This window comes from Aegilops tauschii, chromosome 6 (assembly GCF_002575655.3).
Source record: "Aegilops tauschii subsp. strangulata cultivar AL8/78 chromosome 6, Aet v6.0, whole genome shotgun sequence".
In the NCBI taxonomy this organism is placed as follows: Eukaryota; Viridiplantae; Streptophyta; class Magnoliopsida; order Poales; family Poaceae; genus Aegilops; species Aegilops tauschii.
In genome coordinates this window covers 44370990-44443078 of record NC_053040.3, presented here as the reverse complement: position 1 = coordinate 44443078, position 72089 = coordinate 44370990, and the positions used below count along the sequence as shown (strand labels likewise).

Here is a 72089-nt window from a genome sequence, read left to right as displayed (position 1 = left end):
CGCCCTTGTTCTTTGTCTACCGATGATTAGATCACAAGATGGAGCAAGCCCCCCTCTGCGCCTTTTTCTTCTTCTTCGCCTTTGGTGGCGCAAGTACCACCTTTATTGCCGCATCAAATACACCCTTGACATTCTGCAAATCGACAAGGACCAGAAAAAAAAAACTCTGTCAGCATCTCACATTGCATTATGCAATAAGCAAACATGTAAGAAGATAGCTATACTAGTTGGGTCTTCGAGCTGCATTCGATGTAGTAGGGTGCGCCTATTAACTTTTTTAGTTCCTCCCCCTACAGAATTTGGCATCTAAAGTCAGTAACACAACATCGCCTCCTTCAAGGGAAAGAGCAAGAAAGACAAAAAGTCAAGGAAAAAAAGATCAAGTCGTGATGTAATGCATCCATACCTGAGCAGTAGTGATAGGAACAGCACCAGGATGGTCCACAAAGAACTGCTTGTCATCTCGAAGATCTGCCAGGGCAATGTACAAAGTGAAAATGAAATACAACTGACAGTCTAAACCATCAAAGGTTCAAGGGTAAAGAACACAAGCACGAAGAACTAAATAGCCAACAATTCATCTAGGTATACACCAATATTCTCAAGCACAGAAAGCAGTGGTGAAATACTACGAGGTTCACAGAAGCTTAGATTCAAGGGTTTTTTTCTCATTTATTTTCATCTGGATAGCATCCCCTGCTTTCACTTGTAGGTGTGTGACTGCCATTGCACGTTACTGTGAATAACTTTACAAAGACCTATGTGCCTAGAAACCCAACGTCACTTCCGTCGTAAACACAACAGGATGTCAGATTTCTGAAGAACAATGTGGCCATGTGACGTTCTTACCAAGCTTTGTTCCCACAAGGATAATAGGCACACCTGGTGCATAATGCTTCAGCTCAGGTATCCACTGAAACAAAAACGGAATTCAGGTTCAGGAAATGCATAGGTTGAGCATATATGTATAACCATAAAAATAATGAAAACAAATTAACATAAGTCAAGATAATGACCAAGGAACAGAAATTAGGGGAAACTACATCATCTCTGATGAATAGGAGACTACTGGAAAAACCATTCAAGAGTGCATTAAAGCCTATTTCTAGAATGGAATAATTTCTCACTGAAGAAAAAAAAAACACTCATCAAACATGACATACATGCCAGAAACACAAAAATCTTATCAGATAACTCATGAAGGTGACCATAGAAATGATGGTGAAATGAACTTCTGCAGAGAACTTCTGGAACCAGGAACGCATAGAGCAAATTTATTTGAATATAAAGAGATAATAAGAATCAGACTGTTACCTTCTTTGAAACATTCTCATAGCTGGCCTTGCTGATAAGCGAGAAGGCCAGAAGGAAGACATCAGCTCCACGATAACTCAGCGGTCTCAGTCTGTTGTAGTCCTCCTGACCTGTTGCAGACCCAAAGAACAAACTTTTACAACTTCGAACCAACAACAGACCAGGCAAACAGAACAAACATGTAGCCATCAGCAAACCAAGACAGAAAGAAGAGCCAGTTACCTGCAGTATCCCATAGCCCGAGGTTGACAGTGTTGCCATCAACCACAACATTAGCACTGAAGTTGTCAAACACCGTTGGCACATAGTCCTGCCAAGAACAACAGTTGTGGTAAGATAAACAGCAAGTGCAGCCAAATTCTTTCTTCCAAGTTCAAGAAACAGCCACATGGCCGTCGTAGTGAATTGACAACAAGTGCAGCCAAATTCTTTCTTCCAAGTTCTAGATGCAGCCACATGGCCGCCGGACGGATGACAGCGAGGTGAATTAAATTCTTCCACTCATGTAGCCATGCCTGAAGATAAGCATACCAAGATGGCACAAACACCAGACCCCATGTAGGTGGGTGGTCCAACTGGATATTCTACTGCTGCTGCTGCTACCACTACGTGGTCACCATGACTCAGGGCTCCAAGCTAATCTACCCTCCCAAAGCAGAGTAACCCCATCATGGGTGGTGGTATTATCTTGTCTTGTCTCGAAGGTTTCTTTCTTTCTCTCCTCTCCTCGAGAGAGAGTAAAAAGAAATCTTTCGTTTGAAAACGAAGCATGCGTGAAAAGGTAGGTGCTGCAATTGGTGTGTGGATTTGCGTGAAAGAAACAAAGAATGGCACCCACCAACCATACGGATGGTGTGAGTGGTCGAGGTCGGGTACTACTCCGCTACTCGGCTAAAAGGAAAGGCTGGAAAGCGATCTCCGGCTGTTTGAAACGGATCCGCAGCCCCCACATTGCCGGCTGGGGAGTGGAGCCAATTTGGTACGAAATCACGAGCCGACGAAATCTCCCTATACTATCTTTTTTTCCCTGCAATGTTGCCGTTCCTACTACTGAATGGTAACGAAATCGACAGCGAAAATTTCCCGTACAGAATAAATCCTAATTTGGGGCTGATTTGGGAGTATCAGCAGAAAAGATCCCCATTTCGCTGAGGAGGACCGGCAACCCTAGACGAGAAAAGATCGAAATTGGCGACCGCATTGTGCCCAAATTAGGAGCCGCCGGGGGGCGAATCGAGCGTAGAAACGCCACCCAAATCTAGATCAAGAACCAGCCTCTGCCTCCCCCACCCCCTAATTAGGAACACACACACACACACACACACACACACAAAAGAATCAATCAACCAATCCGCTCAAAAGGCGCAAGCAGCAACATTTGTCGGCCTCTACAAACACAAGAACAAGAAGCAACCTGGCATTACCCAATAACACAAGAAGTACGAAAAGAAAGAGAGAGGAAAAGGGACGTACGGTGGGGAAGGTGTTGGAGGTGTAGGAGATGAGCATGCAAGTCTTGCCGACGGCGCCGTCCCCCACGGTGACGCACTTTATGAACCTGGACGCGCTCATCCTCCCTCTTTCCCTCGCTGCCGGTGAAGCTGCGGGCGAGACAGGGGAGGGGAGGAGGGGAAGAAGAAGAAGGGGGCGGAGGGGGGGAGCTGGTTAAGATTTGGGGCCAGAGGAGCGAGGCCCAGGGGCGGGTGTGGAGGTTAAGATTGGGGGGGCGCGGGGGCGGGGACAAATGGAGGGGAGCGCGGGGGAGGGGGAGGAGAGGGATGCGGGGGTGCGGCCGAGGAAGCGGTCTCCGCGCCGAATCGCTGGGGTGCCTCCGCTTAGCCTGGTCTCCCACCCTCTGCTCGCCGAGGGAGAAGAAGAGGGAGAGGGAGAGAGAGAACGGTGGGTGGGGTGGGGGGTGGGGTGGGGTGGGTGGAGGTGGACACGGTGTGCGCGCGCATCATTTCCTTCTTTATTACCGCCCGCTCCTGCCCGGCCCCGGCAGCCATCATCACGCCCGCCCCATAATTAATTTCCTGGCTAATCCCGCGTGCAAGCTTATTCATTCATGAGAGTTTTGGACAAATGTTTCTGAGGACAAAATAGAAAACTTCTTCACATGCTAGACAGTGCAAACAGTTGATTGTGTGTAGATTTGTAGTACGATTCTCGAGGCGGACAGTAAGAGTTCACCGTGTATCCTTGACAGCAGGGCTAGCTGTACCGTCATAAATGTAGGGGTTCTGATACGCTGGCCGCTAGTAAGGCTAGCTTGATTGGACAAAGATCCCACGTGTGGTTGAAAAGGTTGTAACGCTTATTATGAGGCGGATAGTAAGAATCCATCGCATCGTGTAACTCACAGGACTAGCTGTATCGTCATAAATGTAGGGGTTGTGATATACTGGCCGCCAGTAAGGCCAGTTTAATTGGACAGAGATATCATGCATGGTCGAAAAGGTTGTAATGCTTCTTAGTGCGAGGCGGACAGGAAGAATCCACGGTATTCTTGGTTGTATTGTCATAAATGCATGGGTTGTACTATGCTGGCCGTAAGTAAGGCTCGCTTTATTCAATAAAGATTTCACTTTTTTGTTGAAAAGGTATAATGTGTGTTTGTTTATCTTTTTCTTTCGATTATGTTAGCTTGATGATATAGTTCTTCAGTAAGGTGCATCAAGGAGGGGGGCGTTGATGACACCATCATAAATATAGGAGTTATGCTACGTTGGCCGCAAGTAAGACCAACTTGATTTGATGAAGAACTCGTTTTTCATCGAAATGATGCAACGGTTATTTTGAGCCATACAATAAGGATCCATCATTTCCTTTTCTAGGCAGGGCTACTTGTGTCGTTATAAATGTAGGAGAAGTGCTATGTTGGCTGCAAGTAAGGTTAGCTTGATTAGATGAAGAACTTGCTTTTCATCGAAAAGATGCAACGGTTGTTTCGAGCCAGAGAATAAGGATCCATCGTTTCATTCGCAGGGCTAGTCATGTCGTTATAATTGTAAGAGATGTGCTATGTTGACCGGAAGTAAGAGCTTGATTCGATTAAGATCTCACTTTTCATCGAATACCAAGATGAAGTAGCCCCTCTTAACAGTAAGACTTCTTACAGGCTAGGAACAAATAGTTGACTGTGTCTAATTTTCAAGACGGGCAATAAGAATCCACCGTGTCTCCTTGCTAGGGTTAGTTGTATCATCGTAAACGTAGGGGTTGTGCTAGGCTGGCTGCAAGTAAGGCCGACTTGATTGGACAGAGATCTCATATATTGTCGAAAAGGTTGCAACTCTTACTACGAGGCGGACAGTAAGAATCCACAGTATTCTCGGTTGTATCATAATAAATGTATGGGTTGTGATATGCTGGTGAAAGTAAGGCTCGCTTGATTTGATAAAGATTTCTCTTTTTCGAAAAGATACGGCGTGTGCTTGTCTACCTTCTTCTTTCGATTATGTTAGCTTGATGATATGGTTCTTCGGTAAGGTGCATCAAGGAGGGGAGTATTGATAGCACAGTCATAAATGTCGGGGTTATGCTACGCTCCCCACAAGTAAGACCAACTTGATTCGATGAAGAGCTCACTTTTCATCGAAATGATGCAACAATTGTTTTGAGCCTGACAATAAGGATCCATCGTTTCCTAGGCAGGGCTACTTGTGCCGTTATAAATGTAGGGGATGTGATATGTTGGCCGCAAGTAAGGTCAGCTTGATTCGATGAAGAACTTGCTTTTCATCGAAAATATGCAACAGTTGTTTCGAGCCAGACAATAAGGATCCATCGTTTTATTCGCAGGGCTAGTTATGTCGTTATAATTGTAGGAGATGTGCTACATTGAGTGCAAGTAAGACTAACTTGATTCGATTAAGATCTCACTTTTCATCGAATACCAAGATGAAGTACCCCCTCTTAATAGTAAGACTTCTTACAGGCTAGGAACAAATAATTGACTGTCTGTAGATTTCTAGTCTGATTTTCACGGCGGACTGTAAGAATCCACCGTGTATCCTTGGTAGGTTTAGTCCTGTCGTCATAAATGTAGGGGTTGTGCTAGGCTGGCTGCAAGTAAGGCCAGCTTGATTGGACAGAGATCTCATGTATTGTCGAAAAGGTTGTAGCGCTTACTACGAGGTAGACAGTAAGAATCCACCATGCTCTTGGTTGTTAAATGTATGGGTTGTGCTATGCTGGTGAAAGTAAGGCTCGCTTGATTCAATAAAGATTTCTCTTTTTTGAAAAGATACAACGTGTGTTTGTCTACCTTTTTGTTTGATTATGTTAGCTTAATGATATGACTCTTCGGTAAGGTGCATTAAGGAGGGGGCATTAATGACAGCGTCATAAATGTAGGGGTTATGCTACGCTCGCCACAAGTAAGACCAACTTGATTGGATGAAGAGAACACTTTTCATCGAAATGTTGTAACTGTTGTTTTGAGCCACACAATAAGGATCCATCATTTCCTTGACAGGGCTAGTTGTGTCGTTTTAAATGTAGGAGATGTGTTATGATGACCGCAAGTAAGTCAGCTTGATTTGATGAAGAACTCGCTGATACGTCCATTTTGCATCATGTTTTCCTACTGTTATTTATGATGTTTTTATGTATAATAATGCTTTTTGGAGTAATTCTAATGCTTTTTCTCTCATAATATGCAAGGTACACACAAAGAGGGAGAATTCCGTCAACTGGAAATCTGGACCTGGAAAAGCTACGTCGGGCTACCTATTCTGCACAACTCCAAATAAGCTGAAACTTCACGAAGAATTTTTATGGAATATATGAAGAATATTGGAGCAAATAAGTACCAGAGGGGCCCAGGCGCGCCCTGGTGTCTTGTGCTCACCCAGGCCCACCTCTGGTGCCCAACTTCTGGTATATAAGTCATTTTGACCTAGAAAAAATAAGGAGAAGACTTTCGGGACGGAGCGCCGCCGTCTCGAGGTGGAACTTGGGCAGGCGCACTTTTGCCCTCCGGCGGAGCGATTCCGCCAGGGGAACTTCCCTCCCGGAGGGGGAAATCATCATCATCATCATCACCAACAACTCTCCCATCTTGGGGAGGGCAATCTCCATGAACATCTTCAACATCACCATCTTCTCAAACCCTAGTTACACTCTTGTGTTCAATCTTGTTACCGGAACTATAGATTGGTGCTAGTGGGTGACTAGTAGTGTTGATTACATCTTGTAGTTGATTACTATATGGTTTATTTGGTGGAAGATTATATGTTCAGATCCAATATGCTATTTAATACCCCTCTGGTCTTGAGCATGATTATCATTTGTGATTAGTTACTTTTGTTCTTGAGGTCACGGGAGAAATCATGTTGCAAGTAATCATATGAACTTGATATGTGTTCGATATTTTGATAGTATGTATGTTGTGATTTTCTTAGTGGTGTCATCTGAACGTCGACTACATGACACTTCCCATATTTGGGCCTAAGGGAATGCATCGTGGAGTAGTTATTAGATGAAGGGTTGCGAGAGTGACAGAAGCTTAAACCCTAGTTTATGCGTTATTCCGTAAGGGACCGATTGGATCCAAAAGTTTAATGCTATGGTTAGAATTTATTCTTAATACTTTCTCGTAGTTACGGATGCTTGCAAGGGGGTTAATCATAAGTAGGAGGTTTGTTCAAGTAAGAACAGCACCTAAGCACCGGTCCACCCACATACCAAGTTATCAAAGTAGCGAACACAAATCGAATCAACATGATGAAAGTGACTAGATGAAATTCCCCTGTACCCTCAAGTACGCTTTGCCTATTATAAGAAACTGTTTTGGCATGTCCTTTACGTCAAAAGGATTGGGCTACCTTGCTGCACTTTTGCTACTACTATCGTTACTTGCTCGTTACAAATTATCTTGCTATCAAACTACTCTGTTACTTACAATTTTAGCACTTGCAGACATTACCTTGCTGAAAACCACTTGTCATTTACTTCTGCTCCTCGTTGGGTTCGACACTCTTACTTATTGGAAAGAGCTACAATTGATCCCCTATACTTGTGGGTCATCAAGGCTATTTTCTGGCACCGTTGCCGGGGGGTGAAGCGCCTTTGGTAAGTGGAATTTGGTAAGGAAACATTTATATAGTGTGCTGAAATTTACTGTCACTTGTTACTATGGAAAACAATCCTTTGAGGGGTTTGTTCGGGTATCTTCACCTCAACCGGAACCACAATTAGCTACCCCTCAACCTACTGCACCTACTGCATTGAATATGAAATTACTTCGGGTATGGTAGAACAACTGCTAGCTAATCCTTACGCAGGAGATGGAACCGAACATCCTGATATGCACTTGATATATGTGGAACAAATTTGTGGATTGTTTAAGCTTGCAGGTCTACCCGGAGATGAAGTTATGAAGAAGGTTTTTCCTTTATCTTTGAAGGGAAAAGCATTGGTACGGTGTAGGCTATATGATGATATCTGGTCTTGGAATTGGAATCGATTGAAATTGGTGTTCCACGAAAAAAATTATCCCATGCATCTAGTTCATCGTGATCGGAATTACATATATAATTTTTGGCCTCGTGGAAGGAGAACGTATCACTCTAGCTTGTGGGAGGCTTAAGTCAATGTTATATTCATGCCCCAATCATGAGCTCTCAAGAGAAATTATTATCCAGAATTTTTATGCTCGGTTTTCTCATAATGATCGATCCATGCTTGATACTTCTTGTGCTGGTTCTTTTATTAAGAAGACTATTGAATTCCGGTGGGATCTTTTGGAAATAATTAAACGCAACTCTGAAGATTGGGAACTCGACGAAGGTAAAGAGTCAGGTATTAAGCTTAAGTATGATTGTGTTAAATCTTTTATGAATACCGATGCTTTTCAAAAGTTTAGCACTAAATTTGGACTTGACTCTGAGATAGTAGCCTCCTTTTGTGAATCATTTGCTACTCATGTTGATCTCCCTAAGGAGAAGTGGTTTAAATATCACCCACCTATTAAAGAAGAAATTAAGGAACCGGTACTAGCTAAAGAAGAAACTATACTTTACAATGTTGATCTAGTTGTTCCTGCTGCTTATATTGAGAAACCACCTTTCCCTGTTAGGATAAAGGAACATGCTAAAGTTTCAAATGTGGTCAACAAAAGTTATATTAGAACACCTAAACCTGATGAACAAATTAAAGTAGAACCTAGTGTTGCTATGGTTAAGGATCTCTAAGAAGAAAATGTAGATGAGCATGTTATTTACTTCTGTGAAGAAGCTGCTAGAATTACCAAACCTGATAAAAAGGATAAACATAGACCTGTTGTTGGCATACCCGCTGTCTCAGTTAAAATAGGAGATCATTGTTATCATGGTTTATGTGAAATAGGTGCTAGCGTGAGTGCTATTCCTTATTCCTTAAATCAAGAAATTATGAATGACATAGCACCCACAGAGATAGAAGACATAGATGTTACTATTAAACTTTCTAATAGAGATAGTATATCACCATTTGGGATTGTTAGAGATGTTGAAGTCTTGTGTGGGAAAATAAAATACCCTACAGATTTTCTTGTTCTTGGTTCCCCACAAGATGACTTTTGTCCCATTATCTTTGGTAGACCTTTCTTGAACACCATTAATGCTAAGATAGATTGTGAGAAACAAATTGTCGGTGTTAGTTTTGGTGACGAGTCTCATGAGTTTAATTTTTCCAAGTTTAGTAGAAAAGCTTCATGAAAAATAATTTCCTAGTAAGGATGAAATAATTGGTCTTGCTTCTATTGCTGTTCCTCCTAATGATCCACTCGAGCAATATTTGCTAGTCCATGAAAATGATCTACATATGCATGAAAGAAATGAAATAGATACAATTTTCTTTGAACAACGTCCTCTTCTTAAACACAATTTGCCTTTTGAAACTCTAGGAGGTTCTCCTCCACCTAAGGGCTTGTTCGGTTAATCCTCTCCCCAAGAGGATTGGAGGGGATTGGCAAGGATTGGTTCGTATTTTGACTTATAAGAGGTTTAAATCCACCTCAAACCCCTTCAATCCACTTGGATTCGCATGCAACCGAACAAGGCCTAAAGGTGATCCTGTGTTTGAATTAAAACAATTTCCAGACACTTTGAAATATGCTTATCTTGATGAAAAGAAGATATATCCTATTATTATTAGTGCTAGCCTTTCAGAACATGAAGAAGAAAGATTATTGAAAGTTCTAAGGAAGCACAGAGCTGCTATCGGATATACTCTTGATGATTTAAAGGGCATTAGTCCCACTCTATGTCAGCAAAAGATTAATATGGAACCTGATGCTAAACACGTTGTTGATCACCAACATCGGTTAAATCCAAAGATGAAATAAGTGGTAAGAACGGAAATATTAAAACTTTTGGAAGCGGGTATAATCTATCCTATAGTTGATACTAGATGGGTAAGTCTTGTTCATTGTGTCCCTAAGAAAGGAGGTATTACTGTTGTTCCTAATGATAAGAATGAACTTATTCCACAAAGAATTGTTACATGCTATAGAATAGTAATTGATTTTAGAAAATTAAACAAAGCAACTAGAAAAGATCATTACCCTCTGCCTTTTATTGATCAGATGTTAGAAAGATTATCTAAGCACACACATTTTTGCTTCCTTGATGGATATTCTGGTTTTTCACAAATACATGTTTCTCAACCTGATCAAGAAAAGACCACTTTTACTTGTCCTTTTGGAACCTATGCTTATAGACGTATGCCTTTTGGTTTATGTAATGCACCTGCTACCTTTCAAAGATGTATGATGGCTATATTCTCTGACTTTTGTGAAAAGATTGTTGAGGTATTCATGGATGACTTTTCTGTTTATGGGAAGTCTTTTGATGATTGTTTAAGCAATCTTGATCGAGTTTTGCAGAGATGTGAACAAACAAATCTTGTCTTGAATTGGGAGAAGTGCCACTTTTTGGTTAATGAAGGCATTTTCTTGGGTCATAAAATTTCTGAAAGAGGTATCGCAATGGACCAAGCTAAGGTTGATGCAATTGAGAAAATGCTATGTCCTAAGGGCATAAAAGGTACTCGTAGTTTCCTAGGTCATGCTGGTTTCTATAGGAGGATTATCAAGGACTTTTCTAAAATTTCTAGGCCTCTTACTAATCTTTTGCAAAAGGATATTCCTTTTGTTTTTTATGATGATTGTCTTGAAGCCTTTGAAACACTCAAGAAAGCTTTAATCTCTGCACCTATTGTTCAACCACCTGATTGGAACTTGCCTTTTGAATTATGTGTGATGCTAGTGATTATGTTGTTGGTGTTGTTCTAGGACAAAGAGTTGATAAGAAATTGAATGTTATTCATTATGCTAGTAAAACTCTAGACAGTGCTCAAAGAAATTATGCTACAACTGAAAAAGAATTCTTAGCAGTGGTTTTTGCTTGTGATAAGTTTAGACCTTATATTGTTGATTCTAGAGTAACTGTTCACACAGACCATGCTGCTATTCGATATCTTATGGAGAAGAAAGATGCTAAACCTAGACTTATTCGTTGGGTTCTCTTGTTAGAAGACTTTGATTTACATATCATTGGTAGAAAAGGAGCTGAGAACCCCGTACCTGATAACTTGTCTAGGCTTGAAAATGTTCTTGATGACCCACTACCTATTGATGATAGTTTTCCTGATGAGCAGTTAGCAGCAATAAATGTTGCTAATAGTAATCCTTGGTATGCTGACTATGCTAATTACATTGTTGCTAAATATTTACCACCTAGCTTTACTTACCAACAAAAGAAAAAATTCTTCTATGATTTAAGACATTACTTTTGGGATGACCCACATCTTTATAAAGGAGTAGATGGTATTATTAGTCGTTGTGTACCTGAGCATGAACAGGGACAAATCCTACGGAAATGTCACTCCGAACCTTATGGAGGGCATCATGCTGGAGACAGAACTGCTCACAAGGTATTGCAATCTGGATTTTATTGGCCTACTCTCTTTAAGGATGCTCGTAAGTATGTCTCATCTTGTGATGAATCTCAAAGAATAGGTAATATCGGTAAGCGTCAAGAAATGCCTATGAATTATTCACTTGCGGTTGAACCATTTGATGTTTGGGGATTTGATTACATGGGACCTTTTCCTTCTTCTAATGGGTATACACACATTTTGGTTGTTGTTGATTATGTTACTAAATGGGTAGAAGCTATTCCAACTAGTAGTGCTGATCACAACACCTCTATTAAAATGCTCAAGGAAGTTATTTTCCCAAGGTTTGGAGTCCCTAGATATTTAATGACTGATGGTGGTTCACACTTTATTCATGGTGCTTTTCGTAAGATGCTTGCTAAGTATGATGTTAACCATAGAATTGCATCACCTTATCATCCTTGGTCTAGTGGTCAAGTTGAGCTTAGCAATAGAGAAATAAATTAATTTTGCAAAAGACTGTTAATAGGTCCAGGAAGAATTGGTCTAAGAAATTAGATGATGCACTTTGGGCTCATAGAACAGCTTATAAAAATCCTATGGGTATGTCTCCTTATAAAATGGTTTATGGAAAAGCTTGTCATTTACCTCTTGAGTTAGAACATAAAGCATATTGGGCAGTTAAAAACTTAACTATGACTTCAAACTTGCTGGTGAAAAGAGGCTATTTGATATAAGATCATTAGATGAATGGAGAACCCAAGCTTATGAAAATGCAAAGTTATTCAAAGAAAAAGTTAAAAGGTGGCATGACAAAAGAATTCAAAAACGTGGGTTTAAAGTCAGAGAGTATGTTCTTTTGTACAACTCTCGTTTCAGATTCTTTGCAGGCAAACTCCTTCAAAATGGTAAGGCCCCTATGTCGTCGAGGAGGTTTACCGGTCTGGAGCCATCAAAATAAATAATTTCAAAGGCACTAACCCGAAGGTTGTCAACGGGCAACGAATAAAACATTATATCTCAGGTACGCCTATTAATGTTGAAAGCAATATTGTCCAAACTTTGATACCGGAAGAACACATAAAAGAGTCCTTCCGGAACACTCCAGAATCGTCAAAATAAGGAGGTACGTAGTGCGGTAAGTAAACAGACTCCGAAAAATCTGCAAAAATATTTTTTGTCAGTTTTGGAATAATTTAGAATTTTGGGAATAAATAAACTCCCAGGAAGCGTCCCCTGGTGGGGCACCTTCCGGACTCTGTTTTTCTTCCGTTACTTGTCCTCCAAGATAGAAAAATCTATATATACTTCCCGAACCTGTTAACCACCGTATCGCGGAGAAAATCCTCTGTTCTCTTTTCTTGATGTTTTCTGTCAGATCCCATCTACAATGGCCTCTACAGGTTCCTCCAAGGACAAGATTTCTTCTTCATCACCACCATCACCTTCTTCACCACCAAAGGAGAATTGAGTATCAGGTATGGGCACTCCCCTTGGCTTCCGCCAAGCTTGGGGGAGGTGCCCCGGTATTGTATCATCCCACTATCTTTTTGCTTTTACTTATCTTAGTTCAATCTTTTGCTTAGATGAATAAAGTTTAGTTCGATCTTTTCTTCTTTGAGAGTTTGCTTAGTGATCTATCATTCTTATCATGTGCAAGTTATATAATAAAGTTAGTTTGAGCTTTTACTTTCTTTACTTTCATGTTGCAAATAAAGAAAATAAAAAGAGAAAGAAAGGAAACAAAAGAAAGGAAATAAATCAATAAGATCATATACTAATCCTATGGTAAGGTGCTAGCACCACATAAGGAAAAGTATAAGTAAGAAATTTTATTAGAGATTGACAAACATAACATTGGTCAGTGATGCAACTCATGAAAGAATTAATAAGGCAAGGGAAGATTCACATATAAATACACTATCCTAGAAATCTTCTGTGATTGTGAGCCCTCATCAAAATATGATATGCAAAAATTATTGACGTTGGACAAGGAAGACAACGTAATGGTTTATGTTTGTTTATATTCACATAGAAGTCATATTGTCATAGATCCTTTAACATGTGGTGCTTGCCCCTATCTTTGCTAGCCAAAAATTCCGCACTAAGTAGAGATACTACTTGTGCATCCAAAAACCCTTAAACCCAAATCTTTTTCGAGTGTCCACCATACCTACCTAGGGATTGAACAAGATCCCTCAAGTAAGTTGTCATCGGTGCAAAAAGGCAATAAAAATTGCTTCTAAATATGTGAGATCATTTAGTGTAAGAGAAAATTGAGCGTTGTACGAACTTGGATGACAAAGAATAAAAGCGACAGACTGCATAATAAAGGTTGTCATCTTAAGGGGCAATACAACGTGACGTTCTCTTGCACTAAGGGATTGAGCATGCAAACAAATAAGCGCATGGCAACCTCTGCTTCCCTCTGCGAAGGGACTATCCTTTACTTTTATGCAAAGAGTCAAAGTTTTCCTTCTATTCCTTTTTATTTTCTCTTTTGGCAAGCATCATGTGGTAAGGAAAGATCTAGGCACATATGTCCAGTTGAATATAGATAGCATGACTTATTATCGTTGACATCACCCTTGAGGTGAGTATGTTGGGAGGCAAAACTATAAGCCCCTATCTTTCTATGTGTCCGGTTGAAACGTTTTGCTCATGGGTATGAGGTGAGTGTTAGCAATCATAGAAGACTATATGATGGTTGAGTATGTGGACTTGCTTAAAAGGCTCCGACACGTGACCCTTCCTGAAAAGATGATGAATTGTAGTTGCAAAGTTGAATGAGAACATAGTTTGTTGGTTTCTAATAGAGTTTTTGCTTTATACTTCGATTGTGTGATGAACTATTACTTATTCATGAGAAGTGTATGATAAAAGTTCTATGATAAAAGTCCTATGTTTAATTTTGTTGTTGTTGTAATAATCAACATGATGCTTCTATCTCCGTATTTTGTTTTTATCGACACCTCTCTCTCAAAGCATGTGGACATGTTTTTCGATTTCGGTTTTCGCTTGAGGACAAGCGAGGTCTAAGCTTGGGGGAGTTGGTACGTCCATTTTGCATCATGTTTTCTTACTGTTATTTATAATGTTTTTATCCATAATCATGCTTTTTGGAGTAATTCTAATGCCTTTTCTCTCATATTTTGCAAGGTACACAGCAAGAGGGAGAATTTCGGCAGCTGGAAATCTGGACCTGAAAAAGCTACGTCAGGCCACCTATTCTGCACAACTCCAAATGAGCTGAAACCCCACGAGGATTTTTTGTGGAATATTTAAGAATTATTGGAGCCAATAAACACCAGAGGAAGGCCACCAGGTGGACACAACCCACCTGGGCGGGCCTCCTCGGCCCACCTCGGGTGCCCATCTTCTGGTATATAAGTCATTTTGACCTAGAAAAAATAAAGAGAAGACTTTCTGGACAAAGCGCCGCCGTCTCGAGGTGGAACTTGGGCATGCGCACTTTTGCCCTCCGGCGGAGCGATTCTGCCGGGGGAACTTCCCTCCCAGAGGGGGAAATCATCGTCATCATCATCACCAACAACTCTCCCATCTTGGGGAGGGCAATCTTCATCAACATCTTCACCAGCACCATCTCATCTCAAACCCTAGTTCATCTCTTGTATTCAATCTTGTTACCGGGACTATAGATTGTTGCTAGGGGGTGACTAGTAGTGTTGATTACATCTTGTAGTTGATTACTATATGGTTTATTTGGTGGGAGATTATATGTTCAGATCCATTATGCATTTTAATACCCCTCTGATCATGAGCATGTTTATTTTTTGTGAGTAGTTACTTTCGTTCTTGAGGTCACGAGATAAATCATGTTGCAAGTAATCATGTGAATTTGATATGTGTTCGATATTTTGATGGTATGTATGTGTGATTCCCTTAGTGGTGTCATGTGAACGTCGACTACATGACACTTCACCATATTTGGGCCTAAGGGAATGCATTGTGGAGTAGTTAATAGATGGTGGGTTGCCAGAGTGACAGAAACTTAAACCCCAGTTTATGCACTATTCCGTAAGGCACCGATTGGATCATAGAGTTTAATGCTATGGTTAGAATTTATTCTTAATACTTTTCTCGTAGTTGCGGATGCTTGCGCGAGGGTTAATCATAAGTAGGAGGTTTGTTCAAGTAAGAACAACACCTAAGCACCGGTCCACCCACATATCAAATTATCAAAGTAGTGAACACAAATCAAACCAACATGATGAAAGTGACTAGATGAAATTCCCGTGTACCCTCAAGAACACTTTGATTATTATAAGAGACCGTTTTGGCCTGTCCTTTGCCTCAAAAGGATTGGGCTACCTTGTTGCAGACTTGTTACAATTATCGTTACTTGCTCGTTACAAATTACTTTACTGAAAACTACTTGTCATTTCCTTCTGCTCCTCGTTGGGTTCGACACTCTTACTTATCGAAAAGAGCTACAATTAATCCCCTATACTTGTGGGTCATTAGTGTTGATCACAACATCTCTATTAAAATGCTTAAGGAAGTTATTTTCCCAAGGATTGGAGTCCCTAGATATTTAATGACTGATGGTGGTTCACACTTTATTCATGGTGCTTTCTGTAAAATGCTTGCCAAGTATGATGTTAACCATAGAATTGCATCACCCTATCATCCTCAGTCTAGTGGTCAAGTTGAATTTAGCAATAGAGAAATAAAATTAATTTTCCAAAAGACTGTCAATAGGTTCCGGAAGAATTGGTCTAAGAAATTAGATGATGCACTTTGGGCTTATAGAACAACATATAAAAATACTATGGGTATGTCTCCTTATAAAATGGTTTATGGAAAAGCTTATCATTTTCCTCTTGAGTTAGAAAATAAAGCATATTGGGCAATCAAAGAACTCAACTATGATTTCAAATTTGCCGGTGAAAAGAGGTTATTTGATATTAGCTCTTTAGTTGAATGGAGAACCCGAGCTTATGAAAATGCCAAGCTATTTAAAGAAAAATTTAAAATGTGGCATGATAAAAGAATTCAAAAACGTGAGTTTAAAGTTGGAGAATATGTTCTTTTGTACAACTCTCATTTTAGATTCTTTGCAGGAAAACTCCTCTCCAAATGGGAAGGACCCTATGTTATCGAGGAGGTTTATCGGTCTGGAGCTATCAAAATAAATAATGCCGAAGGTACTAACCCGAAGGTTGTTAATGGGCAACGAATAAAACATTATATCTTAGGTATGCCCATAAATGTTGAAAGTAATATTATCCAAACTATGACACCGGAAGAACACATAAAAGAGTCCTTCCGGAACACTCCAGAATCATGAAAATAAGGAGGTACGTGGTACGGTAAGTAAAATGATACGTCTCCGTCGTATCTACTTTTCCAAACAGTTTTGCCCTTGTTTTGGACTCTAACTTGCATGATTTGAATGGAACTAACCCGGACTAACGCTTTTTTCAGCAGAATTGCCATGGTGTTATTTTTGTGCAGAAATAAAATTTCTCGGAATGACCTGAAACTTCACGGAGAATATTTTTGGAAATAATAAAAAATACTGGAGAAAGAATCAAGACCAGGGGGCCCACACCCTGTCCACGAGGGTGGGAGGCGCGCCCCCTGCCTCGTGGGCCCCCTGGAGCTCCACCGACCTCAACTCCAACTCCATATATTCACGTTCGGGGAGAAAAAAATCAAAGAGAAGGATTCATTGCGTTTTACGATACGGAGCCGCCGCCAAGCCCTAAACTCTCTCGGGACGGCTGATCTGGAGTCCGTTCGGGGCTCCGGAGAGGGGAATCCGTCGCCGTCGTCATCATCAACCATCCTCCATCACCAATTTCATGATGCTCACCGCCGTGCATGAGTAATTCCATCGTAGGCTTGCTGAACGGTGATGGGTTGGATGAGATTTATCATGTAATCGAGTTAGTTTTGTTAGGGTTTGATCCCTAGTATCCACTATGTTTTGAGATTGATGTTGCTATGACTTTGCTATGCTTAATGCTTGTCACTAGGGCCCGAGTGCCATGATTTTAGATCTGAACCTATTATGTTTTCATGAATATATATGAGTTTTTGATCCTATCTTGCAAGTCAATAGTCACCTACTATGTGTTATGATCCAGCAACCCCGAAGTGACAATAATCGGGACCACTCCCGGTGATGACCGTAGTCTGAGGAGTTCATGTATTCACTATGTGTTAATGCTTTGGTTCGGTACTCTATTAAAAGGAGGCCTTAATATCCCTTAGTTTCCAACAGGACCCCGCTGCCACGGGAGGGTAGGACAAAAGATGTCATGCAAGTTCTTTTCCATAAGCACGTATAACTATATTCGGAATACATGCCTACATTACATTGATGAATTGGAGCTAGTTCTGTGTCACCCTATGTTATAACTGTTACATGATGAACCGCATCCGACATAATTATCCATCACCGATCCAATGCCTACGAGCTTTTCCCATATTGCTCTTTGCTTAGTTATTTATCCGTTGCCACTGTTACACTTACTACAAAACTGCTACTGTTACTTTTGCCACGGTTACTGTTACTTCCATACTACTTTGCTACTAAATACTTTGCTGCAGAAACTAAGTTATCCACGTGTGGTTGAATTGACAACTCAACTGCTAATACTTGAGAATATTCTTTGGCTCCCCTTGTGTCGAATCAATAAATTTGGGTTGAATACTCTACCCTCGAAAATTGTTGCGATCCCCTATACTAGTGGGTTATCAAGACTATTTTCTGGCGCCGTTGCCGGGGAGCATAGCTCTATTCTTTGAGTCACATGGGATTTATATCTGCTGATCACTATGAGGAACTTGAAAGACGATAAAACCAAGATTTATCCCTCAACTACGAGGGGAGGTAAGGAACTGCCATCTAGCTCTGCACTTGATTCTCCTTCTGTTTTGAGTAAACTTGCGACACCTAAACCTGCTTCTGCTTTTAATTCTGATATGTCGCATGTTATTGATGATGCCACTTCTGCTATGCATGATGCTTATGATGAAACTACTTCTATGTTTGATAATACTGTGCCACTAGGTGAATTTCTTGATGAACAACTTGCTAGGGCTAGAGAGAATGAAATTATTGAAACTGATAATATTGATGAAAGTGATGATGAAGATTCTCCCCCTAGATATGAATTGCCTGTTGTGCCTGAGGGTTATGTTATGGATGAAGAAACTGCTAGAGATTTTCTTGCTTGCAATGATAGATCTGATCTTAAGAAATTATTAGCTAAGCTGAAAGAAAAGTCTTTGAATGCTAGAATAAAATATGACCCTGCTTTTGCTACTTCACCTATCTGTGTTACTGATAAGGATTATGATTTCTCTGTCGACCCTGAGATAATTACTTTGGTTGAATCCGATCCTTTTTATGGCTATGAATCTGAAACTGTTGTGGCGCATCTTACTAAATTAAATGATATAGCCACACTATTCACTAATGATGAGAAAACTCGTTACTACTATATCCTTAAATTATTCCCATTCTCATTAAAGGGTGATGCTAAGACATGGTTTAATTCTCTTGATCCTGGTTGTGTGCGTAGTCCCCAGGATATGATTTATTACTTCTCTGCTAAATATTTCCCCGCTCATAAGAAACAAGCTGCTTTAAGGGAAATATATAATTTTGTGCAAATTGAAGAAGAGAGTCTCCCACAAGCTTGGGGGAGGCTTCTCCAATTACTTAATGCTTTGCCTGATCATCCTCTCAAGAAAAATGAAATACTTGATATCTTTTATAATGGACTAACCGATGCTTCCAGAGACCATATGGATAGTTGTGCTGGCTGTGTTTTCAGGGAAAGAACAGTTGATCAAGCTGATTTGCTATTGAATAATATGTTGACTAATGAAAATAATTGGACACTTCCTGAACCAACTCCTAAGCCAACTCCGAAGAAAAGGGGTATTCTTTTTCTCAGTCCTGAAGATATGCAAGAGGCAAAGAAATCTATGAAAGAAAAAGGTATTAAAGCTGAAAATGTTAAGAATTTACCTCCTATTGAAGAAATACATGGTCTTAATTTGCCGCATGTTGAAGAAATACATGGTCTTGATAACCCGACACAGGTAGTAAAGGTAAATTCTCTATAGATTTGATGAAGGTGATATTCCTCGTTATAAGTCTGCTAGCCAATGCTTAGATGAGTTTGATAATTTTATTGTCAAACAAGAAAACTTCAATGCTTATGTTGGTAGACAATTGCACACAATGCTTATATGATTGAACACTTGAGTGATTATATTTCTAGAGTTAAAGGTGAACTTAAACTCATTAGTAAACATGCTTCTATGGTTACCACTCAAGTAGAACAAGTACTTAAAGCTCAGAATGATTTGCTCAATGAATTAAATAATAAGAAGAATGATAATGATGTTAGAGTTATGACTAGAGGGGGTCAAAATGACTCAGGAACCTTTGTATCCTGAGGGCCACCCTAAGAGAATTGAGCAAGATTCTTAGAGAACTAATGTTAATGCACCTAGTCCTTCTAAGAGGAAGAAAAAGAAAAATGATAGCACTTTGCATGCTTCTAGTGAACCTGTTGTTGACACACCTGAGAATCCCAATGATATTTCTATTTCTGATGCTGAAACACAATCTGGTAATGAACATGAACCTAGTGACAATGTTAATGATGATGTTCATGATGATTCTCAACCTAGTAATAACGCTGATGTAGAGATTGAACCTGCTGTTGATCTTGATAACCCACAATCGAAGAATCAACGTTATGATAAGAGAGACTTTGTTGCTAGGAAGCACGATAAAGAAAGAGAACCATGGGTTCAGAAACCCATGCCTTTTCCTCCAAAACCATCCAAGAAAAAGGATGATGAGGATTTTGAGCGCTTTGCTGAGATGATTAGACCTATCTTTTTGCGTATGTGTTTGACTGATATTCTTAAAATGAATCCTTATGCTAAGTATATGAAAGATATTGTTACAAATAAGAGAAAGATACCTGATGCTAAAATTTCCACCATGCTTGCTAATTATACTTTTAAAGGTGGAATACCAAAGAAACTAGGAGATCCAGGAGTACCAACTATACCATGCTCCATTAAAAGAAACTATGTTAAAACTGCTTTATGTGATCTTGGAGCCGGTGTTAGTGTTATGCCTCTCTCTTTATATCGTAGACTTGATTTGAATAAGTTGACACCTACTGAAATATCTTTGCAAATGGCTGATAAATCAACTGCTATACCTGTCGGTATTTGTGAGGATGTGCCTGTTGTGGTTGCAAACGTTACTATCTTAACGGACTTTGTTATTCTTGATATTCCCGAGGACGATAGTATGTCCATTATTCTTGGGTGACCCTTTTTGAATACTGCAGGGGCTGTTATTAATTGCAACAAAGGCAATGTCACTTTTCATGTTAATGGTAATGAGCATACGGTACACTTTCCGAGGAAACAACCTCAAGTCCACAGTATCAATTCTATTGGAAAAATTCCAACTATTACTATTGGAGGTTTTGCATTTCCTCTTCCTACTGTCAAGAAGAAATATGATATTCTTATTGTTGGGGACGTACATATCCCCGTTGAGGTAACCTAGTGCTATTCGAAAATTCTCCGGTTTCATGCGATTCAGAATGAGTTTGTTAACAAGACTTGATCAACCTTGTTAGTGGATTCCTTTTGATGAGCATGAGATGGATGAAGTTAGAAAGCACAACTTTCCGTACCCTCCTTTTACTTTCTGTTATTTAGAATAAATAAAGCAAAATTAGTATTTTCTGTCTGTTTTCTGAATTATCCGTGCAATAAAAAAATACCCCAAAAATAAAAGTTCTCCAAATGCCCCAAAAATGAAATATTATTTTTTTCTAGAATATTTGAGAAGATCTGGCACCGAGAACACATCAGGGGGAGCAAGCACCTAGCCATGAGGGTCCAGGGCATGCCTGCCCCCCTGGGCGCGCCCCCTGCCTCGTGGGCCCCTGGTGGCTCCCCTCCACTTATTCCAGCACCCACATACTCCTTCTTCCTCCCAAAAAAAATCACCAACCAGCTCAAGCACGAGTTACTAGCTCATCTTGCTGCCATTTTCGATCTCCTTCCTCAAAGCTCCACTCACAAAACTGCTTTGGGGGATTGTTCTTCGGTATGTGACTCCTCCAATGGTCCAATTAGTTTTTGTTCTAGTGCTTTATTCATTGCAAATTTTTGCTTCCTAGGTGACCCTGTTCTTGAGCTTGCATGTCAAATTTATATGGTCCCAAGTAGTTCTAATGCATGATATAGTCTCTAGGCACTTGTGGGAGTAGTTGCTATCAATTTTGTTGAGTTTGGTTCACTTTTATTTTGAGTTACTAAAAATTTCAGAATTTTTCAGAGAATGATGAAGAGGTTTTTGCGAGGCTCCTCGATTCGAAGCTCGAAGGATAAGCAAAGTGAAGAGGATAAGAGGCCTAAGTATAATCTCCCTCGTACTGCGGAGGTTCAGCCGTGTGAATGGCCTTGTGATGAGTTCTTGAAGGCCGCGGGAATTTATGAAGATTTTTACCACTTGGCTGAGAATGCAGGCCTCACCGACTTCATCGGCGACCAGCGTGAACAGTATCTCCTACTCACTAATATTTTTGTGCAAAATTTTCATTTTCATGCTAAGAAATCACCACCAATGGTGGAGTTTCATTTATATGATGAGGTTAAGGAGATGCCACTTAGAGAATTTTGTCGGGTTTGCAAAATTACCTTTGAGGGCAGCATAGAGGAACCACATCGTAAGGATGTTGAAGGATTTATTGACATGATTGCTGTAGGGGAAACGAGGAAAGTTTCCGATGCACGAATCACTAGCATACACTTCCCTTTGCGATATTTGCTAGTAGATGCTTAACTGGTCGCGGAAACTGTGGAAACCTTAGTGCCCCTGATATTGTTATTTTGTGCCATGCTTTGTTTCGTGATAACACTTTTAGTCTAGGCACTATTGTTGCTAAACGGTTAAATCTTAACCGTACGAAGGGCCCCGTCTTGGGAGGTATCTTCGCCTCGCGCCTAGCTGCACACTTTAACATACCTATTAGGCATTATGAGAAAGAAGAAAAGTTGTTGCCTCCTGTTTTTCTAGACTATAAGAGTATGGTAGCACATGATTTTGTTGTTAAGAATAAGAAAAGGATGCTTAACTACAGACTGTTGTTCGATAAAAATCACCCTGAGACTATTACTTTGCCTGCTCCTTCTTTGTTTAACTTATCTTCAGGCAAGTATCTTTTTCTGTCGGAGGCATTTCATGCCTACCAGAACCCCACATCAGCTCCAGAGCCGGATCCGGAACCACAACTTGATCCTCCACGTCAGTCTGTTTACCAGTGGGATCCAGAGGAGATTGCCAATCAATGGCACCCCGAGGATCCTTCTGAGTATGACCCCAACTACAACTTTGGATATCCGCCAGGCCAGCCGTGGCCATAAACCAACTTAGGCCAAAAGCCTAAGCTTGGGGGAGTATGTATTTCTCACCAACATTACATTCATGCTCACACACTCATTCTAGTTGTCGGTGCTCATACTTTTTCATTGTACTATCCATGCTAGTTTATTTTTCCTCTTTCTAGCTTTCTTCTTGTGTGTTTGAAAAACCTTAAGAAAAACCAAAAAAATTAGTTGTAGCTTTTAGTTAGTTTACTTTCCATGCCTGTAGTAGTAGTAATTAATAGAAAACCCAAAAAGATTTCTCGTTCTTCTTTTGCTTGTTGGGAGCTTTCCCGTGTAAATAGTTTTATTTCTTTTCTTTGGGGGTCAAGAGGAGAAGACCATGATGAAAATGTTGAAGTGGCTCTTATATGCATTATTGTTGATTTAACCAAGAGCCCATATTACCTTGTCTTCTCCCTTGAATTAAATGCTCGCAGATTCCAGCTTAGTCCAATGCACGTGCACTATTATTATTATCCACACCGTTCGGTCTTGCGAGTGAAAGGCAATAATGACGATATATGATGGACTGATTGAGATGAGAGAAGCTGGTATGAACTCGACCTCTCTTATTTTTGTAAATATGATTAGTTCATCGTTCTTGATTCAGTCTATTATGAATGAACATGTTTGCAATGACAATTAGAGATTATAGTTGCTTATGCCATGCATAATTAGCTAGGAGTTTATAATGGTTTACCTTGCGTGCCAACATGCTATTAAAATGGTTGTGATGTGGTATGATAGGGTGGTATCCTCCTTTGAACAATTCGAGTGACTTGACTTGGCACATGTTCACACATGCAGTTGAAACAAACTCAACATAGCCTCCACGATATTTATGTTCATGGTGGATTATATCCTACTCATGCTTGCACTCAATGTTTATTAATTTAATGCATGTTCATGACTATTGTCGCTTCCCAGTCTTTTTCTAGCCTTCACTTGTACTAAGCGGGAATACTGCTTGTGCATCCACTTCCATAAACCCCAAAGTTATTCCATATGAGTCCACCATACCTTCCTATACGCGGTATCTACCTGCCGTTCCAAGTAAATTTGTATGTGCCAAACTCTAAACCTTCAAATGAAATTATGTTTTGTATGCTCGAATAGCTCATGTGTCAACTAGGGTTGTATGTATCTTCCATGCTAGGCGGGTTATTCTCAAGAGGAGTGGACTCCGCTCCTCACTCACGAGAATATGGCTGGTAACCGGGATGCCCAGTCCCATGCTCTAAGAAAATCAAATCAAATTCATTGCAAACAAAACTCCCCCAGGGTTGTTGCTAGTTGGAGGCACTCGTTGTTTCGAGCAAGCCATGGATTGATGCTTGTTGGTGGTGGGGGAGTATAAGCTTTACCATTCTGTTTGGGAACCGCCTATAATGTGTGTAGCATGGAAGATATTGAGATCTCTCGGTTGTTATGTTGACAATGAAAGTATGCCGCTCAAAATATTATTTATCTCTATTTCAAAAATCGAGCTCTGGCACCTCTACAAATCCCTGCTTCCCTCTGTGAAGGGCCTATCTATTTACTTTTATGTTGAGTCATCATCCTCTTATTAAAAAGCACTAGTTAGAGAGCACCGCTGTCATTTGCATCCATTACTATTAATTTATATTGAGTATGACTAAGAATGGATCTCTTTTACCATGAATTACAATGTTTAGTCAGTCCTTGATCTTCAGAGGTGCTCTACATTTATGTTTTGCGGTCTCAGAAAGGGCTAGCGAGGTACCATCTTGTTATATCATATTATTATTATTTTGAGAAAGTGTTGTCATCCGAGATTTATTATTATTGCTCGCTAGTTGATTATGCCATTGATATGAGTAAACATGAGACCTAAATGTTATTGTGAATATGGTTAGTTCATAATCTTTACATATTTGCTGAAAACTTGAATGTTGGCTTTACATATTTACATATTTCTAACTTGCATGATTTGAATGGAACTAACCCGGACTAACGCTTTTTTCAGCAGAATTGCCATGGTGTTATTTTTGTGCAGAAATAAAAGTTCTCGGAATGACCTGAAACTTCACGGAGAATATTTTTGGAAATAATAAAAAATATTGGCGAAAGAATCAAGACCAGGGAGCCCACACCCTGTCCACGAGGGTGGGAGGCGCGCCTGCCCCCCTGGGTGCGCCCCCGTGCCTCGTGGGGCCCCTGGAGCTCCATCGACCTCAACTCCAACTCCATATATTCACGTTCGGGGAGAAAAAAAATCAAAGAGAAGGATTCATCATGTTTTACGATACGGAGCCGCCGCCAAGCCCTAAACTCTCTCGGGAGGGCTGATCTGGAGTCCGTTCGGGGCTCCGGAGAGGGGAATCCGTCGCCGTCGTCATCATCAACCATCCTCCATCACCAATTTCATGATGCTCACCGCCGTGCATGAGTAATTCCATCGTAGGCTTGCTGGACGGTGATGGGTTGGATGAGATTTATCATGTAATCGAGTTAGTTTTGTTAGGGTTTGATCCCTAGTATCCACTATGTTCTGAGATTGATGTTGCTATGACTTTGCTATGCTTAATGCTTGTCACTAGGGCCCGAGTGCCATGATTTCAGATATGAACCTATTATGTTTTCATGAATATATATGAGTTTTTGATCCTATCTTGCAAGTCAATAGTCACCTACTGTGTGTTATGATCCGGCAACCCCGAAGTGACAATAATCGGGACTACTCCCGGTGATGACCGTAGTTTGAGGAATTCATGTATTCACTATGTGTTAATGCTTTGGTCCGGTGCTCTATTAAAAGGAGGCCTTAATATCCCTTAGTTTCCAATAGGACCCCACTGCCACGGGAGGGTAGGACAAAAGATGCCATGCAAGTTCTTTTCCATAAGCACGCATGACTATATTCGGAATACATGCCTACATTACATTGATGAATTGGAGCTAGTTCTGTGTCACCCTATGTTATAACTGTTACATGATGAACCGCGTCCGACATAATTATCCATCATCGATCCAATGCCTATGAGCTTTTCCCATATTGCTCTTTGCTTAGTTATTTATCCGTTGCCACTGTTACACTTACTACAAAACTGCTACTGTTACTTTTGCCACGGTTACCGTTACTTCCATAATACTTTGCTAGTAAATACTTTGCTGCAGAAACCAAGTTATCCAGGTGTGGTTGAATTGACAACTCAACTGCTAATACTTGAGAATATTCTTTGGCTCCCCTTGTGTCGAATCAATAAATTTGGGTTGAATACTCTACCCTCGAAAACTGTTACGATCCCCTATACTTGTGGGTTATCATAAACGGACTCTGAAAAATCCGCAAAAATATTTTTTGTCAGTTTTGGAATATTTAGAAAATTAGGAAAATATGAAACTTCCAAGAAGCGTAGCCTGGTGGGCACAAGACACCAGGGTGCGCCAGGCGCGCCCAGGTGGGTTGTGCCCACCTCGGGTACCTTCCGGACTCCGTTTTACTACAGTTTCCTTGTTTCCCAAGATAAAAAATCTTTATATTCCCCCGAACCTATTGACCACCATATCACGAAGAAATCTTCTGTTTTCTTTTCTTGTTGTTTTCGGTCAGATCTGTTGAGCCAGGCATCATGTCTTCTTCTTCCACCAATGTTGTGGAAGAGGATGCTTGGTTGATGAAGATCGAGCTGAAGAGAGAAGAGGCTGTAGAGGTCATCAAGGGAGACACGAGCAAGGAGGTTACCATAGACCAAGCCCCGGTAGTCGACCAAGCACTGCCGGCCGAAGAGGAAGAAGAAGACATCCTTAAACCTTACTATGCTCATCTTACCCTTACTGAGATTGCAGCCTTTCAGATCATCAAAATGGTTCGTGTGCAAAACAAATATCTCACTCGTGAAAATATTCTGCATCAAGAACACATGATCTTCCTCCGGAGTGTCATCCATAGATTGGAGAATCTCTTGATCCTGAAGGACAGAGTCTCCTCTACTTCATCATCACCACCTTCTTCATCACTGAGAGAAAATTGAGTATCGGGTATGGGCACTCCCCTTGGCTTCCGCCAAGCTTGGGGGAGGTGCCCCGGTATCGTATCATCTCTACTATCTGTTGCATTTACTTATTTTTGTTCGATCTTTTGCTTTAGTTGAATAAAAGTTTAGTTCGTTCCTTTCCTTTCGAAAGTTGGCTTGGTGATATATCCTTGTAATCGTGTGCGAGATATATAATAAAGTTTAGTTTAAGTTTTTGCTTACTTTACTTTCTTGTTGCAATAAGAGGAAAGGAAATAAACCAAGAAGATCATATGCTAATCTTATGGTAGGTGATGACACCACATAAGGAAGAGTATAAGTAGAAACTTTTATTAGAGATTGACAAACATAGCATTAGTCAATGATGCAACTCATGAAAGAATTAATAAGGGAAGAGAAGATTCACATATAAATACACTATCATAGAAATCTTTTGTGATTGTGAGCCCCCATCAAAATATTGTATGCCAAAATTGTTGACGTTGGACAAGGAAGACAACCTAATGATTTATGTTTGTTCATATTCACATAGAAGCCATATTGTCATAGATCCTTTAACATGTGGTGTTTGCCCCCTATCTTTGCTAGCCAAAAATTCGCACCAAGTAGAGATACTACTTGTGCATCCAAAAACCCTTATACCCAAATCTTATTTTCAAGAGTCCACCATACCTACCTAGGGATTGAGCAAGATCCCTCAAGTAAGTTGTCATCGGTGCAATAAGGCGATAAAAATTGCTTCTAAAAGTGTGAGATCATTTAGTGTAAGAGAAAATTGAGCATTGTACGAACTTGTGGTGGTGAAGAATAAAAGCGACAGACTGCATAATAAAGGTTGCCATCACAAGGGGCAATACAACGTGACATTCTTTTGCACTAAGGGGTTGAGCATACAAACAAATAAGCGCATGGCAACCTCTGCTTCCCTCTGCGAAGGGCCTATCTTTTACCTTTATGTATTTACTTTTATCCAAAGAGTCAAAGTTTTCTCTCTATTCCTTTTTATTTTTCTCCTTTGGCAAGCATCATGTGGTGAGGAAAGATCTAGGCACATATGTCCAGTTGAATATGGGTAGCATGAGTTATTATTGTTGACATCACCCTTGAGGTGAATACATGATACGTCTCCAACGTATCTATAATTTTTTATTGTTCCATGTTGTTTTATTATCAATCTTGGATGTTTTATAATCATTTATAGTAATTTTATATCATTTTTTGGTACTAACCTATTGACATAGTGCCAAGTGCCAGTTGCTGTTTTTTCCATGTTTTTTACATCGCAGAAAATCAATATCAGACGGAGTCCAAATGCCACGAAACTCCACGATGATTTTTTATGGGCCAGAAGGAACACATTGGGCCCTGGTTGCACCTGAGGGGAGTCCCGGAGAGGGGACAACCCACCAGGGCGCGCCAGGATGCCCAGGCGCGCCCTGGTGGGTTGTGCCCACCTCGGGTGCCCCCCGGACCGCCTCTTTGCTCTATAAATACCCTAGAACCCTAGGGGAGTCGACGAAATATTCATCCAGCCGCCACGAAGTCCAGAACCACCAGATCCAATCTAGACATCATCTCGGATGGGGTTCACCATCTCCATTGGTGCCTCTCCGATGATGCGTGAGTAGTTCTTTGTAGACCTTCGGGTCCGTAGTTAGTAGCTAGATGGCTTTCTCTCTCTCGCTGAATTCTCAATACAATGGTCTCTTGGAGATCCATATTATGTAACTCTTTTGCGGCGTGTTTGTTGGGATCTGATGAACTTTGAGTTTATGACCAGTTATATCTTTTTATATCCATGAAAGTTATTTGAGTTTCTTTGATCTCTTATATGCATGATCTCTTATAGCCCCGTATTTCTTCTCCGGTATTTGGGTTTTGTTTGGCCAACTTGATCTATTTATCTTGCAATGGGAAGAGCTGCTCGGTAGTGGGTTCGATCTTACGGTGCTTGATCCCAGTGACAGAAAGGGAAACAACACGTATGTACCGTTGCTACTAAGGATAAAAAGATGGGATCTATATCTACGCAATAGAGAAACGGATCTTGTCTACATCATGTCATCGTTCTTATTGCATTACTCCGTTTTTCCATGAACTTAATACACTAGATGCATGCTGGATAGCGGTCGATGTGTGGAGTAATAGTAGTAGATGCAGGCAAGAGTCGGTCTACTAATCTTGGACGTGATGCCTATGTAATGATCATTGCTTGGATATCGTCATAACTATTTAAAGTTCTATCAATTGCCCAACAGTAATTTGTTTACCCACCGTTTGCTATCTTTCTCGAGAGAAGCCACTAGTGAAACCTACGGCCACGGGGTCTTCTTCCTCATATATTTGCTTGCGATCTACTTTTCCTTTGCATTTTTATTCAGATCTATTAAACCAAAAATACAAAAATACTTTGCTGCACTTTATTTGCAATCTATTATTCCAATCTATTACCAATTTCTGGCATCGTTACCCGAAAGGGATTGACAACCCCTTTAACACGTTGGGTTGCGATGTGTTGTTATTTGTGTGTGAAGGAAATATGCCCTAGAGGCAATAATAAAGTTGTTATTTATATTTCCTTATATCATGATAAATGTTTATTATTCATGCTAGAATTGTATTAACCGGAAACTTAGTACATGTGTGAATACATAGACAAACAGAGTGTCACTAGTATGCCTCTACTTGACTAGCTCGTTGAATCAAAGATGGTTAAGTTTCCTAGCCATAGACATGAGTTGTCATTTGATTAACGGGATCACATCATTAGAGAATGATGTGATTGACTTGACCCATTCCGTTAGCTTAGCACTTGATCGTTTAGTATGTTGCTATTGCTTTCTTCATGACTTATACATGTTCCTATGACTATGAGATTATGCAACTCCCGAATACCGGAGGAACACTTTGTGTGCTACCAAACATCACAACGTAACTAGGTGATTATAAAGGTGCTCTACAGGTGTCTCCAATGGTGTTTGTTGAGTTGGCATAGATCGAGATTAGGATTTGTCACTCCGATTGTCAGAGAGGTATCTCTGGGCCCTCTCGGTAATGCACATCACTATAAGCCTTGCAAGCAATGTGAGTAATGAGTTAGTTGCGGGATGATGCATTACGGAACAAGTAAAGAGACTTGCCGGTAACGAGATTGAACTAGGTATGATGATACCGACGATCGAATCTCGGGCAAGTAATATACCGATGACAAAGGGAACAACGTATGTTGTTATGCGGTTTGACCGATAAAGATCTTCGTAGAATATGTAGGAACCAATATGAGCATCCAGGTTCCGCTATTGTTTATTGACCGGAAGTGAGTCTCGGTCATGTCTACATAGTTCTCGAACCCTTAGGGTCTGCACGCTTAACGTTCGATGATGATTGGTATTATGAGTTTATGTGATTTGATGTACCAAAGGTTTTTCGGAGTCCCGGATGTGATCACGGACATGATGTGGAGTCTCGAAATGGTCGAGACATAAAGATTGATATATTGGACGGCTATATTCGGACACCGGAAGTGTTTCGGGTGGTTTCGGAGAAAACCGGAGTGCCGGAGGGTTACCGGACCCCCCCCCCCGGGGAAACTTGGGCCTACATGGGCCATAGGGAAGAGGGGAGGCAGCCCACAAGGGGCAGCCGCGCCACCTCCCTATAGGGAGTCTGAATTGGACTAGGGAGGGGGGCGCGCCCCCCCTTTCCTTCTCCTCTTCCTCTTCCTTCCTTTCCCCTTCCTCCTCCTAGTTGGACTAGGAAAAGGGGAGTCCTACTCCTACTAGGAGGAGCACTCCTCCCCTCCTTGGCGCGCCCCAAGGGCCGGCCGGCCTTCCCCTTGCTCCTTTATATACGGGGGCAGGGGGCACCCTAGAACACACAAGTTGATCATTGATCTCTTAGCCGTGTGCGGTGCCCCCTCCACCATAATCCACCCCAGTCATATCGTCGTACTGCTTAGGCGAAGCCCTGGACGGTAGCTTCATCATCACCGTCATCATGCCGTCGTGCTGACTAAGCTCTCCCTCGACACTCTGCTGGATCCTGAGTTCGTGGGACGTCACCGAGCCGAACGTGTGCAGATCGCGGAGGTGCCGTACTTTCGGTACTAGGATCGGTCGATCATGAAGACATACGACTATATCAACCGTGTTGTCATAACTCTTCCGTGCTCGGTCTACGAGGGTACATGGACAACACTCTCCCCTCTCGTTGCTATGCATCACCATGATCTTGCGTGTGCGTAGGATTTTTTTTAAATTACTACGTTCCCCAACAGTGTGCAGGTGTTGTTTACATTGTGTTGCTTGGCTCTCCTACTGGTTCGATAACCTTGGTTTCTTCACTGAGGGAAATACCTACCGTCGCTGTGCTGCATCATCCCTTCCTCTTTGGGGAAATATCGATGTAGTCCTAGCAGACAGGAGCTTTTCTGGCGCTATATTCAGAGAGCGATCAATACGTTGGGAGGCAAAACTATAAGCCCCTATCTTTCTATGTGTCCGGTTGAAACGTTTTGTTCATGTGTATGTGGTGAGTGTTAGCAATCATAGAAGACTATATGATGGTTGAGTATGTGGACTTGCCTAAAGGCTCCGATACGTGACCCTTCCTGAAAAGATGGTGAATTGTAGTTGAAAAGTTGACTGAGAACATAGTTTGTTGGTTTCTAATAGAGTTTTTGCTTTATACTTTGATAGTGTGATGAATTGTCACTTATGCAAGAGAGGTCTATGATAAAAGTTCTATGATAAGAGTCTTATGTTTAATTTGTTGTTGTTATAATAATCAACATGATGCTTCTATGTCAGTATTTTGTTTTTATCGACACCTCTCTCTCTAAGCATGTGGACATGTTTTTCGATTTCGGTTTTTGTTTGAGGACAAGCGAGGTCTAATTAAGCTTGGGGGAGTTGATACGTCCATTTTGCATCATGTTTTCCTATTGTTATTTATGATGTTTTTATGTATAATAATGCTTTTTGGAGTAATTCTAATGCCTTTTCTCTCATAATATGCAAGGTACACACAAAGAGGGAGAATTCCGGCAGCTGGAAATCTGGACCTGAAAAAGCTACGTCAGGCTACCTATTATGCACAACTCCAAACAAGCTGAAACTTCATGGAGAATTTTTATGGAATATATGAAGAATATTGGAGCAAATAATTACCAAAGGGGGCTACCCTGGTGAGAAGGCCCCCAGGTGCTGCTCTGGTCCATCGGGAGTCCTCTGGCCCATAAAAAATCCACAAAAAGTTTCGCGGTGTTTCGACTCCGTTTGATATTGATTTCCTGCGATGTAAAAAACAAGCAAAAAACATCAACTGGTACTGGGCACTATGTCAATAGGTTAGTCCCAAAAAATGACATAAAGTTGCTATAAAATGATTGTAAAACATCCAAGAATGGTAATATAACAGCATGAATACTTCATAAATTATAGATATGTTGAAGACGTATCACCAGCTCACCGTCGGGTAGGCGTATGTCCACCTCCGTCTCCGGCGGCAGCCGCCGGGTGTCATGCAAGTACTGAACATCCTCGGCGGTGACGGTGGATCCCTCCCACAGATTGATAAACCTTAGGTCATCCACTTGAGGGAAAATTTCTACTGTCCTACAAAACTCTGCGCTTGGAGGCCCAACGCGTGTCTACAAGAATAAAGTTGCATAGTAGACATCACCCGCCGCACGCCGCAACGCCCTGCCACTGTCGAGCGAAGCACTGCCGCCGCTCTGCAGCGCATGCCCGCCGCCCCTTCTTCTTTCCCCAGCCCATGCGCCTTGCACCCATGTCGGGCACCGCCGATGGCGCTGCCGAAAGGCTCGTGGTAAGATGGTCTCTCTCAAACAACCCTGCAACCAAATAATTAAAAATCTCTTGTGTCCCCAACACACCAAATATAATGGTAATTTGTATAGGTGCACTAGTTCGGCGAAGAGATGGTGATACAAGTGTAATATGGATAGTATATATTGATTTTTGTAATAAGAACAATAAAAAAACAGCAAGGTAGCAATTGATAAAACGGAGCACAAACGGTATTGCAATGCTTGAAAATGAGGCCTAGGGTCCGTACTTTCGCTAGTACAATCTCTCAACAATGATAACATAATTAGATCATATAATAATCCCTCAACATGCAACAAAGAGTCACTCCAAAGTCACTAATAGCGGAGAACAAACGAAGAGATTATTGTAGGGTATGAAACCACCTCAAAGTTATTCTTTCTGATCGATCTATTGGGCTATTCCTATAAGCGTCACAAACAGCTCTAGAGTTCGTACTAAAATAACACCTTAAGACACACACCAACCAAAACCCTAATGTCACCTAGCTACTCCATGTCACCCCAAGTATCTGCGGGTTTGATTATACGATATGCATCACACAATCTCTGATTCATCTATTCAAACCAACACAAAGAACTTCAAAGAGTGCCCGAAAGTTTCAACCGGAGAGTCAAGACGAAAACGTGTGCCAACCCCTATGAATAAGTTCACAAGGTCACAGAACCTGCAAGTTGATCACCAAAACATACATCAAGTAGATCACGTGAATATCCCATTGTCACCACAGATAAGCACATGCAAGACATACATCAAGTGTTCTCAAATCTTTAAAGACTCAATCCGATAAGATAACTTCAAAGCGAAAACTCAATCCATTACAGGGAGGTAGAGGGGGAGAAACATCATAAGATCCAACTATAATAGCAAAGCTCGCGGTACATCAAGATCGTGCCAAATCAAGAACACAAGAAAGAGAGAGATCAAACACATAGCTACTGGTACATACCCTAAGCCCTGAGGGTGAACTACTCCCTTCTCGTCATGGAGAGCGCCGGGATGATGAAATTAACAACCGTTGATGATTTTCCCTCTCCAGCAGGGTGCCGGAACAGGGTCCCGATTGGTTTTTGGTGGCTACAGAGGCTTGCTTCGGCGGAACTTCCGATCTAGGTTCTGTTCTGGAGGTTTGGGGATATATAAGAGGTGTTGGCGTCGAGAACAAGTCAGGGGAGTTCATGAGGGGCCCACAAGGTCGGAGGGCGCGCCCTAGGGGGTGGGGGCACCCTCCACCCTTGTGGAGGCCTCGGGACTCCTTTGGTGCATCGCCGATACTCCGTGGGCTTCTTTTGGTCCAAAAACAATCGTCGTAAAGTTTCAGGTCATTGGACTCCGTTTGATATTCCTTTTCTGTAAAACTCAAAAACAAGGAAAAACAAAAACTGGCACTGGGCTCTAGGTTAATAGTTTAGTCCCTAAAATCATATAGATGCCTATAAAACATCCAAGATTTATAATATAATAGCATGGAACAGTCAAAAATTATAGATACGTTGGAGACATATCAAGCATCCCAAGCTTAATTCCTACTCGTCCTCGAGTAGGTAAATGATAAAAACAGAATTTTTTATGTGGAGTGCTAGCAAGTGCACAAGTTTGATCAATGATAATTTCAATCACTTTTTCTAGCATCATTATATATCATAACAGTGGCTCATATCATAAAGCTTCTCATGATCAAGTAACAAGCTATTCACATGTTAAAGCATAGATCATAAACTTTTTTGAAAACTAACAAACTATGTTCTCAGTCATCAAACAATTGCAATTCATCTTATTTTCAGGAAGGGTCTATGTAAGAGCTTTGGTTTAGCAAATCCCACATACTCAACTATCATATAGCCTTCCATGATTGCTACCACTCAAAGCATATTTTTAGAACAAATAGCATCCATCCAACACAGAGAAAGATAGGGGCTTAATGTTTTGCCTTCCAACTTATTTATCATATAGATAATTGTCAACAATAATAATTCATGATCAAATATATTTGAATGGCCATATATGCTTAGATCTTTCCCCATCACATGATGCTTGCCAACTAAAGAGTAGGTTGGAATGAGAAGGAATACTACTGACTCTTGCATAAAAGTAAAAGATAGGCCCTTCGCAGAGGGAAGCAGGGATTTGTAGAGGTGCCAGAGCTCGAAGCTTTTAAAATAGGGATGAAAATAATTTTGAGAGGTATGCTTTCATTGTCAACATAACAACCAAGAGTTCCCAATATCTTCCATATATACTAGATACATTATAGGCGGTTCCCAAACAGAAAGTTAAATATTTTACCCCCCCCCCCTCCACCAACAATCACATTCCATGGCTGGTCCGAAACAACGGGTACCGTCCAACTATCAACAATCCTGGGGGAGTTTTGTTTAATTGATTTGCGATTTTGTTTTTGATCTTTTGATCATAGGACTGGGCATCCCAATTACCAGTCATTTTCTCGTGAATGATGAGCGGAGTCCACTCATCGTGAGAATAACCCACCTAGCATGGAAGATACTGACAGCCCCTAGTCGCTATATGAGAGATTCGGGCATACAAAACATATTATTATTTGAAGATTTAGAGTTTGGCACATGCAAATTTACTTGGAACGGCAGGTAAATACCGCATATAGGTAGATATGGTGGACACTCATGGAAGAAACTTGGTTCAAGGAATTTGGATGCACAAGCAGTAATCTCGCTTAGTACAGAAATTTTGGCTAGCAAAAGATTGTAAAAAGCAAGCACCACATGTTGGAGGATCCATAACAATATAACTTCTATACAAATATACCCAACCATAACTCATCATGTTGTCTTCCTTGTCCAACTTCAACTAATTTGATCAAGTTTGAAAATAATTAATGGGGCTCACAATCATAGAAGATGTCCAAGATAGTATATTTATATGTGAAACCTCTCTTCCTTCAATATTCTTTCATGAATTGTTCAAGTGATCAATACTACGTTTGCTAACTTTCAATAAATTTACCATCTCTACTTCTTATATGTAAAGTCATTACTCCCCATGGGATAATCATATGAAGCATATATATAATTTCAGATTTATGATATTCAATTCATTCAACCATTTACTCATAGGATATAAGTGAAGCACGTGAGTAAATGACAAACTACTCCGAAAAGATGTAAATGAAGATCAATGAGTAGTTGAATAATTATGTAGCTATGTGAAGACTCTCCTCATAAATAGAATTTTATCTTAAGTACTTTATGCAAACTTCAAGCAAAATAAAATAAAATGACATTACAATAATAGCACATATCATGTGAAGAAGCAAAAACTTAGTCTCAACCGATACTAACCGATAATTCTTAATGAAGAAAGGTGGGGTGCCTACCGGGGCATCCCCAAGCTTAGATGCTTGAGACTTCTTGAAATATTATATTGGGATGCCTTGGGAATCCCCAAGCTTGAGCTTTTGTGTCTCCTTAATTCCTTTTATACGATGGTTTCCCTAAATCTTAAAAACTTCATCCACACAAAACTCAACAAGAACTCGTGAGAAAAGTTAGTATAAATCAAATGCAAAACCTTATCATTCTCTACTGTAGCAAATCACTAAATTATTTTTTAACATTGCATACTAAATGCCTCTGCATATTTAATACTCCTATCCTCGAATAGAATCATTAAACAAGCAAACATATGCAAACAATGCAAACATAACAGCAATCTGTCTAAACAGGACAGTCTGTAAAGAGTGCAATTGTACTGATACTTCCCTAACTCAAAAAGTTCTGAAAAATTATCACACTGTAGAAAAATTTGTTGTTACTCATTGTGTAAAAATTTCAAGATTTTACCACATTCTTAATTTCCATAAGAATTCAGACAATGATAGAAAACTTTCTGTTTTCAAAACAGCAACATCTAGACATGCAAAATAAGCATGGTAAAGGCTATACTTGACCTTTTTATTGAACTAAAAGATGAAAAACATTACTATAAATAAAATCAAGTAACTAATAATAAAAGAAAATGACGCTCCAAGCAAAACTCATATCATGTGACGAATAAAAATATTGCTCCAAGTAAGGTTACCGATAATATTGGAGACAAAAGAGGGGATGCCTTCCGGGGCATCCCCAAGCTTAGTTGCTTGGATATTCCTTGAATATTACCTTGGGATGCCTTGGGAATCCCCAAGCTTAGGGTCTTGTCACTCCTTATTCTCCTCATATCGATATCTCACCTAAAACTTGAAAACTTCATTCACACAAAACTTAACAAAACCTTCATGAGATCCGTTAGTAAAAACAAATCATTCACTTTGGTACTGTCAAGACAAGATTCATATTTTTTTCTCACATGATGCCTACTATACCCTATCATTTATACAATTTATATTAAGCAATATAAGCCATAGAAACTAAAAAACAAGCAAATATTGCATTGAAAACAGATTTTGTCAAAAACAAAACAGTCTGTGAAGATCTGAATTGAAATTATACTTCTGTTACTCCAAAAATTCTGAAAAATTAGGACAACGTAGATAATTTGTATACCAATCAACTGTAAAAATTTCAAAAAAATTCCACGTTCAAATAGAAGATAGGAATTTCTGTACTGGACGCAAAAGTTTCTGTTTTTGCACAGAATCAAATCAACTATCATCCACACTATCCCAAAGGCTTTACTTGGCACTTTATTGAAACAAAACCTATAAAACATGATTACTACAGTATATTAATCATGAGAACACACAAAAACAGTAGGGTAAATATTGGGTTGTCTCCCAATAAGCGCTTTTCTTTAATGCCTTTTAAGCTAGGCATGATCATATCAATGATGCTCACATAAAAGATAAGAACTGAAACATAATGGGAGCATCATGAAGAATATGACTAGCACATTTAAGTCTAACCCACTTCCTATGCATAGGTATTTTGTGAGCAAACAACTTATGGGAACAAGAATCAACTAGCATAGGAAGGTAAAACAAGCATAACTTCAAGATTTTCAACACATAGAGAGGAAACTTGATACTATTGAGATATGTAAAACCATATGTCCCTCTCTCATAATAATTTTCAGTAGAATCATGAATGAATTCAACAATATAACCATCACATAAAGCATTATTCTCATGATGCAAAAGCATATAAATTTTACTACTCTCCACATAAGCAAAATTCTTCTCATTCGGAATAGTGGGAGCAAACTCAACAAAATAACTATCATGTGAGGCATAATCCAATGGAAAACTAAAATCATGATGACAAGTTTCATGGTTATCATTATTATTTATAGCATACATGTCATCATAATAATCATCATAGATAGCAACTTTGTTCTCATAATCAATTGGAACCTCTTCTGAAATAGTGGATTCATCACTAAATAAAGTCATGACCTCTCCAAATCCACTTTCATCAATATAATCATCATAAATAGGAGGCATGATGTCATCATAATAAATTTGCTCATCAAAACTTGGGGGACAAAATATATCATCTTCATCAAACATAGCATCCCCAAGCTTGTGGCTTTGCATATCATTAGCATCATGGATATTCAAAGAATTCATACTAATAACATTGCAATCATGCTCATCATACAAATATTTAGTGCCAAACATTTTATAGACTTCTTCTTCTTACACTTGAGCACAATTTTCCTTTCCATCATTCTCACGAAAGATATTAAATAGATGAAGCATATGAGGCAACCTCAATTCCATTTTTTTGTAGTTTTATTTTATAGACTAAGCTAGTGATAAAACATGAAACTAAAAGATTCAATTGCGAGATCTAAAGATATACCTTCAAGGGCTAACCTCCCCGGCAACGGTGCCAGAAAAGAGCTTGATGTCTACTACACAACTTTATTCTTGTAGGCACGCATTGAGCCTCCAAGCGCAAAGTTTTGTAGGACAGTAGCAGTTTTCCCTCAAGTGGATGACCTAAGGTTTATCAATTTGTGGGAGGCGGGATGAAGATGGTCTTTCTCAAACAACCCTGCAACCAAATAATAAAAAGTCTCTTGTGTCCCCAACACACCAAATACAATGGTAATTTGTATAGGTGCACTAGTTCGGCGAAGAGATGGTGATACAAGTGTAATATGGATAGTATATATTGATTTTTGTAATAAGAACAATAAAAAACAACAAGGTAGCAATTGATAAAATGGAGCACAAACGGTATTGCAATGCTTGAAAATGAGGCCTAGGTCCATACTTTCGCTAGTGCAATCTCTCAACAATGATAACATAATTAGATCATATAATAATCCTCAACATGCAACAAAGAGTCACTCCAAAGTCACTAATAGCGGAGAACAAACGAAGAGATTATTGTAGGGTACGAAACCACCTCAAAGTTACTCTTTCTGATCGATCTATTGGGCTATTCCTATAAGTGTCACAAACGGCCCTAGAGTTCGTACTAAAATAACACCTTAAGACACACACCAACCAAAACCCTAATGTCACCTAGATACTCCATGTCACCCCAAGTATCCACGGGTTTGATTATACGATATGCATCACACAATCTCAGATTCATCTATTCAAACCAACACAAAGAACTTCAAAGAGTGCCCCAAAGTTTCTATCGGAGAGTCAAGACGAAAACGTGTGCCAACCCCTATGCATAAGTTCACAAGGTCACAGAACCCGCAAGTTGATCACCAAAACATACATCAAGTAGATCACGTGAATATCCCATTGTCACCACAGATAAGCACATGCAAGACATACATCAAGTATTCTCAAATCTTTAAAGACTCAATCCGATAAGATAACTTCAAAGGGAAAACTCAATCCATTACAAGGAGGTAGAGGGGGAGAAACATCATAAGATCCAACTATAATAGCAAAGCTCGCGGTACATCAAGATCGTGCCAAATCAAGAACACAAGAAAGAGAGAGATCAAACACATAGCTACTGGTACATACCCTAAGCCCCGAGGGTGAACTACTCCCTCCTCATCATGGAGAGCGCCGAGATGATGAAGATGGCCACCGGTGATGATTTCCCCCTCCAGCAGGGTGCCAGAACAGGGCCCCGATTGGTTTTTGGTGGCTACAGAGGCTTGCACGGTGGAACTCCCGATCTAGGTTCTATTCTGGAGGTTTGGGGATATATAAGAGGTGTTGGCATCGAGAACAAGTCAGGGGAGTCCACGAGGGGCCCACAAGGTCGGAGGGCGCGCCCTAGGGGGTGGGGGCGCCCTCCACCCTTGTGGAGGCCTCGGGACTCCTCTGGTGCATCTCCGGTACTCCGTGGGCTTCTTTTGGTCCAAAATCAATCGTCATAAAGTTTCAGGTCATTTGGACTCCGTTTGATATTCCTTTTCTGTAAAACTCAAAAACAAGGAAAAACAGAAACTGGCACTGGGCTCTAGGTTAATAGTTTAGTCCCTAAAATCATATAAATGCCTATAAAACATCCAAGATTGATAATATAATAGCATGGAACAGTCAAAAATTATAGATACGTTGGAGACGTATCAAGCATCCCCAAGCTTAATTCCTGCTCATCCTCGAGTAGATATATGATAAAAACAAATTTTTTGATGTGGAATGCTAGCAAGTGCACAAGTTTGATCAATGATAATTTCAATCACTTTTTCTAGCATCATTATATATCATAACTGTGGCTCATATCATAAAGCTTCTCATGATCATGTAACAAGCTATTCACATGTTAAAGCATAGATCATAAACTTTTTTGAAAACTAACAAACTATGTTCTCAGTCATCAAACAATTGCAATTCATCTTATTTTCAGGAATGGTCTATGTAAGAGCTTTGATTTAGCAAATCCCACATACTCAACTATTATATAGCCTTCCATGATTGCTACCACTCAAAGCATATTTTTAGAACAAATAGCATCCATCCAACACAGAGAAATATAGGGGCTTAATATTTCGCCTCCCAACTTATTTGTCATATAGATAATTTTCAACAATAATAATTCATGATCAAATATATTTGAATGGCCATATATGCTTAGATCTTTCCCCATCACATGATGCTTGCCAACTAAAGAGTAGGTTGGAATGAGAAGGAATACTACTGACTCTTGCATAAAAGTAAAAGATAGGCCCTTCACAGAGGGAAGCAGGGATTTGCAGAGGTGCCAGAGCTTGAAGCTTTTAAAATAGAGATGAAAATAATTTTGAGAGGTATGCTTTCATTGTCAACATAAGAACCAAGAGTTCCCAATATCTTCCATATATACTAGATACATTATAGGCGGTTCCCAAACAGAAATTTAAATATTTTACTTCCCCTCCACCAACAATCACATTCCATGGCTGGTCCGAAACAACGGGTACCGTCCAACTATCAACAATCCTGGGGGAGTTTTGTTTAATTGATTTGCGATTTTGTTTTTGATCTTTTGATCATAGGACTGGGCATCCCAATTACCAGTCATTTTCTCGTGAATGATGAGCGGAGTCCACTCATCGTGAGAATAACCCACCTAGCATGGAAGATACTGACAGCCCCTAGTCGCTATATGAGAGATTCGGGCATACAAAACAGATTATTATTTTAAGATTTAGAGTTTGGCACATGCAAATTTACTTGGAACGGTAGGTAAATACCGCATATAGGTAGATATGGTGGACACTCATAGAAGAAACTTGGTTCAAGGAATTTGGATGCACAAGCAGTAATCTCGCTTAGTACAGAAATTTTGGCTAGCAAAAGATTGTAAAAAGCAAGCACCACATGTTGGAGGATCCATAACAATATAACTTCTATACAAATATACCCAACCATAACTCATCATGTTGTCTTCCTTGTCCAACTTCAACTAATTTGATCAAGTTTGAAAATAATTAATGGGGCTCACAATCATAGAAGATGTCCAAGATAGTATATTTATATGTGAAACCTCTCTTCCTTCAATATTGTTTCATGAATTGTTCAAGTGACCAATACTATGTTTGCTAACTTTCAATAAATTTACCATCTCTACTTCTTATATGTAAAGTCATTACTCCCCATGGGATAAGCATATGGAGCATATATATAATTTCAGATTTATGATATTCAATTCATTCAACCATTTACTCATAGGATATAAGTGAAGCACATGAGTAAATGACAGACTACTCCAAAAAGATGTAAATGACAAACTACACCACAAGTATCCGCGGGTTTGATTATACGATATGCATTACACAATCTCAGATTCATCTATTCAAACCAACACAAAGAACTTCAAAGAGTGCCCCAAAGTTCCTACCGGAGAGTCAAGACGAAAATGTGTGCCAACCCCTATGCATATGTTCACAAGGTCACAAAACCCGCAAGTTGATCACCAAAACATACATCAAGTAGATCACGTGAATATCCCATTGTCACCACAGATAAGCACATGCAAGACATACATCAAGTGTTCTCAAATCTTTAAAGACTCAATCCGATAAGATAACTTCAAAGGAAAAACTCAATCCATTACAAGGAGGTAGAGGGGGGGAAACATCATAAGATCCAACTATAATAGCAAAGCTCACGGTACATCAAGATCGTGCCAAATAAAGAACACGAGAGAGGGAGAGAGAGAGGGAGAGAGAGAGAGATCAAACACAAAGCTACTTGTACATACCCTCAGCCCCCAGGGTGAACTACTCCCTCCTCGTCATGGAGAGCGCCGGGATGATGAAGATGGCCACCGGTGATGATTTCCCGCTCCGGCAGGGTGCCGGACCAAGGTCCCGATTGGTTTTTGGTGGCTACAGAGGCTTTCGGCGGCGGAACTCCCGATCTAGGTTCTGTTCTGGAGGTTTGGAGATATATAAGAGGTGTTGGCGTCGAGAACAAGTTAGGGGAGTCTACGAGGGGCCCACAAGGTCGGAGGGCGTGCCCTAGGGGGGTGGGGGCGCCCTCCACCCTTATGGAGGCCTCGGGACTCCTTTGGTGCATCTCCGGTACTCCGTGGGCTTCTTTTGGTCCAAAAAAAATCGTCGTAAAGTTTCAGGTCATTTGGACTCCGTTTGATATTCCTTTTCTGTAATACTCAAAAACAAGGAAAAAACAGAAACTGGCACTGGGCTCTAGGTTAATAGGTTAGTCCCTAAAATCATATAAAATAGCATATAAATGCATATAAAACATCCAAGATTGATAATATAATAGCACGGAAGAATAAAAAATTATAGATGCATTGGAGATGTATTAGCGAGCTCGAAGGCAAGAGCAAGAGAGGAAGAAGAAGATGGGGAGCGTGTGCGTGAATGATTTTAACCGCCCCCTCCCCCGACTTATAAGCCATAGACTGAACGTGGGGAAGTGGGATCGGTTGCGCCCGCCCCTCCCACTTCCCCGCATTAAGTGGGCACGATCCACACGCCAATTAACTGCGCCAAGAAGGGCAGCCGCTTGTGGCCGCCGCAATAAATCGCCACGTGTGGGCCGAGGGCGCGGAGTGACCGGGCCCCAGCCCACCGTTACGTCCTGTCCCGCGCGTGGCCTGTCAGGGCCTCTTTAGCTTCTGAGCGCCATGTGGCGTCCACACCAAAACCAAGAGATCGCGTCCCTCCCCCTCAAGATTCGGCGGACTCATCGATTTCCTGTCCATGCCGGGATGCCGCGGTCCGGCTTCCGGAAGCCGGCACACAGTGGGTGTTGCCGGACCCGGCGGTCACAAGCCCCATCAGCATCTACCGTCTTCTCAGGGGGTGAAACTGCGAAGGCCCCCCTGCTTGAAGCCAGCGAGCCTTCACAGCTTCGGGAACTACGGGATGAACCCCGGGCAGGCAACAGAACCCGAATCCTTTTCAAAAACATCAGGGCCGGCATCGCCCCTCAACCCGGCCAAGTCCCTCAACCCGGCCAAGACTGCAACATAGCCAGGCCTGCTAGCGCATGCCGGTTGGACCCGACAAACCAAGACTCCTCCAACTAGCCAACGCCCACATGGCGTCTTCCTCAACCCGGCCACGGGTCAATTCCCGTCCCATCCAAGGCGTACGACGGACCAAGTCCCCGTAGAGGGGGTGAGCATGGCTATAGTGGCCCACCAACCCCGCTGACTGGCAGGAGCGTGGCTACAGTGGCCCACCTACTCCGCTGACCAGGGCCGGCATGGCAGCAGTGCAATCCAATCCCGCTGACGCAAGCCGATGGCGACCAGGCGACGCACCACTGTAGCCGAGCCGGCCCAACCACTCCGTGACACAAGACAAGATGGGGACAGTGCCCCCTAGCGCACGGGGCCCATGCCCGGAGAACCCGGCGTACCCTGGTACCCAGCGGGCCCCAGCGCCAGCTTCCCAGACGCTGACATCCCGACCCCGCGCCCATGTAACTTTACCATTGTAACCCTGGGGGTTTGACCTATAAAACCCCCCAGGGAGCCCCCATGCAAAGGGTCGACCATCAGTAGAATACACACATACACGAGGAGAAGGAATAGCCCAAGCCTTGGCATGTCTTCCTTCCTCCCCCAAACAGCTCTAGGAGCAACTCTGTACTACTAAGCATATAAACCACTCTCGGCAGGACTAGGGGTGTTATCTCTCCGGAGAGCCCCGAACCTGAGTATGTCTTGCGTCCCACGCTCGCTCATGCAGACCTCGCCTCTGGAGCCCACCGGTGCCCTCGAGCCTGTCCCTCTCTTTAGCCATCCTTTGGCATCTGCCGTGCGCCCATCACGATGGCTTCTGTCCATTGATAAGCCATTTTTAGTTAATTTTGTGATTATTTATTTATATAATTTGGAACAAAGAGAGTAATTAATTGCTGACCAACATTTCGAGTGTCTTCGAGGGCTAGGTACAAGTTGTTGGATGTGTGTAGAGTCTGATTTGATTTGGGTAAAGTTCTACCTTCTCAGGGACTCTGTTTAGAAAGACCCTTCAAGGTAATTTAAGTTTGTAATCCAAGGCGAATCGTAAGGAGCCAGTGTATCCTTTCTGGACCCAAACCCCTATTTTTTTTGTAGAAATTGAATTATTTCATATGATTTTTACTTTCCTATAAAAAATCGAATCTGCTAACTTTTTGTTAGGGACTCAGCCTAGACGGGCCCTCAGAAGTGTTTTGAGCTTGTCATTCAAGGTGAACCATAAGAAACCACTGTATCGTTGGCAGTGGCGGCGCTAGAGTTCTTCCTTGGATTTCCATGGAATACCAAAAAATTATTTGTCTGTTGGTATACTGTTGCTACCTTGTTGTATATTTGCTATCATATTGCTATTGCATCGTATTACACATGAATACCAATGAATAACTAGGAGGAAATTACTGGCTCTGCCACTGTCGTTGGTAGTGCTAGTTGTATCGCCATGTTGTGTATGTGGTAAGTAAGTCCTACTTGATTTTTTTAAACATAAGTCCTACTTGATTTGATAAAGGTCTCACATTTCATCGAAAAGATATAATGTGAATTATTAAATAAGAGGAACATCCTTTTCATCCTTTGTGCAGATGCATGCTTCTTTTTTATTATTCCCCTTTCATGGTTGTTACACAGATTTAGGTCTATGCTTGCAGCTATGGGTTGTTCAGCAACGTGGGGCAAAGAGAGTTTTGCAAATTACAACAATATCACTTCTAAGATAATTTGTTATCCTCCAATATTATATCCACATCTATCTTTCAAAGAGCGTTGTATCATTATGCGCGTCCCAAAAAATAAGTAGGTAATTAGCGTTTTTTGCTAGGTGCAATTTTTTTTATCACTGTGTCTGTAATGCGTAAATTTCATACGAAATGGTTCAACTTTTCTAAGAAGTTTGAAGGGGTTCGGAATAGTTTCAAACTAAAACCACGACGCTTATTTCGGAACGGAGGGAGTGCATGCTTGTAAGGAGTAGGGGGATCCGGAAAAGGTGTTTTAAGCTTGTAATCCAAGTCTAACCGAAAGAAACCACCATATCCTTGAAAGAGATATCACCATGAATGTAGGGACGGTGCAATGCTACTCGGTTCAGTGAAGATTCTTCTCTTCTCTAATGTATAAACACAATAAAGATCTCACATTAATGGCAATTATTAAAATAATTGCAGGACCTCTGCATCTCCATGCCATCGTTTTCTCTTGCTACATTGTTGCGTCATGTGTCCCTTGATTGTTCAACGGCATTTCGCTGCGCCCGACTGTGCGAGTTGTTTAACGACCTAGACCAAAGAGAGCAGCAAAAGTTGTCAACAGCTAATCTCGTAAGATACAATAATAATCCTTCAAAAGTACGTATATATCTTACATGTAGCTTCCACCAGGACGATGAGGTTAAGATATGTCCGTATGTTTCCTCAAAAAAAAAAGATATGTCCGTATGATAATTTTAACAACTTGTTTTCTACCGCGTAAATTTAACGAGTTTTTGCAGGAATTTCATAGGATATAATTATGTTTGGGATAATCCAGCAGGTTCTTAGGCGTTCCAAATGTGGTATCTTACTTCTGAAGGAACGATGCACTACCAGGGTGGTTGCACAACCGCTCCTGTCCTTGCTTTTTTCTGATATATGATATTTTCTAATCATTTTTTCAACTTTGTATTATTATTTTATTACATTATCTATTTATTTATGGCCGCCATCTGCCCACACCACCATACCAACTGTATTCAGTGTCACTTCCTTTCTAGGGTGACATATAGGCACTAGCCACTCTTGCCAGAAAGGGAAAAGTGGGATATGTTGGTTGAAAGGCAAGACACCAAGATTCAGAAATGCACAGGCATCTCATATAATTGGGCCATATCCTTTCAGATGTGCATACATACATGTTGTTATTTCAGAAACCTTTTGCACACCTCTGATTCAGTTCCAGGTCATAGTTATAGATTATTATCATTTGCAGCAACATTTCATTAAGAAAACACTCCAATTCCTGCAGAAATGAGGGGAAATTCCAGCACGTCGAAGCGGCCCTCGTTTATTTGGCGGTTCCACTGATTAGGATGCCAAGCATCCCTCCCTACACTTAGAAGCAAAGCAATATGATACACATATGTATGTGGTCTAGAAACTGCACTGATTACTTGCCTGAACAGAAATGGTTCATCAGCTAACTTCCCATCCAGCTGTGAGTGGGAGCAGTTAGGAACAACCATCATATATATCCCTGTGAGTGCAGTGTGTGTACCATACATAAACTAGTTGGGACAGCTAATAAAATCCAGGATCCATCTGGATAGATTAGATTGGACATTGGAGCTCTTGTTTCCTTCCCTCTCCTGTCCTGCCACATCAGCAGGGGAGCCCACCAGCACTCATGTATGCCCAATCAGTTTGTGCAAACAAGCATAACATACGGTTCATCCAAGCTCAACTGAGATCTCAATTGACCTAAGTTGTGCCACAGATTGAACTGGGATTTCATAGAACATTAGAGAATACGGTACAGTTTGAAGCCGGGGTAAATTTCTCACCCCTGTCAAAATTTATTTCACGGCTCTTGTTGACCTTTTTCGGGTCCAACAAAAGGCGCATAGAACAGTTGGCAGATCCTTGCCTTGTAGACTAAGCCAAACGTTAAGCACTCTCCGAAGTTCTGACTACAGGGTTGTCCGGTTACTTGAATTTGTGGATTCTTTTAGCTGAATCCAGTGTGTTCGACAGAAGCATCGCAATTGTCATTGGCCCGACACCGCCGGGAACTGGTGTGATGGCTCCTGCAACCTTGGAGGCTTCCTCAAAGCAGACATCTCCAACTAGCCGGTAACCTCGAGGACTTGCTGGATCCTGATGCATTCCAAATCAGCAGTGAGTATACCACGCAGGAAATGCAATACACATGCTGCAAGGGGCACGCCCGTAGCAGAAGAGAAAATATACACTAGAAGACATGAGTCAAGTAGAACCTAAAATAAGAAGTCTACAAATTCACCAGAATATTCCAAACGTGGTGTTCATAAAAACTTAAGAAGCTATGCTAGTTGCAACTTCCATAAATATCTGCCCAATGGTGGGAGCACAGGGCTTCATAGAGTTTGATCCCGGGGAGGGACCTGAAGAGAAACACGTACTCCCCAGAAAAACCATGCAGAACTCCCCATATTCTGAGATTGTCAAAATTTTGCATATCTAAACCAAAACATGATACAAAATGTGCAGCATTATAACTGTTTTAACAAACATTATCAAGCTTTTCCATTGAGAAACAGGCGTATGTTAAAAGTAAACAGATCACCTTAGCACTAAAAAGAAAAGAACGGGAAAAGAAGATGGAAAAGGTTCTAGCTAAAAGAGAGTAGGTGCCTTACATCAACCGGATTGATGCCAACATCAATAATAGCAGCTCCAGGCTTTATCCAACTCCCTCTGACCAGGTTAGCAACTCCAACAGCCGCGATTATAATATCTGCTTGTCTTGTTATTTCCTCGGGGTTCTTGGTTTTTGAATGTACAATACTCACAGTTGCATTTGCTTTCTAATAATCATTTGAAAACATATTAAACACTGAAATAAAGTTGATCAAACTATGTTAAATGAAAAACTAGTTCATACTTGTAAGAGTAAAGCAGCAGGCGTCCCCACAATATTGCTCCTTCCAATTACAACAGCTCTCTTCCCTTTTATTTCAACTCCAGATCTGTGTAGCAGCTCCATGCATCCTTTAGGGGTGCATGGAACAAAGAATGGATCCCGACCTTGCATCGCAAGTCGTCCAATGTTCACTGGATGAAAGCCATCAACATCCTTTTCAATACTAACAGCATTCAATATGTTCTCGTCGTTCATATGCTGCAAATTAATTAGAACACACAGGTGAAAAAAGAAGCTCAAGAATCAGTATAGATAGTCATTTTTAACAGAACACTGACAAGAAACACACAAAACCACAATTGGCATATGACCATTAGCCAAAAGCCCAAAATAAAATAAAATGTGTTCATCTGTATTATCCATGAGTTCTAAAGAATGTAACCAGATGGCTTCTGTAACAATTATACAACATCTATGCAGTTACTTGAATTAATAAATGGGAATGTTTGGTGTAGGGTTTAGGGAATCTGCCATTATCGATGCCTTAACAGATCTATTATGCCTGATACATATTTCAGTGGCACGCTACATAATATCTAGGTCAGTAATCACTAGCCAACCAAAAACTAAATAAGATCAAATATGACAGTCCCTTCAGGCAATGAGTTCAACAATTATACTAGCCATTGAGAACTCACGTGAGGTAAGGGCAGCTGAACCAGGATGCCATGCACCGACGGGTCATCGTTGAAGGTTGCTATGTGCTTGATGACCTCGTACTCGGAAGCGTCCTCTGGCAGATTGACCTCATATGACTTGATACCAACCGCGTCGCACGCCTTCTTCTTGTTCCGCACGTATGTCTGGGAATCCTTCCTCGAGCCGACTAGGATGACCGCCAGCCCAGGCACCACCCCGATCGCGTCCTTCATCCTGGCGATCTCAACACCGACTTCCTCCCTTATTTGCTTCGCCACCAGCTTCCCGTCAATGATCTTTGCAGACGCATCGGCCAAAACAGTGGCTACACAAGCAAAGCCATCCATCAACACAATTATAACACCGGAACAACATGATGTAGAACAGGATTTACAGTTATGCATATGTATTTTTATTTTTTAACAACTAACAAGCCAAGCCTCCTCGGATAATTCATCTGTTGCTACACTTAACTAACGCCACAAGAAGAAGGAAATACTATCTCAAGGTTGTGCTTCTGCCTGGAGACACCACCGAAGGCGACAGCAGTACACTAACGAATACTTAAAAGACTGCTAGTGAGGCGAGGAGAAGACAAAATGGGCGCGCGCACCTGAGTCGGCGGAAGAGGCGGCGGCGGAGAGCGCGGCCATGCGGCGCGCGCGGGGGAGGAGCGGGAGCGGGGTGGCGGCGGCGAGGAGAGGCCTCCTCGGCAACGGCGCCGGGGCGGGGGAGGGGCGGAAGCGGGGCGGCGGCGGGTGGAGGGCGCGGCGGAGGGGGAGGAGGCGGGAGGTGGCGCAGGAGGAGCAGTCGGAGAGTATGGTGGACGCCATCGCCGCTGGGATTCTAGGGGGCCGGAGCTGCGGCGGAGACGGCGGCGGGAGTGGGGGCGAGGTTTTCGCGGATGCGGCGGCGGCGGCGCAAAAGGAGCGGTCGGGCGAGAAAGTCGTGGGCACGGGTCTTTGGAGCAGCGACCTAAACCCCAACTTTGCCCAGGTTTAGAAGGGTAACATTTTTGGGGTAATTAAATGTAGTTTTTTCTTTTGCGAATGGTAATTACTTGTAGGAGTATGATTTTTTTGCGAATGGTAATTAATTGTATTTTAATAGTAAGAACTAAAAGTGTGTGCTTAAAATGCTAAAATTTATATATTATTCATGGGTATGAAACAAAATTTGGACTGATGGAATTTTGCAAAAACCATGAATTCCCGGAATCTTGTTGCTTGTAGAATCTAACTGCCCCTTTAGGGTTCCTTGATTTACAATAGGATCTTCATTGGCCAAGCGAAAGTAGTACCAATAAATTAGTTATAAAAATATTGTAATTTTATTTTCAAATGCTTACAGTAACATATTCATATATGAAGCAAAAATAAAAGTTGCATCTTGAAGATTACATCATATCTAAATGTTATTATGTACTCCCTCCATTCTAAAGTAAGTGTGTGGTCTTAGTTCAAATGAACTAAATTCGTAAGGGAGGGAGTATTTCAGTTCACAAGATGAACATATTTTAGGTACATTGAGAGCTCGAGAGGCTTTTTTATTTTTATTTTCAAAGGTGAAAGAATTTTTTTTCTTTTGGTAGACTATAAATGTAGGTTTTAGGAACAAAAGCACATGGCGTAGAAAACATCTCTCTAGTACATCATCAAATATTGGCAGTTGAAGCATCAACTTGTACTATGATACAGGGGAAAAAAACACTTTATTAAGCGCCAAACTATTCGTACATCTTACTAGACGTGTCCTATGTGTTCCCAGCAACGGAAGAAATAGGCAACACAACATACAAAAAGATGGAGCACATATCCTCAAAATTCATTACACGCGTAAATCGAAAAAAAAAGTAACAAGCCATCACTCACTCACATTATATGATTGTTCTGGATTCCCTACAAAATTTTACGAAGCCGCGGGAACGGCAGATTCAACCGGGGACTCTTGTTGTTTCTGCAGTGACTCCCAGTCCACCTCTTTCAGGATCTTGAACCTTTCAGCGATACTCACGAAACCAGAGTGAGGGGCCACCGCACCAGAGGTGCCTGCTTTGTGAACGAGGATTACGGTACTGTCCATGGCAGGTCCGTGAAGCTTCCCGGTCAACAGCACTCGGAGTGGCATAAATAGCGACTTTCCCTGATCACAGGTTAATACAGTAATACAATGCGTATTAGTTGTTTCTTTCAGTTGTATATGGCCAGGAAAAGCATTAGTATTCACGGAGCTGAATGAGGAACTTGGTATCAGCCAGGATTGTCAAGGTTTGTATTGAACAAATTATTTGTTAGCTGTGCTTTCAACATCTCTCTCTAGTTATCATGGTTTAGGTGAGAGATAGGTTGCTTCCAGAAGTTATAGATTCAGTTCAGGCTGAAAAATATGGCAATAAATCTTGTATGTGTTGTGGCAGTTCAAAATTAAAATTAATTTAGATGCTCCAATGGTTTGGCCAAACCATTGAAACAGCCCAGGAACAACCCTTCCGTTGGCAACAAAATCAAACCACAATCGCCCTCAATAACACTGACCTTCCTTTTGTGAGTCTTGCCAAAAGATTTCACCCACTTCTTCCAACCATCATGGCCTTCAGCTAGTGCTTGACCAAGCTCACCACTATCATAAGCAGCAATGAGACCCGATGCAACCTCAGAAAGTTTGTCTTCCACCACAGATTTAGCTTCATCACTGGAGATTAAAAACACGCGGATAAAAAAATCAGTTATTTATAGGAACAAGCCTACCACACTCAGTCAAAGCAATTTACAAGATTACACATTTGGCAACAATTTAGGAGGTAGTTCAGGAAAAGGGTAAATAAATAAATAATGAGACATTAAAGTCTTTTGCAGACCTGCTTAAAGTGTCATGAAGGGGATACGACAATAATTTGCAAAGGGCAGCATCCGCATCTGTTATCAAGTCAATGCCCTCCTTCAAAAGCTCAGCAGCTTCCTGCACAAAATAGTGCATATTGTTAAAGCTTCTCAGGATAGCAACTAGTCCTAAACCTCCTGATGTTGCAACATTTGAAGGAAAAATGATTTGTTCCAAGTATTTGGTTTTAAGTCTTTGCCGCAACATCGCTTTCTTTTGGTGGTTGTGAGAAAGAAACAGAAACTCTTAAAACCAAATACTGTGTCAAATAAGTCTGTGTATCCCTTTAGCATGTAGTTCCAAGGTAAAGAACCTCTGGTGTGTACAGAAAATTGAACTCCAGTCTTACTTTAGCAAAACCACTTTCAGACTCCAGAAGAATGCCTGTGCTCCTCCATCGATCTTCGAAGTCCTTGATGAGCAAATCAGAAGGAAGTGACCGTAGATGCTGTCCATTCATCCATCTATAAACAAACCAGATTATTGTGAAAATAGATCAGTGAATCACGTATACAACTTCCCATGTTCAAGTGAGTCAGAAAGGTCCTGGCAATATGAAAATTGTTAGAATTTTGCTTTACTTCAATTTTGTTGCGTCAAAGACTGCTCCACTTTTATTGACGCGATTGATAGTGAACTTCTCAACTGCAAGTGATGGAACACCAAAGTGAGAATTGATGAAACAAAAGGTCCATATGTTTTTCAAAAACGCCCAGTGTAGTAAAAGTTGACAAACTAACCCAAGTCATCAATGGTGAAGAACTCATTTTCAGTGCCATCACCCCAGCCCAAGAGTGCTAAATAATTGACCATTGCCTGAGGCAGATAGCCCATCTCTTTATACTGTTCAGAGAAAGAAAAACAATTGAGTGTTTCACTTTCACGTCTTTCAAAAGTAAAATATGTCAAGAGAAAATGTGAAATTATCAGTAATTAAGTTGAACAATACAGACAATTAGAGAGAAGTATAGCAAGAATACAGTTTGACAGTCACATATTTTGATGCAGGTAAACACCATGTATTTCCAACAATCAGCTAGTTACCTGCCCCACAGAAGTAGCCCCATGACGTTTAGAGAGTTTACTTTTATCAGGAGCCAGAATGAGTGAGACATGGGCAAATAAAGGCATTGCAAATCCAAGAGCCTGCAGAGGAATTGATGAGATGGACATTTTGAAGGTCAGGACTATGATCACACATTTCGAAGGTCAAGACTATAATCACGACACACAATAAAAGCAGGTGCAGGAAATTACTTTATAAATGAGGGCTTGCCGTAATGTGTTTGGTAGGTGCTCCTCAGCTCTGGAAAAAACAAGAGAATGCATGAATTCTGTGCCAGATGGCCACAAGTAAATGAATTCAGTGCCAGATGATCAAAAGTAAGGACCAAGATGTAATAACTTTTCATTACCTGATAACGTGAGAGATGCGCATGGTAGCATCATCAACCGTAACACAGAAGTTATACACTGGCTGGCCATTGCTTCTCATGATCACGAAATCACCAAGTGTGTTTAGATTCCAACTGACCTTTATAAAACTATCCGATGGTCAGTGTATGTATATCATTGTGCGACACACAATTCACAATATTTGAATTGCTAACGTAGTAAGCATAAGAGTAGTTGATGGTGTGAATGTATGGTAATGTGAAAGCATAAGCTCAAACACTTTATGTCATTACCTCACCACGAATAAGGTCGTTAATTTTCAGTGAACCTTCCTTTGGCACTCGGAAACGGTAAGTATAAGGTGTGCCTTTCTCTAACTCTTGTTGAACTTCTGCATCTGAAGCAGTAGCCCACTTCCCCATGTATACAGGAGGAATCTTCATCTGATTCGCAGTTACCTTCATTTTCTCAAGTTCCTAAAGTATCAATAACACTTGTTAGACGAGCTACTATTTGATCAGTAAATATTGCAGCCAGGCCAGGCCATGAGTTTACTCGAAATAACGCCCTCAAATTGTTCACCGGGTTTTAAATGACTCATACATAGTGGTCATGGTAGGATATGTCACGTTTAATTTTTCATGAGAAGCACAAAATCCCAAGCATTTTACTCAAAGGCAACCAAAATAATTCATTTGAGGAACTTTAATCAGCTCCCATGTTGATAAGAGCCAACAAAAACAGCCTATGCTAGTACATATATGTGGAACTTGGAACCAGGAAACTCATGTATCACTAAGCAGGCAAAAATGCAGGTCAGGAGAGGGGGAAAAAGATACCTCACTAGAGCAGAAGCAGCGATAAACAGCACCAGACTCCATTAGCTTCTGGGCATGCTCTTTGTACAGAGCATTGCGCTCAGACTGGCGGTAAGGGCCGAAATCGCCACCAATGTCCGGGCCTAAACAGGTACACGTATGAGCACAACAATTTGCAGGTAACAGATTCTACTCACTCTAGTGATTAACTACTCCAATTCAGCGGGATAAGCAAACACAATCCAGACTCCAGAGTAGGAATTCGTTCTTAAACTCTAGTCATCGAAAAGCCCTCGGTCACCTTCGTCCCAGTCGAGGCCGAGCCAGGAGAGGTCGCTGAGGACGGCCTCCTCGGACTTCTTGGTGGAGCGCTCGAGGTCGGTGTCCTCGACGCGGAGGACGAACTTGCCGCCCCTGGAGCGCGCGAATAGGTAGTTGAAGAGCGCGGTGCGGGCGCCCCCGACGTGGAGGTTGCCGGTGGGCGACGGCGCGAAGCGGACGCGGACCGGGCCGCCGCCGCCGTCCGCGGAGGCGCGGGCGGCGAGTGCGCGGCGGCCGAGGCGCGGGGTCACGGACGGGAGGAGGCCGACGCGGAGCCGCGACGACGACCCCATGAAGCTGCTCGCCGCCATCTCGTCGCCTTCTTCGCCGGGTGGTGGATTGGATTGCGACGAGGTGAGAAAGATTTGACGAGGATAGGCTGGGTTCGGGGGCCCAAGCCCTAGCCACCGTGCTGCTATAGCCCAGGAAGCCCTGATCACCACCTGAAGCGAGGCCTGGTTGGTGTCTGGCTGACGTGTGGGACCTACTATACTTAGCATGTTTTTTTTTTTAGAAATTTCGTATCTCTCCTCATTTCACTTTTCTTCCCACCAGCCCTTCATCCAACCTCCCTCCGTTCCTAAATATAAATCTTTATAGAGATTTTACTATGGACCATATACGGATGTATGTAGATGCATTTTAGAATGTAGATTCATGTAGTCCATAGTGGAATCTCTACAAAGACTTATATTTAGAAACACAGGGAGTATATAATAATCAATCATATTAATTACTTACCTTCTGAACCAATTTCACTTTATTTTACTTACCAAACTTCTAATCAAAATATAAGGTAATTCACGGTCAGAATTTGATGAACATTTATTTACAAAATCGCATTATTATTGATAGGTAAACCACAAGCTAACATACTAGAATATTTATATCCCGTTGCAACGCACGGGCATTGTTCTAGTATCATTAAACAGATGTCAAATTACAACATGAAATCACGAAAACCATGATAGAAAAAAAGAGAGGACACATGTCGAGAAACATTTGCAAGAAAACTCCATTGAAGCAGATTTCTGCAACAGCCATTGTTGCCACTTAACGTCTTCGGAGACGAAGAAACACCATCGCCCATAAAAGGCTTTGTGAGCTGAAGAAAAGGCCTGCCGCCGGCAAGGTCATTGTCGTTGTGGCGCATCGACCGGGGATCATCCCCGTGCTCCTCAAAGCCCAGATCCGCTCCATGCCATCGATGTCGTTGAGGCAAAACACTGGAACTGCCACCCACAAGCCTCCAACCTTGTTCTTGGACCTTCATCTTCCCCCAAACAAAGACGGCACCACACGAGATGAGATCCGTCATAGACACAACAAACACCACTAGATCCATCGCATCAAGAAAACGATGGGATACGGTTCCCACAGATCCCTTGATTTCACCACCAAGGACGTCATCGAGATAGGGCCGAGATCAGGGAATTTTTTATTCCAAACGTCGGCGTCACGACCATCCAATCGCCACCGCGGAACACACTAAACCTAACCCTAACTACAGCCAAGCGGAAACCCAGGGTTCCCTCACCCATCCGTCGTCGGAATGGCGGCCGGAGAGCAAGAGAACCCACGGCCTCGCCGGCAGAGCGCTGGCGGACTCTGTCGCCTACCTGGTCGCTTTTTCCTATACGAGAGGGAGCATGTACTAGTAGTTCTGCTCAAACTTACCACGGTTTAGGCTGGGTTTGAGGGCCCAAGCCCTAGCCACCGTATTTACTATAGCCCACGAAGACCTGAAACACCGCTAAAAAAACCAAAGACCTAAAGCTAGGCATGGTTGGTGTCCAACTAACGTGTGGGCCCTACTTAGGGCATCTCCTTTGTGTAAAAACAAAAACTTAGGGCATCTCCAACGCACTAGTCACGAAATCAAACACTGTAACGTGTCCATGGACAGGGACAGGGAAGCTTGCAATCCAACGCCAGTCACCAAAATTTTGCTATTTGTTTGGTTTCATGAATCACTTCCTCCAGTGCATCGGAGTTCAGACACACGTGCATAACCCGACGATGGATAGAGAGGTAGGGCGATCGACTCGGGTGCCAAGTGCAGCGCTCGCACATTCCTCCACTTCCCGGGCACGCACATGACGGTTGCCTTGACCATGTTCTCCACCACCTCGCGCCATCGTCGTGTGACCTACCTGCACTGCACCGCACGTGTCGACCTCCACACACTCTTACAGCTGACGGGGATCTTGAGACGATTGTCGATCAGGACCATGCCGTGTCGTGTGATAGCGGGGAGGGAGTGCGGTGGTCGAGCTATGTTCCACGTGGAGCTTGGTGTGGACGCATACAAGAGGCCAACGAGGTACAAGATGGGGAGCTTCCATGCGATGCTACGAGGCTCTTTCGGGTTGTCGCGCGCGGCGATAGAACCCAACAGCAACGAGTGGGACATTCAACGTTAGTCGCAACTCCTCATCATCTCTTGCGCGATACATTACACAACCCAACGCGAGATTTTGACGGTATCCTTGCGATCAACTCCTTGAACACTATACCTAATTATCCTCGCTACCGGCTTGTACTATTTTCTCATTTTCGTATCCCCGTGTACCCAAAAGTCGTCTTTATAATCACCTAGTTGTGAAGTAATATATGATAACTTGAAAGTAACCATCTGGTATCTGGATTTACGATATTCTTGTGGTCTAATAACATAAGTAAACGTTAACAAAACTATATGAACATCATTATTACCCTAAAAATGTCCTCTCGTTATTGTCGGCATCCTTATCAACAATACATGAGCTAGTCCAAAGGTCTGGCTCTGGATCTGTTTGGTGTGTATCATTCTACACGTGCAATTAGGTTTTCATCCGAATCTGTCGTTCAAAAACCAATGCAATTCTAGCATAGAAATATAAAACTTAATTATGAATATAAAAATAGAATAACAACAACTTTATTATTTCCTCTAGGCATATTTACAGTAGGCACACAAACACAACAAAGACTCACCATATTCTCCTTGAGACATCACCACCAAGGCAATTCTCAGCAACTAGTGGTAGACCTTAAGACGATCTCCAAACCTTCGCAAAAACACTAGGAAACTCACAAATCAATTTTTGAACTGGGACTTCTACCGCATAGGAGTCTCCAGTCTCCAAGAGTACCAAGATCCACCAAGGAAACAAGGAGGAATCAACTTTTCCTTTAGTGGAAACATAGGTTGGGCACTTCTCTTTAACTCCACAAAATATCAACAAGTTTGAGTTGAAGCGAAGGGAGTTCTCCAAGAAATTGGAGCTAGAACAATGGAGAGTGAGAATGGAGGCGTCGCCTCCTTCGTGGGGAAGAAGGGGCCTATTAATAGCGCCCCCACCCCCAATCCAACCATTACGACATGTTTTTTGCATGGCCCGAAAGTTTCAGGCAACCCTAGAAGTTTCAAGCCAAGTTCCGGACAGGTCTTGGGGCTTACAAAAGGTTTGCAACTGGGTTGCACACTTTATGGATGCTCCGAAAGTTGTCTGGACCTAACTGAAAGTACCGGGCCTCAGAATTTTTGGGCCAAGTTTCGGGAAGGCTATGTGATTTATAGAAGGTTTGCAGAAGATCACAAACTCTTTGAACACCTCGAAGGTGACCAAACCTTGCCCTAGAAGAGCCAGGCCTCGGAAGTCCAGGCTAAGCAGAACAATGGAACTTCAGTCTATGGCACTCTCTCTCAGATGATTCCCGCAATATCTATAGTGCAATTGCCCTACCGCCTGAAATGAAACATAAAATTCATCCACAAAATCATATTTTCCCTTTTCGAAATGGGGGGGGGGGCAACTGAGGGAGTCCTGGATTAGGGGGTCCTCGGACAGCCAGACTATATACTTTAGCCGGACTGTTGGACTATGAAGATACAAGATTGAAGACTTCGTCTCGTGTCCGGATGGGACTCTCCTTGGCGTGGAAGACAAGCTTGGCAATACAGATATGTAGATCTCCTCCCTTGTAACCGACTCTGTGTAACCCTAGCCCCCTCCGGTGTCTATATAAACCGGAGGGTTTAGTCCGTAGGACAACAACAATCATACCATAGGCTAGCTTCTAGGGTTTAGCCTCTACGATCTCGTGGTAGATCAACTCTTGTAATACTCATATCATCAAGATCAATCAAGCAGGAAGTAGGGTATTACCTCCATCGAGAGGGCCCGAACCTGGGTAAACATCGTGTCCCCCGCCTCCTGTTACCATCCGCCTTAGACGCATAGTTCGGGACTCCCTACCCGAGATCCACCGGTTTTGACACCGACATTGGTGCTTTCATTGAGAGTTCCACTGTGCCGTCACCGTAAGGCTAGATGGCTCCTTCGATCATCGGCAACGATGCGATCCAGGGTGAGGTTTTCCTCCCCGGACAGATCTTCGTATTCGGCGGCTTCGTACTGCGGGCCAACTCGCTTGGCCATCTGGAGCAGATCGAGAGCTACGCCCCTGGCCATCAGGTCAGGTTTGGAAACTTGAACTATACTGCCGACATCCGCGGAGACTTGATTTTCGACGGATTCGAGCTCATGTCAGGTGCGCCGCACAATCACGACGAGCATGACTTAGCTCTGCCGTCGGACGGTGTTCGGGAGATCACACCTGCAACTACTCCGGCCCTCAATCCGGAACAAATTGCGTCATCCGAGGACGGGTGGATGGACCCCGCCATTGAGGCCGCACACTCAGTGGCGATAGAGCCGAATACTGACTTCACCTCCTACGAGACCCGTGTTGCCGAACCGTTGGATTCGTCCCCGGCCATGGGCTCCGAGCCGCCTGCGTCCGTGCCTATCGAATCCAATTGGGCACCGATCATGGAGTTTACCTCCGCGGATATCTTTCAGCCCTCGCCCTTTGGCGACGTGCTAAACTCGTTGAGGTCTCTCTCCCTGCCAGGAGACCCTTGGCCGAACTATGTCCGGCTAGAATGGGATGCGGACGACGAAGAAATTCGCTCCCCACCCACCACCCACTTAGTAGCCACTGTCGACGATTTAACCGACATGCTCGACTTCGGCTCTGAAGACATCGACGGTATGGACGACGATGCAGGAGACAAAGAAGAACCACCGCCCACAGGGCGCTGGACTGCCACCTCATCGTATGACATATACATGGTGGACACCCCCAAAGAAGGGGATGGCGATAAGACAACGGAGGATAATCCCTCCAAGAAGCAATCCAAGCACCGACGTCAGCGGCGCCGCTCTAAGTCCCGCCATAGCAAAAGTAGCGATACCGGCACAAGAGACAATAACGCTCCGGATAGTGCCGAAGACGACGATAATCCCCTCCAGCCAGACCTCGAGCAGGAGGATGAACAAGCTAGCCCTCCGGAACAGGCAGCAGACGGAGAATCAGCGGATGACAATTACATGCCTCTCTCCGAAGACGAGGTGAGCCTCAGCGACGAAGAATTTATCGTGCCTGAGGATCCCGTCGAGCAGGAGCGCTTCAAGCGCCGGCTTATAGCCACATCAAACAGCCTGAAGAAAAAGCAACAACAGCTTCGAGCTGATCAAGATCTGCTAGCGGATAGATGGACTGAAGTCCTTGCGGCTGAGGAATACGAACTCGAACGCCCAACCAAGAGTTACCCAAAGAGTAGGTTGCTACCCCAACTCGAGGAGGAAGCATTAAAACCTACATCACCAGCGTATGATGCGGCTGATCGGCCACCTCGTGGCCGAGACAGAGGGGCATATCAGCCCGAAGTCCAGACCGCACCCCGTCGCCAGACAAACAAAAACACCAAGGCCCGGGGCAACACGCGGGACCTGCGAGACATATTGGAAAACAAAGCAGGACATACAAGATCGATCTACGGATCACGGGGTCGCACCCCAACGCGTGACGTTGATCGTCACGCCGGATAAACTAAAAGCAAATCCGGCCGGGCCGAATACGGCAGACAAGACTCGTATGAACTGCATCGTGACATAGCCCGGCACAGAGGCTCCACACACCCCCTATGCTTCACCGATGAAGTAATGGATCATGAATTCTCAGAAGGGTTTAAACGCATGAACATTTAATTATATGATGGTACTACAGACCCCGCGGTATGGATAGAAGACTTCTTCCTCCACATTCACATGGCCTGCGGGGACGATCTACACGCCATCAAGTACCTCCCGCTAAAACTCAAAGGGCCGGCTCGGCATTGGCTGAATAGCTTGCCGGCAAACTCCATCGGAAGTTGGGAGAGCCTGGCAGATGCATTCCTGGACAATTTCTAGGGCACTTATGTGCGACCGCCGGATGCTGACGATTTAAGTCATATAACTCAGCAGCCAAGGGAATCGGCCAGGAAATTCTGGAGCCGGTTCCTAACTACGAAGAACCAAATTGTCGACTGTCCGGATGCAGAGGCCTTAGCGGCATTTAAGCATAACATCCGTGACGAGTGGCTCGCCCGGCACCTCGGTCAAGAGAAGCCAAAATCCATGGCAGCCCTCACGACACTTATGACCTGCTTTTGTGCGGGCGAAGATAGCTGGTTGGCTGGTAGTAACAACACAGCAAGCAAACCTGGCACATCAGAGGCCAGGGATAGCAATGGCAAACCACGACGCAACAAACACAAGCGTCGCAAATATGGTGAAAACGCCGAAGATACGGTAGTTAATGCCGGGTTTAGTGGCTCAAAGTCCAGTCAGCGGAAAGGGCCCCTCAAAAATAACAATTCGGGTCCATCCAGTCTGGACCGCATACTCGATCATCAATGCCAAATTCATGGCACCCCAGGGACGCCAGCCACCCATACCAACAGAGAATGTTGGGTCTTCAAACAAGCCGGCAGGGCAAGCGCCAAAAACAGTGAAGGAGGGTCTCAAAGCGATGATGGCGACGAAGAGCCCAGATCACCGAACACAGGAGGGCAAAAGAAGTTTCCCCCGCAAATCCAAACGGTGCACGTGGTAAACACCACCCAAATTCCCAACCCGGACCGGATATACACCCCTAGGGATGCCAACTTAACGGAACTAGTCGTCCCACAAGATAAACTAGGGCCGGTCACCTTCAACCGCACGGATCGTCCGGTTAACGCCAATCAGGGCAACCCAGCCGCACTAGTCCTCGACCCAATAATTGCCGGGTTCCACCTCACACGAGTGCTTATGGACGGAGGCAGCAGTTTAAACCTGCTTTACCAGGACACAGTACGCAAGATGGGCATCGATCATTCGGTGATCAAAACCGCTAAAGCCACTTTCAGAGGCATTATACCAGGTGTGGAAGCCAGCTGTACAGGCTCCATCGCCCTGGAGGTAGTCTTCGGATCACCTGACAATTAATGTACCGAAGAGTTAATCTTCGAAATCGTCCCCTTCCACAGTGATTATCAGGCACTGCTCGGACGACCCGCGTTCGCTCGATTCAACGCGGTGCCACATTATGCCTACCGTAAGCTCAAAATGCCCGGTCCACGCGGCGTCATCACGGTTAATGGCAAGGACGCAACGAGCAGCACCTTGCAGTCGAACCTCGAGTCGACGGCCAGGCTCCCGGACACAGTCAAAGGACTCCGAACTACTTTGCGGAAGGATAGCCCGGCTCGTCCGGAGCTCAGTTAAACACTCCGGCGAAGGCCAGGACAGGCCGCACTCAGCGGCTCAACCGCTCTCCGGCACGCAAACATTTCTTACACTTCCTTCGCAGGTTCACCTTTGCGCCGACCAGGACGGGTGGTACGGAGGCAGCCCGAACGCGCAAGGGAATCCTTAAATATTCCCCGCGATGACCATCTGACTATATTGCAGATCCGCACGCAGCTTCTTCTTCCCTGGTCTCAGCAGGTTCCACAGCGTACTTCTTTTCCATTATTACCTGTCTTATACGCATCGACGTACTATTCAAATAAAATATGTGGATTTGTATGACGCTTTTCTGATGGCATTTCTTATTAAAACTCTTTTGTCGAATGGCATCCGTACACCGCGATATGCCTTTAAACGTACCAGGGGCTTCGTTTTACCCACAGTACGGCAATAAAGTCCGAACACCTTCGTGGAAGTTTGGCACCCCGAACTTATAGCACTATATGCATCAGCTCCGAATCATGTCTTGGGTCAATAGTTGGGTTTGCCCGGCTCCCATGTTTTGGTACCTTACGTTCCGCTATATCGGCTAAGGTAGCACTGGGAGAACTACTATGATTGTGTCCCGGTTCTTCCGGACGAGCACCTCAGTAGAGAAAGCCGAAAACTGACTGTCATGATATGGCGAGAGCTGGTCAGCTGTTCGAGAGGTCGTAAAATCTTTAAGGATTTCTCCCGCATAATGCCATAACCAATGCAGCGTGCGATGGATCGGTTTTTCCTCCGATCAGGTGCTTATAGAGCCCCTAGTACGGTCTTCCGAACACGAGGGGTTGCGCCTACCTTACTAAAGCTCCTATGGCTAAGTGAGAGTGATAAAGCCCTATAGTCTGATTGCCTGGTTCGTTGGGCTGAGCACCTCCTTCGAAGGACCCAAAACTGGGATAAAGAGTGCTCAGGTTTATCCCGAACACCCCCGTACTTCTTACATGGGGGCAGAAGCCGACGACTGGCCAACTCTCAGGTTTAACATATAAAACGGCCGCACAAGAGGGTAAACTTTTATATAACAGGCAATAAATAAATGACCTTGTTCAAACATTACAAAGGACAACATGATTGGCATTCATGGAAATATAATGTCCTTGGTGCATAGCTCCGCTGCAAGGTAGGATCCTTTTAGGACACTTTCATAATATAATTCGGGCTTGCGGTGCTCCTTCCCCTCTGGCGGCCCTTCGGTCATCAGCTTCTCAGCATCCATCTTCCCCTAGTGCACCTTTGCGCGGGCGAAGGCCATTCGCGCACCCTCTATGCAGACCGACCGCTTGATGACGTCAAGTCGAGGGCAAGCGCTTACAAGCCGCTTCACGAGCCCGAAGTAGCTGCTTGGAATCGGCTCGGCAGGCCATAGACGGATAACCAAATCTTTCATGGCTAGTTCCGGTGCCTTATGCAGTTCGATCAGCTGTTTCAGTTGATCGGCAAAAGGCACCGGATAATTCGGTGCCAAATACTGCGATCAGAAGAGCTTATCCGCAGTGTTCCTTTCTTCGGCCCGGTAGAATTGGGCGGCATCCGATATGCTGCGGGGCAGCTCCGCAAATACCCCTGGAGAAATCCGAATTCAAAATTCGAAACATAATCTTCTCCTCAAATACTTGCTATACAAGGAAAAAGTCTTACCCGCCGCGATCTTCCTCGCCTCTTGGATCCCCTGCAGGGCGCTTTGGGTTTCCCCCCGGGCATCGCTCGTGGCTTGATGCGCCTTGGTGAGTTCGGATTCTTTCTCCGTTAAACTCTGCTCCAAGGTCTCGCATTTCTTCACGGCCTCTTGCAGCTCCTGCTCATCTTTAATAACCCTGGCCTCGTACTTCTCACGAAGAGCCTGCTCTGTGGTTGCCTTTTTCTCGGCCTCGGCCACAGCCTTCTTAAGGGCCTCGACTTTGGTCACCATCCCTAGTGCAAATCATGAAGCCTATTTCATCATACTGAAAATTCATTCGCAATAAACGCGAACAAGACTTGTGCCTACCTTGTTTATCTCCCAACTGCATTTTCAACTGGCCAAGTTCTTCTTTGGCCCGCTCCAGACTTTGATTCAGTCCAGAGATCTCCGCAGTATGAGAGGCAGCAGTCGCTACAGACGCCTGCTTATAACAGAAGAGAAATAGATGTCATTCAATGAGTCTTCCTGCGAACATAAAATTTGATCCTCTGTCCGGCTTTTCCTTTCACCGAACAGTGTATCAGGGGCTACTATCCATACCATGTCACTCTTCAAAAAACATACCTCAAAACCTTTTATAAGGCTGATACAGGCTCCATTCAGTCCACTCTTAGCAGACTGAATCTTCTCAATCACCGCACCCATAAGGGCATGGTGTTCATCGATGATGGAGGCGCTCTTCAGCGCCACCAACAAAGCATCCGACACCTCTGGTTGGACAGAGGTTGCCGGTATGCCCCCTCCAGCTGGGAGAGGCTGCCTGCCTGATTCTGGAGCCGTATTGGTCTCCGGAACTGCACCCGGCTGGGAGCCGAATTCAAGATGGCCCCCGCCGTCAGCTCCCATGGGAATTTTCTCCCCCATGTGTTCGGCCCCTGAAGTTTGACCTCCAGGCGCCGCCTTCACGGTCTTTTCCTCTCCTCCTTGGCCGGGGTCCCTCTGGGACGAAACCTCAGTGGTATTCACCTGTTCGAAGGAAGGGGCCTTCGGGGGCGTCCCGTTTTCCATAGCATCCGAGCTAAGCGAATCCTCTGATGAGGATTGTTCGGTACAGGACCTCGCCGGACTACAAAAAATATGGCTCAGGTTAAAAATATTATGCCATGATGAGTCTGGACACATAAACGTATTCAGACTGTATATACTCACGAGTTCACCAGGGGCTGGGCCCTGGGATCCCACGCCGGGCCGCTGTCGGCGGCGGCAGTAGACTCCTCCGGAGGAGGAACTTTTCCCCTTTTAGGCGACTCATCCTCCAAGTGTGTGGAGGCCATCCTCTTCTTTCTTTCCCCCGTAGGGGATTCCTCTTCCCCCTCCTCCTCGTCCTCTTCGGAGGCAGAACGGGCATCAGAGCCTTCGGATATTGTGTCCAAAGTGCCGCGGCGACGAAGGCCGCCCCGGGTCTTTTTGGCCTCCTTCTCGGCCGTCTTCTTCGGCACCTTGTAAGGCGCCGGGACCAGCATCTTCGTCAGAAGTGGGACGGCCGGTTCTTCGGGCAGCGGGGCCGGACAATGGATCCGCTCCGCCTTCTTCGTCCAGCCCTAGGAGAATTATGGAAAACGCATTAAGCGCTTCCCTTGGGTTATGCGGACAAAAAGTACGATTACTTATCGAACTTGCAGGGCGGGACAGTTGGAACCCGCGGTCTTCGGCGGAGTCCGGCCATGATTTGCTGGACTTGAAAAGCACCTTCCAGATGTCCTTGTGCGAGGAGCCGAAAAGCTCTCGCAAGGTTTGGTGCTTGGCCGGATCGAATTCCCATAGATTGCAAGTCCGGTATTGACAAGGCAGGATCCGGCGAACTAGCATCACCTGGACCACATTGACAAGTTCAATGTTCTTGTCTCCCATATCTTTAACGCGCGTCTGGAGCACCGACAATTCGTCGGACGAGGACCAGTTCAGGCCCTTCTTGACCCAGGATGTAAGCCGCAGGGGGGCACCGGATCGAAATTCGGGAGTAGCGGCCCATTCCGTGCCGCGCGGCTCGGTGATGTAAAACCAGTGCTATTGCCACTCCTTGACCGAATCGTTAAAGGTGCCTGTTGGCCATGTAACGTTGGGCATCTTGCTCACCATAGCTCCCCTGCACTCGGCGTGCTCACCACCCACTACCTTGGGCTTCACATTAAAAATCTTCAGCCATAAGCCGAAGTGTGGCGAGATGCGGAGGAAGGCCTCGCACACAACAATGAATGTCGAGATGTTGAGGAAAGAATTAGGGGATAGATCGTGAAGATCGATCCCATAATAATACATGATGCCGCGAACGAACGGGTGGAGGGGAAATCCTAGCCCGCGGACAAAGTGAGGAAGGAATACAACCCTCTCGTGGGGTTCCGGAGTAGGGACGATCTGTCCCGTCGACGGGAGACGATGGCTGATTTTCTTGGCCAGATACCCGGCCTCCCGAAGCTTTTTGATATCCTTCTCCCGGACGGTAGAGGCCATCCATTTGCCTCCTGCTCCAGATCCGGACATTTTCGAAAGGCCTTTGTGGGCAGAGAAGATGAACGCTTGGGCGCTGGAGCTTGGGCGGAGGGGAATGGATCGGGAAGTAGAAAGCATGGGTGCGAAAGGGAGTCCTTATCCCCTTATAAAGGCAGCAGGGATTCTGCGCCTCCCCACTTGCCTGGTAAAACCGCTTATTCCCCAAGCGCCGTAATTGATGGCACGGTTGGGTTACCTATACCCGTATTGATGAGAATCCCGTGATAAGGGGACACGATCTCTGCTTCGACAAGACGTGCCAAGCAAACCGCCTCGCAATATGTGCAGTAGCTGGTTGAGAAAAACGGTTCGAATAATGACCGGGCCATAGTGTGACGTCATGCTGCAGAATGTGTCAGTAGATTAGATTTGTGGAAATATTATTCTCTCTATGGTGGTATGTGGAATTTGTTTTGCAGAGCCGGACACTATCCTTGTGTTCGAAATCTTCCATGGAGTGTTCGGAGGAGGAACCCGCCTTGCAATGCCGAATACAATCTGCGCGCCGGACTCATCGTCATTGAAGCCTGGTTCAGGGGCTACTGAGGGAGTCCTGGATTAGGGAGTCCTCGAACAGCCGGACTATATACTTTAGCCGGACTGTTGGACTATGAAGATACAAGATTGAAGACTTCGTCCCGTGTCCGGATGGGACTCTCCTTGGCGTGGAAGACAAGCTTGGCAATACGGATATGTAGATCTCCTCCCTTGTAACCGACTCTGTGTAACCCTAGCTCCCTCCGGTGTCTATATAAACCGGAGGGTTTAGTCCGTAGGACAACAACAATCATACCATAGGCTAGCTTCTAGGGTTTAGCCTCTACGATCTCGTGGTAGACCAACTCTTGTAATACTCATATCATCAAGATCAATCAAGCAGGAAGTAAGGTATTACCTCCATCGAGAGGGCCCGAACCTGGGCAAACATCGTGTCCCCCGCCTCCTGTTACCATCCGCCTTAGACGCACAGTTCGGGACCCCATACCCGAGATCCGCCGGTTTTGACACCGACAGCAACCATCCATGCTTCTCTTTATGATGCGACGACACTATTTACACACTTCAAGCATGAGGTTTGACCACAAATTATGTTACCCTTAATACCAAAAACTATTAAGCGCATAAATGCCCTTTCAACTGCCAGATAGTCCAGCTAGCGTCTGTCTACGTTTTTATGGCTCTTGAGTATGTTTTACATTCTAGCGGACATTCTGGCCACGTGATAACTTGTCACTTTTGCCTATTTTGTGTATAAGATTTGTCTACGCTTTTGGCATTGGACTTTTAGTAGGATTGGCATCTAGTGATGATTTTGACCTGAGCAAATCTTATGCAAACCATTTGATCTAGTTTTAACAGTGTGGGATCTTTATAACTCTAAGAACGAAAGGAACAATCTACGCTTCTTTTCGTCGTCACACATGTCTTGAGTCATTAGTGGGGTGTGTGTGTGTGGGGGGGGGGGGGTCCATGTTCCATACATGAAGTATCCACGGGAATAACATTTGTAGATCATCTTAGAAATATATTAGTCCTCTATAAGTATATTGTCATTGATATCAAAAAATAATTAAGGGAATGATTGAACTTCAGTGTCGCCCTCACCCTTCTCCCACGCCGACGCTCCCCTTCCTCTCACATTGTTGGTTTCCCAATGTTAGTTTGCTCCATCATGCCGAGCGCAAACATTCTCAACTTCTTGTCGATGCCATACATGAGCCATGCCCTGGAGCATTCGCCGATGAGCTCAATCGAATGAGAACGGAGGAGGCCGTTAGTGGAGGATTGGGAGAATGGAGAACAACCGAGGCCTGGCATGGAGGGCGTCGATGGATCAAGTTGGGTGACCTGGAAAACACGTGGTTGCATAGGAGGTTGCTCTACATGGTGGCGGAGGAGGTCGGGAGAGGCTGCTCTAAACGGAGGTGGAGGAAGTCGGGAAGAGGAGTACGTCGACGGGTGGAGTACGTTGAGAGGCGGTCCAGACAAAGAAGGATGATCGGGGAAGAGCTCGGGAATGGCGTCAAGGCCTAGAAACGACAATGAAGCTTGGGAATGACAACACAGGAGTTCAAGCTAGAGCGGCAAACCTACAAGGAGCGATGAGAGGAAGAAAAAGGTGGATGCATGTGTCAGCGTTGTCGCGCAAGAGGATGGATATGGTGCGGCCACTTAGGGTGAAGTTTTCTCACGGGTTTCGAAATGGTGGTAAGTGGCCTTCTTTTTCACCCGTAGGACAAAAGACAAAATGAGTCATGTATGATCTTTTTGGTGCTTCCTATTGTAGGGGCTGGTATGAGATTCCAGCTGGAGATAATATATTTTGCCTGACATCAATAAATTACTTAGAGACCTTGTTCAGAGGTGCTGTCAGAGATGCTCCAAGTCAGTCGGGAAGGAGATCATACACGCAAGATCAGCTTGTGAAAGAGATCACAGATTCAAACGACGCGTTTGGTTTGGCGTAGATAATGTATTTGCTGTATCGTATCAAGAAGTGTTGCGTCTGAATATTTCTTACGTAATACGCGAATCGTTTGGTTTGTCCGCCGGAGTCCTGATTTCTAACCCGGCCAATTCGAGCGGTTTCGATTTTGTGAAACGGAATATCGGAAAGCGTGCTTATAGAAACCATCGTGGCCGAAACAATCTTTTCTACGAACCAAACACGTTGTAAATGTTTTTCTCCCTATAATTTGGGATTTCATTGGAAAAAAGGTAAATGGGCCATGGACTCATGGGCCGACCGGCCTGACCCTGACGAGTGGCGAGCGGGTGATACCCTCTTTTATGCGAGACGACCCTTTTGACCGTCAACAAGCTTCATTTCAAAGGAGAAAACGTAGTCCATCCTCCTCTGTTTTTCTGCTACCTCCGGCGGCGGCTCCTCGTCGGGAGCGGACTTGCCGGCGGCGAGCTGAGGTGAGTCGACGATCCCCGCAATGCATCCATATGCCCTATCCCATCCCACCCCATCCCATCCCACGCTTTCCACCCCTTGCGTCTTTTGATGGTTTCATTTCCTCAGAGCTCCGACGAAGCCAGCCACCTGTTCGACGGAATGCCTCCTGGTGAGAAGGTCGAGAATGCGCCGCCGGCGAGCGGCTCCGACATCATAGGAACCCTCCCTGATCATATTCTCCACCATCTGCTCTCCTTCCTCCCAGTGCAGGCGGCCGTGCAGACGTGCGTGCTCGCCCGGCGCTGGCGCCACCTCTGGCGGTCCACCACGGGCCTGCGAATCGTAGGCCTTGACGGTGCCGAGTCTGTCGAAGACCTCCGGGTTTTCGTGGACCATGTGCTGATCCTGCGTGAGCGCACCGACCTAGACACTGTTGAGATGATATTCGATGAATGCTCGGACGACGAAGAGGTCTATGTGAAGCTATGGACCCGTTTTGCTGTCATGTCCAAAGTCCGTGCGCTCACCCTTCATATCCAAGCCCCTCCATATCTATGGTTCGATGTCCTGCCTCTTGTCTCTCGGCATCTGAGAACATTAGATCTGGAAGGTCTATGCGTACAACTGAGCTTTCTTGATTTTGCTGGCTGCCCAGCACTGGAGGATCTGAAGATGAACCTTTGTGACATTTCTGTTGAGAAGATATCGTCCCGTTCCCTGAAGCATTTGAGCATTACTAAGTGCTGCTCCGATTGCGAGCTCCATGTTTCTACTCCAGGCCTTGTCTCTCTGAAACTAGATGACTTTACCGGCACAACTCCTTTGCTTGAAAACATGGCGTTGTTAGAGACAGCATATGTTTATATTGGCGATTCCTGTGAAGATTTCTGTTTGAATTACGACTCTGGTGTTTACTGTGGAGCTAGTAATATTACATGTGAGAAATGTGATCTTTTTAATGACAATTGTGGAAGCGATCTTGTGCTTCTAGGTGGTATCTCTAGTGCTAAACATCTGAAGTTGATATCTGAATTTGGAAAGGTATGGCACTCATCCCTTTTCTGATGTTGCACTATCTATACAGTTGTCAAACATAGGCAATAAATGGATTACATATGCATCACCACCGATTTGGGTTCTTAAATCATGATCTCGCTTCTGAGTCGTGGTTACTTAATTTGCTTACTTTTTGTATTTTCTTTCCAGTTCATTTTCTCAAGAGATTTGAAATACTGCCCTACGTTTACTAAGTTAAAGACATTATTACTCAATGAGTATTGGTGCGAGGCTCCTGGCTTGGATCCACTAGCTTGCATTCTGAAAAACTCACCAGTTCTAGAGAAGCTCACTCTTCAACTTTTTTCCAAGGTATAAATCTTCTTAATGGACAATTGCCGCACTGCTAAAGTTATTATCGACTATTAATCTTGTTTAATTTTCTACTTACCGTAGGGACCAAATCATAAAGTGGAAATGAAAGGAAGCTTCAGTTCAATGGAAAGATCATCTGCAATACCAGAGCACCTTAACATAGTTGAAGTCAAGTGTACTGTGGTGGAAGAGAGGATTCTCAAAGTTTTGAAGTTCCTGTGTGCATTTGACATACGTAAGCTAACTAATGACACTTTGCATGCTCCCTGTATTCTCAAATTAGCTTTCATGTGCGGGAAGAAACTAATAGAGCAAGCAGTTAAGTAAATCCTGAATTATATAGGAACTGTTTGTAGGGATACAAAATTGTTCGAGGCATGAAAAAACTTGACCATGTCTAGTGAGGCTAAAAGTGAAACCATCATAATCCATTTTGTTAAAGGATGTTTAATTTAACTGTGTGCAGAAACACGTACCAGACCATGTGGACTTGTTGTTAGTTCTGATCTTGTGGGTACTGCCACAAATGTTTGAATTGATTGGTTAGGAGTAGTGATACAGTATTTGCACATCTTGCTTAACTCAAATGTGTGCAGTAATACAATATTTTGACTCAATTGTGTTTTTGAATAGTTGGTACTTATGAGTAGTAACTTTTATTGACACCATGGGCTAAATTATTCAACAGTCGATTTGCTTGTGGTTCCTCACTTTGTTTTGCGATGTCTCTACAGTTTACATAACGTTTTCCTTATTGTAAAAGCCTGTTCATAACATGCCTAGTAGTGTATCTTTCATGATTCCTTATTTCTGCAAAATTTCTTGTGGCTTCTTCTGCATTCTAATCTGGGAGCAGTTTAGCTTAGATGTTTTCGTGTTAGATTATCGCCTAGAAATGGCCGTACCAAATATAAACAAAGTTTGTCCCCATATTCATGTTAAGCTAAGTTGCATTCTCATTATACTTTAAGAATATCATTTCAGTTTCTTTATTTTCGCTGTCAAGTAACTAAACATTTTTTTTGCGGGTAACTAAGCATTTTTTTCACTTCTTACACTACTGTTTCATTTCTGTACAGGATTCAGTTTCTAGTAAGGGCGAGTGGATCTGTGTCGTCGGTCATCTATGGACTATTCAGAAATGCAAGGCTTAAGCATATACGTCTACAGTATTTCCATCTCCTTTTGTGACTTTGTCATATGCCAAGAATCTGCAGTCTATAACCTATGAACTCTAGACCATCTATCTCAACTTGGTTTATCGTATGCTGTAGTTTCTATATGCACTTGTGGTTCATAGTGACTATGTGCAGCTCTCAGACTGCTTGGTGCTTGCTAGGCGTTTCTTTTTGGGGGTCTGCCTCATAACTTGTTCTACTATGATGTGATCCGTCTATTCTGTCTCCTTTGCTAAGATGTGGATATTTAGTAAGTGAAACAAGAGGTGTCAAGTTGCATATTTGTTGACTTCTTGACTAGCTGCGGTTGATCGGAAAATGAGCTGCAGTTCTGTACACATACTGCATATGTTAGCAGCAGTGGAAGGGCTACTCCGCGAGGTCATCTCAGCCGCCCATTCTCATGTCTAATGGACCAACTGTGGTCCTCCACGCGGCCTGGACAGTATGCTGGTCTGGGCTCGAGGGGGCAGGTGCTTTGGCCTCCTTGGTACTGACTGCACCTGCTTGCTTCCATGCTCCTTGTCGAACAACATGTTGCCACAAAATTTGGTGTTTCGACCATTTCACGAAAGTTTAGCCAAATCTGACCCTTGCTCAATTTTATTTTGAGATCTCTTTTCCTACTGCCAGGATCGATAGCGGTAGGGTATAAGAGCATCTATAACTGGACTTGGCAAATCCGGCCCCTTAAACGCCCGTGGACGCGTCTGGGAACGCCCACTGGTGCATTCGGACGGGTCCTCATATTTCCTTCCGTGCATCCACATATCTTATATCCGGACTCTTAAATCCATGCAAATACATGCACGTCGATCATGCACCACAATGTCGCACGTAAATAACAAATGT

At 43.2% G+C, this 72089-nt stretch overlaps 4 protein-coding genes across 4 annotated transcripts in view; 1 reads left to right on the top strand and 3 right to left on the bottom strand.

The window, feature by feature from the left end:
* Positions 1-3258, bottom strand: part of LOC109746266 (rac-like GTP-binding protein 6) — a 3632-nt gene extending 374 nt beyond the window's left edge. Inside the window, exons 1-7 of the mRNA XM_020305385.4 lie at positions 2788-3258; positions 1537-1624; positions 1315-1424; positions 850-913; positions 407-471; positions 225-290; positions 1-133 (exon numbers count right to left, since the gene is read on the bottom strand). The exon at positions 1-133 is cut by the window's left edge and continues 374 nt beyond it. Coding sequence (XP_020160974.1) covers positions 32-133; positions 225-290; positions 407-471; positions 850-913; positions 1315-1424; positions 1537-1624; positions 2788-2886 — 594 coding nt within the window. The 5' untranslated portion in view covers positions 2887-3258 and the 3' untranslated portion in view covers positions 1-31. The remainder of the gene's footprint in view (positions 134-224; positions 291-406; positions 472-849; positions 914-1314; positions 1425-1536; positions 1625-2787) is intronic.
* A 43453-nt stretch (positions 3259-46711) lies between these two features.
* LOC109746265 (bifunctional protein FolD 4, chloroplastic) lies at positions 46712-49597 on the bottom strand. The gene is made up of 5 exons (XM_020305384.4): positions 49223-49597; positions 48609-48934; positions 47932-48168; positions 47687-47854; positions 46712-47165 (listed from the first exon to the last, which is right to left on the bottom strand). Exons 1-5 carry the CDS (start codon positions 49440-49442, stop codon positions 46995-46997), a joined length of 1122 nt encoding a protein of 373 aa, XP_020160973.1. The 5' UTR covers positions 49443-49597; the 3' UTR covers positions 46712-46994.
* Positions 49598-50301: 704 nt separating this feature from the next.
* On the bottom strand, positions 50302-54405 carry LOC109746264 (glutamate--tRNA ligase, chloroplastic/mitochondrial). Its single transcript, XM_020305383.4, has 12 exons — positions 54004-54405; positions 53724-53845; positions 53178-53360; positions 52905-53023; positions 52747-52795; positions 52534-52635; positions 52230-52332; positions 52071-52134; positions 51839-51953; positions 51467-51567; positions 51144-51300; positions 50302-50751 (listed from the first exon to the last, which is right to left on the bottom strand). Exons 1-12 carry the CDS (start codon positions 54332-54334, stop codon positions 50518-50520), a joined length of 1680 nt encoding a protein of 559 aa, XP_020160972.1. The 5' UTR covers positions 54335-54405; the 3' UTR covers positions 50302-50517.
* Positions 54406-68607: 14202 nt separating this feature from the next.
* On the top strand, positions 68608-71516 carry LOC109746267 (F-box/LRR-repeat protein At3g26922). Its single transcript, XM_020305386.3, has 5 exons — positions 68608-68708; positions 68815-69729; positions 69895-70056; positions 70141-70294; positions 71139-71516. Exons 2-5 carry the CDS (start codon positions 68848-68850, stop codon positions 71150-71152), a joined length of 1212 nt encoding a protein of 403 aa, XP_020160975.1. The 5' UTR covers positions 68608-68708; positions 68815-68847; the 3' UTR covers positions 71153-71516.
* Positions 71517-72089: the final 573 nt, after the last annotated feature.

Excerpts from the sequence above, each read along its gene's own strand:
- LOC109746264 (XM_020305383.4), bottom strand. The coding sequence starts at position 54,334 with ATGGCGGCGAGCAGCTTCATGGGGTCGTCGTCGCGGCTCCGCGTCGGC. Across the intron at positions 52,636-52,746 it reads GGCAAGCCCTCATTTATAAA|GCTCTTGGATTTGCAATGCC; the intron begins GTAATTTCCTGC and ends ATTCCTCTGCAG. Across the intron at positions 51,568-51,838 it reads CTGAAAGTGGTTTTGCTAAA|GAAGCTGCTGAGCTTTTGAA; the intron begins GTAAGACTGGAG and ends TATTTTGTGCAG.
- LOC109746267 (XM_020305386.3), top strand. The coding sequence starts at position 68,848 with ATGCCTCCTGGTGAGAAGGTCGAGAATGCGCCGCCGGCGAGCGGCTCC. Across the intron at positions 69,730-69,894 it reads TGATATCTGAATTTGGAAAG|TTCATTTTCTCAAGAGATTT; the intron begins GTATGGCACTCA and ends TTTTCTTTCCAG. Across the intron at positions 70,057-70,140 it reads CTCTTCAACTTTTTTCCAAG|GGACCAAATCATAAAGTGGA; the intron begins GTATAAATCTTC and ends TACTTACCGTAG.
- LOC109746265 (XM_020305384.4), bottom strand. The coding sequence starts at position 49,442 with ATGGCGTCCACCATACTCTCCGACTGCTCCTCCTGCGCCACCTCCCGC. Across the intron at positions 48,935-49,222 it reads CGCCTCTTCCGCCGACTCAG|CCACTGTTTTGGCCGATGCG; the intron begins GTGCGCGCGCCC and ends TTGCTTGTGTAG. Across the intron at positions 47,855-47,931 it reads CTGCTGCTTTACTCTTACAA|AAAGCAAATGCAACTGTGAG; the intron begins GTATGAACTAGT and ends AATGATTATTAG.